Source organism: Larus michahellis, chromosome 2, assembly GCF_964199755.1.
Source record: "Larus michahellis chromosome 2, bLarMic1.1, whole genome shotgun sequence".
Lineage (NCBI taxonomy): Eukaryota > Metazoa > Chordata > Aves > Charadriiformes > Laridae > Larus > Larus michahellis.
In genome coordinates, this window is record NC_133897.1 from 118253521 (window position 1) to 118320077 (window position 66557).

Consider the following 66557-nt stretch of genomic DNA (forward strand, 5'->3'; position numbering starts at 1 on the left):
TTGGAAGGAGCTGAAATTCATCACCTGCTTGCACACTGTATTCCGTTTTTTCCTACTCGCTATGGATTGCTGGGATAGATGGTGGTCTAGCTATTAAATAAGCGTCAGATACATCAACTTTATCCTGTAAACTGACAGACAGCTGTATCTCAAAGCATGCCAAGAAGGTCAGAAATGAACCACTGAAGCAAACTGTGCAGCCCAAAGCAGACTCAAGTACACCGGCCCCATGCAATGAAGCCTGCACATGTGGCTTGGTGAGCTCTGTCAGGGCAACGGGACCCACCACAGGACAACTGGTAATTCATTGGCATAAAACACCAGAACCACTTAAGTCCACCAGCTTCAGTACAGAGGTCCTCTAATGTGTCCTGCAAGCAGATTGGGAGGTACTATATCACCCTACAGAGTCACACAGCAGCCTCAGACTGTTAGGTTTAAGTTTACGTTCATTATCATACAACAGGTCCAATGAAGGTTAATCAGATTAAGATAATTAAAAAGCAACCAGGCACCTTCAGCAGAAAGAAAAAGACGAGAAGTCCAAGCAAGGAGTAGCATGTTTTGCCCTTTGATTGTGGTTTTCCTTGTTTGCTCGAGCTGCCAGAGCCCTTGAAGTTACATGGAGCAAGCACAGCCAGGAACTGGCATTGTTTTAGCAGCACGAGGAAATTAAACTGTAAAAGAAATCTGTAAGTTTTGTGCGATTTAACACAGAGCTCTGTGGGTAGGTCCTGGGATGGAGATGTATATTAAATGGGGGATTCAGTTCCTTACAGTCACTCCAGCTCCTCAGGGCAACCTTGGGCCTGCCACTTCTCTCTGTCTTTTCTCCTCCTCCCTGTAACAGCCATAATGATGATACACCAGTGCCTTACCCTCATCTCCTGGAACGGGAACTCCTCCGGCGGTGAGTTGCTGGCAGCTGCATGTATGTGCACAGCCCAGCACCGCAGGGCTGCCGGCGCAGCTCATCATGGCTCAAACAGCAGCAAGAAGGCGCACGGCACTTCTGTGTCACTGTGCGAGCAAACGCACAGCAAGGTTCACTGCCCCTGCCATGGTGCATGTAGAAAGACAGCAGGCAATAACCACTTTCTGCACGCTTAACAGTTTAAAGGAGATAATTGCCATACATAACTTAAACCTTATGGGTAATTCAGGAAAGTGGAATTAATTAACTATCTTGGCACGTGGCCTTGATTCCACTGCTAGCACGTATTATAAAACATATAAACATCATGGAAGTGTTGTTCTATTTGTCATTCTGTGTAACAGATCAGGGAAAGCACTACAGAATAGGAAGCCAACATCTTCCCTCACGCACGCTCTGCCTTAAGCAATCAGCTCCTCCAGTAGGGATCTGAGGCAATGGCATTTCTGCTTTTAGCTATCTTCCAGTTACAGGGGGACAAGAAGCACAGAAATAAAATTCCACTTGTTGTGCATCTGCCTTTCCTAAGCAGACAGCGCAAGTAACTCGCTCAATTTAACCCTGGAATCTCAGACCCAGCCAGAAGCCAGCTCAGCCTCCCTGAGGTCACCCACCTGGTAGTCTTTTGCCAGGTTCTTGGCACTTGCACCTTTTCTTAGCTTTCTTTCATGATGCTTGTATGTCTTTTGATCTTGCTGCATGATAAAACCAGACGACCTAACAAAAGAAAAATAAGAAAAAAAACAGAAAAGACAATTTAGCATTTGGGACAACAATCTTACTGTAGGCTTGTAGTCTGACCTTGCAGAAGCAAACTCCTCAGGCTACCAAAAGAGTCCTTCCACCTGTTATGACACAAACGTTTACATAAAAATGGGCAGGTTTATGTCCCTTTTTTCTCCTAGCATCAGGATTTTTTGAAAAGTATTTCACATATCAATTTGTACTTAGGTATTTAGATGTCTAACCTCCTTGATGGAAGTGCAGAGGACCCAGCTGAGCTGAGTGATCCCTCAAAATAAAGGTAAGGTAAAGTTGCTCAAAATTAGGCAACTGCCACGTTCTCAGGGGCAAAACTTCATAAAAAGACCAGCTTAAATGGCTGTCCCAAGATAGATATTGTGTCCTTTTGCTTTTGAAGTGTCTCTAAAGCTCAGGTTGCTTTCCTCTGGTGCTAGAGCTCTGCAAGCAGCAGTAGTATATGGATTTCAAACATCAGTCACTGCTGAAAGACAATGAACAAAGGGCCATGCAAAAGAGAGGAAAGAACTCGGAGCCAAATTCTCTCGGGTCACATACCAGGTGAGATGACACTAGTTCAGGCTGTTCACTTGTCCGAACGAGGCCCTACTGCCATCTGCCCACATATTTCTGTCTTTCCGGTGTTGTTGTCACAGCAAGTCCTTCATTCTTTTGACAAAAAGCCACCTGAACTATTGTATGTGTATTGATTTGGTTGATTTGCTGCCTGTGTAACTCAGAGCATCATTAATCTGATACAGAGAGCACTGCTTGAAAGGCTTGACTAAGTACAATATCAAGTGTCACCCTGGGCTTTAAAGTACAAAAAGTACAGATAGCACAAACAAAAGGGCCATATTCACCCTGGTTTAACCCTTCCAACCTCCCTAACAATTGCCATAAGGTGATTATTCTGGAGTTGAATCAGAGGAAAATCGGAACCAGAACAGAAACAAGAAAAGCTGCTTGGATAAAGATGTTTTCCTGATTTCTTAGGCATGCTGCTTGATTGATACTACTGAAAACACTGATGACTGGAAACATTCATGTTACAGTCTTTCAGATGTTGGAATTGTCTGGTTTGAGGATTGCAATATGCTTAGTAAAGGTGCTAATCACTTCCTCCACACAAGCAAGATTAATTTCTCTTCAGAAAATCAATATGTAGGTTGCCTCTGACCAGTACTGGTGAACTGCTTCCTAAGCGGTTGGGTAACAGTATAAATGCCCCGAGAGTGAGTATATTTAGAGTAAGTAGCAGCAGGCATTTACTTTCAGGAGAAGAAAACTTTCAAACTCAAATACAAATTGTCTGTGTTCTTGTCCAAATTCCTTCCCCCTTCCTGCACTCTGATTCATACTGAAGTTGCTGTGTCAGCTGTCATCACTGCTGTTTCCATGCCCTCCTTCCTATTCACACCCTGAATGTCACCACTGGTGTCAGCTGCTGCTTTCTCCAGCCCTGGCCTCAACTCTTGTCAACAACTACAGCACACGGTGCTGCCGTGCAAGCTGCGGCTCATCAGCCAAGTGCTTTGGAGTGTGCTCTGCGATCCTTCGTGGGATTTTCAGCGCTGTCTCTGCGCCCTCTATTCCTACAACGCACACATATGCATCCAGAAGTAGAGGTGGACTATTTCTTTAGACCAGCTACAAAAGAGAGGATGCCAAGCCTCCAAGCAGCAGTGCAATAGGGCTGTCATAAGCCTGAAGCAAAAAAAAAAAAAAAAAAAAAAAAAAAGTAGCACCCTGTCCAGCTTTCCTGCCCTTGATCACTCCTGATATCCCTCATCCCCAGGGGCTGTCTAACCTTTATGTCATGCCTATGGCAGACAGAAACTCCCACAGTTTCACTGAAGCTAAATATTACTTAAATTCTCAGTTATTCCGGTGTCCCTTAACAGAAACTTTGCAAGGCAATTCAATGCGGTAACTTTTGTCTCACCAATAAACTTCTTTTTATGTTAAAAAGGGTATTTTGATCTAAATGACAGAGGCTGGGCCGGATTCTGCCTAGTTTTTAAGCCAACAAGGTGGTGGGGAGCCAGGGCACACTTGAGCTTTCACTTTCTTTCACTGCCCAATAATGGGACAAATATAGTCTAGAAACTTCAAAAAAGGAGAGAGGGGAAAACCAAAGGGACAGTTTTCAGTTTTTAAAACAATTCCAGTACCAGTTGAAATCAACCCCATTGTGCCATGAAATTCACTGAGATCAGAACGTCTTTTTCGCTGTGATTCCTCTGGCCTAGCATTGCAAAATGCAAAAAAGAAAAAAAAAAGATTTTCTGAAGAAAATCCACCTGGTATTGCTGGTTACCCATGTAGAGTACCTATGACAAAAACCCCACTTCCCTCTGTCGCTGAATTATTGTTTCTCACTGATGTTAAGAAAACAACCTGGAGATTAGCCATTGATAAATGGTTTATATTTCCTCAAAGGTAAGTTTCCCATTTTACGCTGCAATTCAGACAATCGAGCCTATGTCAGATTGTCAGTAACGCGTGACAATAGTTTCCTGTAACAAATAGGCCATGTTCCAGTACGCACATTCCACTTGCATTAATCCTTGTACTGCTTTGTGTTTAAAATATAAGAAGCAGGCACGATTGGAAAAACAACAAAGATATCATCTAAGCAGTAAGTATATAAGTGTGCAGAATTCTTAGAAACCAGCATTGCTGATACTGGGCTGTCCCAGGGTCTTCTCGGCATGTAGGAAAGATTGGATCTTGGCACCCTAAAAAAGAGAATAAAGTAACTCACATGTGCTGACAAAACTCGAGAGCTGAGGATTTAACCCCTGCTGCCTGCAGTGAAGAAAATGGAAGTAGCACATTGCTTCTGCAAGGAGATATAACCTCTTCCTCCCCCCTGCTCTCACCCCAAAATAGGCAACATACATCTATTTCGTTGGCCTTTTACTGAGGAGCAGCTCGGTACATGGCTGCACAGGGGAAGCAGCAATTTTCTGCGTGGACAACAAGCACTCCCTGTTCCCTCCAGCACAGACATTTAGGCTGCAGGACCCTTGCCAGCCCAGTTTATAAAACAGGGGAACCTGTTGCATCCCTTGGTTCTCTGTGCCCCCACGGAATAGGCAGTTCTTTGAAGAATCCTAAAACACAGAACCTAAAGAGCAACAAACCGATGAAAGGAGAAAGCACAACTTGACAAATTCTTCTCTCACCTACACTGAGATCATCCATTTCAGGATAGAAAATAATTTTATGCACTTCGTTAGTCCAATATTTTCACCTTAATATATAATGAGGAAGTCTGCTTAAATGGTAGCAGAGCCTAGATCAATACCTCAGATGTGGTTTAACACCTCATGCTTTTGTTTCGGTACCTTTCAAAGCATAACTCAAATATGAGTCCCTGATATTTGTTCTTAGAACTAATCATATTCCTCTATTTGCTTGAATATGAGCCAGGAATGAACTACAGACATGAGTGTCAGAAAAAAATATGCAACCGGAGGTACATATACACTGTTTGTTCACTATTCCATACATATTTTAAATTGCCTGGAGTGGGGGAAGGTGTTCTCTCAGATTTTCATTTAGCTCACACATCTTCACTTACTGAATTCAAAAGGGATTTGTTAGACAGTACTCTTTGCTGTCTTTCAGGTTCTTATTTGCTGCCATTTTAGAGAGCATACTGTCTGGTCCTGACTGTGTATGAGTCAGCCCAGTTATAAGAAGGTAGGTGGAGAGTCTGTATTTGGGCCAGCTAAGGAGAGTGATGGTTACCTGGTTAGTTTTGGCTAGAAATATGTTGTCAGGTGTTTTTTTCCTTATAAATGTGGTTTTGTTAATTCTAGAAGGTGCAGCAGAGTTATTTTTCTCAGTGTTGGGCCAAACAAAGAATGGCTTCACCAACGTGTTCTGATTTTGCATTTATAGGTGCTTATATAAGAAGAAAACCACATTGTTGATTTGCAAATAGAAACACTCAAGGCCTCCACACTGTACAAGTAGATCCATTTGTATAACTCCAGATCAAATTCCAATTATTTTACTTTCCAAAAAGCATCTGTTAAAATATGATTTATTTCCTAAAGAAGAAAATACTGGGAGAACTTCCACAAGGGATAGTAGGACAGTCCCTTTTAGATATCTGAATTACATAGCACCCAATTCATTTACACACTTTATCTGTACAAGCATCAGTTTTAGAGGACATGCTCCAGGTCAGGCTTGCTAACGTGGCCAGCAGGAGTAGGGAAGTGATCGTGCCTCTGTACTTGGCACTGGTGAGGCCTCACCTCGAGAGCTGTGTTCAGTTCTGGGCCCCTCTGTACAAGAGGGACATTGAAGTGCTGGAGCGTGTCCAGCTGGAGAGCTGGAGAGCTACCAGGCTGGTGAGGGGTCTGGAGACCAGGTCATATGAGGAGAGGCTGAGGGAGCTGGGCATGTTTAGCTTGGAGAAGAGGAGGCTGAGGGGAGACCTCATTGCCCTCTACAACTACCTGAAAGGAGGTTGTAGAGAGGTGGGTGTTGGCCTCTTCTCCCAGGTGAATAATGACAGGACCAGAGGAAGTGGTCTGAAGTTGCGGCAGGGGAGGTTTAGATTAGATATTAGGAAGAATTACTTTACTGAAAGAGTGATCAGGCACTGGAACAGCCTGCCCAGGGAGGTGGTTGAGTCACCATCCCTAGAGGTGTTTAAGAAACATCTAGATGTGGCACTTCAGGGCATGCTCTAGTGACAGAGATTGTAGGGGGGTTTTTTGTGTGTGTATGGTTGGACTCGATGATCTCATCCTTTCCAACCATGAAGATTCTATGATTCTATGATTTCTGCCCCCTTTGGGGAGCCATGGAAGAATACAAATGAATCCCACACATGGGATATGAGGAAGTTTCAATAGATTAACTTAGGTCTCATCAATACATGGTAACCACTGCCAAGTGGACTAAGGAATGACATCAGAGCTCACTAGTTAGTCCACTTTGAAAGTATGATATACTTATGCTTATTACAAGCGTTAGTTCAGAAGGGACTAGGGCAAAGTAGCTAGAGCACTGTAATTTCACACCTTAGCTTACTTCTTTCTAACCTTCCTATGTCAGACACACCAATGAAAGGTGAGATTTTAAACTGACTGCACTGAGCAAACCCAAAAAGTTGTCTGGTCACTGAAGTTCACATTCAAACTAGACATCCTGGCTTACTTTAGCTGATTATTGGAAATCAATATAAGTGGTTGCAGATGAATTTGGTCTAGCATAACTGAATGATTTAAAAAGCCCTTCTATGCTGAAATCATAGAATCATAGATTGGTTCAAGTTGGAAGGGACCTTAAAGATCACCTAGTTCCAATCCCCCTGCCATGGGCAGGGACACCTCCCACTAGACCAGGTTACTCAAAGCCCCATGCAACGTGGCTTTGGACACTTCAAGGAATGGGGCATCCACAACTTCCCTGGGCAACCTGTTCCAGTGTCTCAACACCATCACAGTAAAGAATTTCATACTAATATCTAATCTAGATCTACCCTCTTTCAGTTTAAAACCATTAGCCCTCATCCTATCGCTACACTCCCTGATAAAGAGTCCCTCCCCATCTCTCCTGCAGGCCCCCTTTAGGTACTGGAAGGCTGCTATAAGGTCTCCCTGGATCCTTCTCTTCTCCAGGTGGAGCAACCCCAACTCTTTCAGCCTGTCTTCACAGGAGACGTACTCCAGCCCCCTGATCATCTTCCTAGAAATCCTGTAGTATCTCTTTTCTCAGACCGCATGACTCAGAATCCTGATGAGCTATCGGCTGGATTCTGGTCTTGTCTTGGGTGGAGGCTCAGATAAAGGCAGCCTGAGCCATCAGTCATGACACAACTGCCTTCTGTCAGGAGCTTATGGAAGCATCAGAAAAAATACATTTTCCTTAAGGCAAATTCCCACTTCCCTCAGAATTTTCAGAAGCTCATAAGTACTTATGGAAACAACAATACATACATTGTGTCTGTATTGTACTTTCTTTTTTGATCACTAGAGTATTGAAAACACTGTGGTGTTATGCACAGCACAGTAACCACAGTGCAAAAAGAAATTTGACTGGCATCACGTAACAAAAAATCACTTCAAAGTTTAAATCTTTCCTGTGCAGGTGAAGAGTTTATGTTTTAGCTATATAGCTTTCCTGAGGGAGGAAAATAAATCTAACACAAAAGACATTGTTAAATCACAATTATCTTTTCTCTGTTTGTTTTTTCAGTTGATCCCGTCTCTTCAGTGATAAACAGGCTGGGAATGAGGAAAATGTATTGTGTCATTTCGAGAATTAGTCCAGTAATGAGCTTACATTGTAGCTGTAAGTCCATTATACAGTTTCCTTATGAAATTAAGGCCTGAACAGCATTCATTATCACTCTTCAGTGATAAACAAGCTGGGAATGAGGAAAATGTATTGTGTCATTTCGAGAATTAGTCCAGTAATGAGCTTACATTGTAGCTGTAAGTCCATTATACAGTTTCCTTATGAAATTAAGGCCTGAACAGCATTCATATCGTATTAAATAAGGTTTTGGTTACTGTGCATGTGCTAGTTTCATAAAAGTTTCATCCCTTTCATATATTGAAAACGTCAGATATGCTACCACTGATGGGTTTGTTTTAAAATGAAACATAGGTTTTGTTTAAAAAATAATCCTGTGGGCCCATCACTTTTGCCTCCCCTGCCAAGCTTTGCCAGTACTTCAGCTACCCTAATACACTGTTTGTGGAATGTGCTATTATATTAATTTAATAATTTTGGTTTAAAAGTTCCTTTTGATAAAGCACAGAATTTTTTAAGAAGATTATTTCACTGATGCTCTCCACCAAGAAAAACAACAAACACTTTCATTGGCACAACTGTGAGACAACGGCAAACTTGGCTTCTAGATAAATCAAGAAGGGGTGCGACAGCCTCTTCGCCATTCATGAGAGTCAGGGCTCCAGCTGTGTGTCTCAGAGGAGGGTGGTCAGAAGCTCTGCAGAGAGCTGTGCTGGGCACTACCACACCTTCTCGCATCTCCCGCTGCTCTTCCCCTCCCTCTGCCAGAAGCTACCTCCTCCTAGGATGCTCAGAAGGTAGCTGATCTATATTTTACGCAGGATAAAGAAGAAATATTGGATGAGGCATAAAAACAAGCCCCTCTGTTCATCCCATTTCAATAATGCTGCCATAGTAGTGTGAACTTTTTTCTTTTAAAGTCCTGAGAGAGCTGGCAACAGGTTAGGCAATGAAGATTTGACTCTGTTGAAGTTGCTGAATATAAACAACCAACCATAGATGACAGAAGTTGAAGAAATGAGAGAGGAAGAGAAGGAGATCAGACGATACAAGTAGGACCAATTCATCTCCCCGATAGTTACTTGAATTTTAACAGAAATTACTTTAGTTCAGTGTGATTGAGCCAAGACATAAATAACTGCTCAGACATTTAAGTGGGGACAGTGAATACCTGTTAAGGGGTCACGAAATGGAATTTAATATAAGAAACAATGACAAATAAGACCCAAAAAAAAGGCTTTCAAAAGTTAGCAGTCTTTTTCTCTTCATACAAAGAGCAAATAACAGGAATATGAGAAAAGAACCAGTTTCTTTTTTATTATGGAGATCCATAAGAAACACAGAACATTGGTAAGGAATCAGACATAAGAGCTATATAAACAACAGTTTCCATGGGTTTTCTATAGGTTACTCGATTGTTCTGGGAGTGACTGCTTTTGAAACAACAGCAGTTAACTTCAGATTCAGCATCCCTTCTCACAGCACCTTGTAATTTCAATATGTTGTAGCTTGCAAAGTGGATTAAAAAGCTATTTTGGAGATAGACTGATGAAGCAAGACTGGTCTTATTTCTCTGTACTCGAGATACACATTTGTAGCCCTTGACATATTACTGTCATTTAACCTTAGAAGCGCTGTCACTAAGGAAGGGTAAGACCTTAATATGATGAAGTGTGTTTCATTAACAATGTTCTTATGATCCCTCTTTTCTGACATGCAAGACAGTACCTCAGCCCGTTTCAAGACAAAAGGACACATTTGACACATAGTGTTACTTGACAGGCAAGAGGCATGATGGAAAAACCCTACAATGTAGCTGGGGAATCTGCCAGTTAATGGGTTTATCTAAGCACAAGGCATTACTAAACAGTATGCTTTCCTGCTTATTGCAATGGGATGCTGCTAGACCTCTCCCATAGAATCAAATTCACCAGAGGTAGATGGTCACTGGATTACAGCCGGCTAGCAATCTGCTGGATGATGTGCTGAACTGATACGGGTATACTAACAGTTCAAGTCACAAGCTGAAGGTCAAAGCTGGAGGCTTGATGGGTCTGTGTCTTCATTTGCTGCTTTTATCATGCAAGGCCTGGAAGGGTTTCTCAGGTTACAATAAAGCATGGTCCTGCATTCTGTATACTGACCAGCACCCCAGGGGAAACTCAAGTTTATCTTTTCCCCTTGCTTCAAAAAGCAAGTAGCTCCCTCAACAGCACAAGCCAGACACAGATACTGGAACGGTAATTTTTTCAAAATATTGTTTGATTATTTTATCACACAAGAAAGGTAGCATAAGAGGATTAAAAATCTGGCTTCAGTAAAGTCATTAGCAAAGCTCCTTCTAACTTCCAAAGTCCAGAATTTTACCTGAAAGATATTAATTGCAAAAGTCTGCTTTTCTTTTGGTAAGTTGGAACCTACATTTACTTCCATCTAGTATTTTCCCAATACTCTCCTGCTCTTGCTGTTTCTAAATACAAGAATCATGACAAACCAACAAAGCTTTAAGTATTGGAAGAGAAAATGCTGCGACAAAAAACTGCTGAATGAAGTAACAGAATGTAAAAGTGGTTGGGTTTCTCTTGGTGTTCTGAATTCTGAAGAGGCTTAATAACAAAGTGGTACTTTAAGTTTCTAACAAAAGATGTTTTCTCACTAATATTAAGTTTCAAACCAAAAATATATTTTCTTACTAATACTCAAAGCACCAGAAAGCAACAAATACATACTCTTTTTTTTTTAAAAAATAGACCTAGTGAATAATCTTGGGAAATTTTAGTGAGTCCTTCTTCAGTATTGATTTAAACTATCATTACATTTAGCAACATGAAACACAAAGAGAAATCTAATATGCTAAGGACATTTCAGCAAGCCTCCTGCAATAGAAAACTGTAGCTTCTTACTAAAACTATCTGATATATTAGTAAAACAGCAGATAAATGAGTAGCAGATAATTAACTTGGCTTTTCCAAGGTCTTTGACAAAGGACTGCAGAAGAGGCTGTATGTACAAGCTAAATCATCATGAGGTGGGAAAGCAATTCTCATGTTTAAAGAAACTGAAGATGTAGAAGACAAAATGGAGAAATAAAATATCTAATGTCAGCATGGAAAAATATAACTGTGAGGTCCCTGATATCTCATGCTTCCATGTCTTCATATAGGAATCCTGTTGCTTAATACAGTACCATCTGAAAAATAAGACAAATAACAGAAAAATATTTATTATTCAGACACCCAAACAATTACAGCAATGCCACTTCTGGTTCGTGCTTTATAAGTCTCTTTATAGCAAATACACACTCTTCTGTAAAGATTAACGTCCACAAAAAAGGCAAAGTATTCCTAAATGTCAGTAAGAGGATAAGCTGCAATGCTTCATAATAATAATTCAAATCTGGTCAAATATAGACAATAGACAAGAAGAAAACCCAATGACAAGGGATATTGTTAGTTTAGTCTGTGGCAGTCTTTTCTGAAGTAAGTAATAACCAACCACTCTCTATATAAAAAGAGTGCTGGAAAGGACTATTCATAGGGAGGACTTCCTTGAATTAGACAAAAATGGAGGCTCCAGCCATTCCTGCAATATCATTTCAGAGTAACTCTTCCAGTGTAATGGACTGAGGTACTTGTGCAACTTTGTATTTTCTTTCTTTCCGTCCTTCTCTCCAAAAGCAGAAGGGAATGTTGGAATTTCCTAGGAATTAATTCTTCTCCTACATTTCCTTACAACATTCCTGTAGCATTACATCCCAATACAAGACCTCTCTACACCCAAAAGTTCACAAAACTGATTTCCCTTCTTGAATTACTGAACTGGACCAACTGTTAAAGACAGTCTTGAGAATTGTGGAGAAAGAGGTAGACTGAAGAATTCAGCGCTTTTCCCTCTCAGAGAAAAATAGCCAAGCTTTTATATCAGGCTTACTCTTGTAGTGAAAATAGTGATAGTTCTCTTATAATTTTTTTTGATATCTTGCCAGTGCCAAGCCCTGCTGTCTCAGGTGAGGTAAATGAAAAATTGTCGTCATCAGCAAATTAGTTGCAACAAATTATAAACCTGTTCTTGATCAGAAAAACATCAAAAAATGCATTCTTTGGCTCACTTTGAGGCATTTTTCTCTAGCTAGCCTCTAGGTCAGAAACAAACTGTTGCTACCTCTCCAAGGTAGGACTTGGCCTATTTTTCAATATGCCCTTTATGAACCAATAGTCTCCCTGTCCTTACACTGCTACACAACCAGTCAAGAGGAGAGAGATATTACCTAATGCTGATAGGGGTGTGGGGGCATGTGTGTTATCTGAATTTGTTTGTGAAAGTACTGAGCAGCTTTTGATAGCTACGGGGAGGTATGTTGTAAACTCTCTGTAATGAATACTTGTAGACATGAATGTTTGTGCATACCTTCACTATATGAACAAGTTGAAGCCTGCACCATTTAGATTGTCTTACTTTTCAGAATTGCACCTCTCTGAGCCTCTTCTCCTGAAGAAGATTTTATGTGATCATTGTATAAATTGGAAGAGTTCACAGATGAGCATTATGTGACTCTTCTTGAGCTGGAGATGACAACTTATAATTTATTCTCAATTGGAAAAGCATTTAATAATAGGTTTGATTTGAAAGAGCATTCATCTGTAAGATCTCTTTATTGCAAATTCTATTTGAAATAAGAGAGAATTCAGTACTTCAGGTAATTATACTGCCTTCTTTAGGACGAAAAGCAATGTCTCTCACAGAGAACTCCGAGCAAGTCTGATACTACAATATTTATTTCTGTGTATATGTATTTTTAGAACCCCTATGAGTTACAAGGCTGAGAACAACAGTCAAGTGATGCTTATCCAAGGATGTGTTGGTACATACAATGGGTTTTTTGTTCTATACCTTTGCTTTTTAACTTATGAAAAAATTAATTCCTGTAACTTGTGGAAGTGAATATAAAAGCCCAATTTAAGGTCTCAACCCTGACAGCAACCCTATATGAGAAGTCCCTACTGATGAGAAGCCCCTACTGAATCTGTAAGGTGTGTACATGGTTTTGGTTTGGGGGAGCAAGAGGTTGGAGAGGAGAAAAGGTTTTCAAACTCTTCTTTAAGCTACCAAGTCAAAGGAAGAGATAACAGAAATCCATTTTATCCCTATACTCTTCAGACTCCAGTAAACAGTTAAATGGCAAGCCCAATGTCTTTTAAAGGTCCACCATCAGATTCACTACAAGGATCCAGGCTCAATCTGTAGAAAAGGTTATCAAGAAAGCTGGCATTGATTCTATCTATTTAAAAATGGTCAAAATGTTCTTTCCTCAGCCCTGGTGTTTCCATGATGAGCTCAGGATGGAGGACATAAAATTTCAGAATTTTACGAAATTCTGAATTTTTTCAAATTCAGTACTTTTTATGAAACCAGCTGACATAGCTGGAAAGAGTAGACCAGCTCTGAAGAACACCAGCCCTCCTTAAGTCTATTATGCAAGCAGAACCTTTTCCACATTGTATAGTCTAACAGCTATTTTGGGTGGTAATTTACCTGTGTTAATCAGTTACGCAGTTTATCCAATTATGTGACACTCATAAAAACAAATTGTAGGCATTGTTTCCAGCCACAGTACATTCACATTGGACAGGGATTTACAGTTCAAGATGTAGTGCCTGTGGAAAGGGCTTTAGGGTCTTTAAAAACTTCAATTTTATATGGCACCAAGACTGTGGCATATCCAGGACCAAATGTCTCCATCGCATTTGGCACTAATGCTCAATTATTCAGTATAGCCTACTGAATCACCAAAACCACTTCCTGCAGTGGACTTTTTATAAATCTCTTATCCAGGTACTGACCAAGCCCAGCCCTGCTTAACTGTATGAAATCATAGCCTAAGGTGGTGTGACTGCAAGCACAAACAGCGTACATCTGTCATTTCAGCTCAGTTAGTAATCCAGTTGCCTTCTTCAGAATTAAGCCTTCCTTTCAAGGCTGTCATAAGATGTAGTCTTACAAGGGTTACTTTCCTGTAGTAAAATAATCTGAGTAGAGTATATTCAAATATGAGCATTTTTTCTTTTATGTATTCTGGTCAATAATGAGAAAACTGCCCATGTTGCACAACACTGGTTGAATTTAATGGTAACTTCCTGTTCTGGCCACTATTTGTCTAGGAACTATTATTAAAATGGGTAAGTAAGAAAAGAAGATCCAAAAAAGGATAAATGATACCACTGTGGGATCATTTTATGAAAAAACACAGGTTTCTACAGTTACTCAGAGCCTTTGACAACATTCAATAGAAACAATTTTTTCAAGCCTGAGTGTTTAAATTCAGGTGCCTAAATAAAAAATAAAGGAACTTGCCTAAGCATAGGTTTAGCAGACTGATTGTATGTACCCATGATCACAGTTCCAGAAGCGTTAAACTTCTATGACTCCTATTGGTTTTAGTCAACATCTCTGACAATCACAGGAGGAGATCTGAAAATTATGGTCTATATTTGTATTTAAAAAAAAAAATAGTAACTTTACACAGATGCAGGCTTCTGTTGGGGCATATCCTGATCTCTGCCTACAGCTTGAATAATTATGCTATATGCAGGACTGATGTCTAAGTATTCTTGCCCCCCAGCCATGAACAAGAAGCAGCGCAGCTGCTCCTGCAGCCCATGTGCAATTGTAACAGGGCAGCTGCTGTATCCTTTGTGGAAGGAGGGTGCTGCCTCCCAAGTAGTTCCTCATGGTTATGGAAGCAGGCTCCATACACTCCATGTTCTCTGACCTGTTTCACCTTGAAATATCCTGTGCAGTGATTCAGGGTGAGTTTGCACTGACCTCGGGCTCCACCGAAATAATGAGGTGGATATTACATGTGCAAGCTCCCAGTGTCCTGTCTCCCACATGTAACAAAACTATGCTGAATCCTATACATACAGTATGTATTCTTAAACACTTAAAGCAGGACTGGAAATAAATCTGAATTAGAGCATAATTTGGGGCTTTTTTTAGCTGGTCACACTAAAGATTTGGTGTTATTTGATTATAATAAGTCTGTACAGTTAGTGTTATAAAAAAAAGGTATTTTCTTTCCTGTTTCTCTTTGTACTTATGCTGGGCAAGACCTCTAGCCCAGTGCATCTGCATATAAAATGAAAGAAAATTTATAACAATAAGATCTTGCTACACTTAACAAGGATGTATCACACCCCCACCCCTCAGTAAATTATTTTGCTGGAGGCTACATCATTTTCTCTGAGTAGTATGTTGGGAGTTGACAGAGGCGTGAATAATTCACCGTGTATGAAGCCTCCCGGAGCAGAGCTGAGCTGCAGCATGTTGGGCCAGCCTTTGATGCAGACTGGTTGGGCAGGTTCCTGGGCGCCCCGGGAACCGGTCTGACGGGCCTGTTATGCCAACAAATTCTGGTATGATTCCATGCTCTCCAGAATGCAGAAACCTGCCCAGCCAGTTAAATGAAAGGCATATTAGGTTATCCATTGCACATTGTATATATCTTAGGTGCAGCAGATCTCCTCTCGGCATTCTCTAGTGTGGTCCACAGTGGCTTCCTCATCTTTCTTACACTTGAGGTTTATAGCTGGAGGGGAAGTCAATAGTAAATATTTATCACCCCGATCAAGAACAGAACTTTTCACAATTCAAACAGAAGGGTGAGTTTTGAAAGTCTTTCTTTAAAATTAATTTAAGATAACCTTAAGCAAAAATTTCTCTTATGCTTGAAGTGGTATAATGGCTATCTCCTTAATGTGTCTGAGTACTGCCAGTCTCTACGGTGCTTGTTGACAGAATTTTTCTGAGTGCAGCTTTTTGACCCTTCTGTGTGCAGCTCAACATCATCTGCTCTGTCTGCAAGAGTGTTTGCTGGAGAGACAGTTCAATGAACTAAACACGGGAGTGAGAGGTAGAAACTCCACTGCCAATGACTTAGTATTTTGAGCAGGTCACTTAAGTATTGCCTACTGGTCTTCTCTTTTATACAGTGTTTTTATAATTCCTGTCTCGTAACAGCACTGTTGTGACAAGGCATATGCCATTACAGTAAGATGTGTGGTTACTAATTCTTGCCAGACTAACTTTTCTAATTGTTCAATTTTATGGATTGAGTTGATTAAACCTAGATTTACATATTCAGAATTGGCTTCACGGTAAGATAAGAAACATACTTGTCATTCTTACTGCTTTCTTTTTATATACTTATTCGAAATGTACCTGTTTAGAACGAGTAACGGTGGTGGCAATGTTAATAAAAAGCAGTCCTAATCTTAAAGGGTAGGCAGACCTGAAAGTTGTACCTGTATCTGCAACTGAATCCATTCACAGGTTCTGTGTCAAATAAGAAAAATTAAACAGTGTGAAAACAAACCTGTGGAATCTGGTAACTGATTAACTACTGGAGCACAGAAGTACTTGCTGAGCTGAATAGAAAGGAATGAAGACAGGTTTTGTCATGCCTGTTAGGACAAAATAACTCTTTAACTTAAGTAAATGTGAATCTTCTTGCCATCTGTGTAACTACATTTTTGAAAACCCTCACATAGCTACTTCCATCTCCCTGGAAATCTTAATTTAGTCTGTCTTTAAGTGAAACAATTACCGTTCTCTTTCATGATGTAAAAATCAGAGTCCCCAGTGGACATAAACCACTAGATAGAAAAATATCTGTACAGGATTATGTAAGACTATAGGGCAGTCACACAACAGGAAGCTTCAATTATGGAGCTGTTTAATGCCAGCTATTTCCAGGTTGATGCAAAAATTAACATTACTATTCTTTTGTAGAGTGCAAATAAAAAGGCCTCCCGAGCAGCTTAAAAACTCAGGGAATAGCAGACTGAAATGACCTTCTCATTAGAGGCATTGTTATCTGCGTGTAAAAATTTTTCTTCAAAGCGTGGGAAAATGGAAAAGAACATAGGGAAAGTTTTGTACTCTCACAGAAGCTAAAAATATTCATCAGGAAAAAACATTTATAATTTTTATCATCTCTCTTGACTTTGCTATCAAATACAGAAGGAAAACTTGCTAAGGAATAAACCACTTTCAAAAGAAAAAATATAGCTGGCTGAACTGTATGGTTTGCACAGGGACCCTCTGTAGAGCCTATAAAATGCTACATGAGAGCTTTGATTTCTAAAGCCACAGGATTTTAACACAGCACATTTTTTAAATTCAAACCAAATAAATCACTTTTTCAACATACTCCTTGCCATCCTCTCTCTCTCCAGTTTATGTGTGGTTTTATTTGGGTTTTCCTCAGCTGCTTTTTTTTAGCTTTTAGGGGCAGGGGCCATTGTTTGGGGACTTTTTTTCTCGAAAGGTAAGTAAAATATTCTTTCCCATACGTTGTTTCTCTTTTGCTTGTTCTCCTCTCCTGAACTCTTGTCATTCACTACAGGAAAAGGTAGGTAGCATGATTTTGTACACAGACCTGTAAACTTTTACTTCAGCTGCCCGAGCCTGAAACAGCCTTCCAATGCTGAGATAAATATGCAATAAACTACTCAGAATATTCATGTTAACCTAGAAACATCAGTAGGAGCAAAACATTTCCGCAAGCAGTTAACACAAATGGGTGCTGCTGCTTAGAGTCGGAGGACCAGGAACACTGCACTGGGGTCGTGCAACAGCATCCCTAAGGTTGCTTTTTTTTTTCCTCCATCAAAGCTCGCTAAAAGACCTGAGAGTTTCAGTTGAATAAATCCTGTCTGTTTCTGACTACAGATGAGGAGCAGTGAAAGCACTTCAAAGAAGAGGGTTTCTTAAAGTGAACAATGTTACTGGCATCAGGGAATTTGATCTTGGCTCAATCTCAAAAGTGGCTATGCAAGCAGCTTGAGAAGAATCAAATTCAGCTAGTGGGGGTGATGGAGTGGCTCCTCCCTATTTTTCCAGAGAAAGCAACTACCTGTGCCAGACAGTACTGGTGTGCTCTGTGCGCTCTCCCAGCTGTAAGAAATCATACCATTCAGAGGACTGCCAGTTCCTACACTCCCAGTTCAAATCCTGTTTAGGTAGCAGCTGAACTGTGCCACATGTTCTTATTCTCTGCATCTGAAGTTGGGCTCCTTTTATGTCCTTATGGCAACTGCAACATAAAGTTCATTAAATGAACTAGAGTTAAGCAATACATCTATTACACAGATCTGCAAGTCAAGGAGGTTGTGAGCACACTGGCCATGTACGTATATGTGCGATCTATTATATCTCAAGACAATAAATAAGGACTTCACTATGTTATGTATAGATATATATGTGTATATATATATTTATATACACAGGAAAAGATATATTTACCACTGTATTTAAAGCAATTAAAATATTTAAATTGGAGTGTAATTCAAAGTTGGTTTTAATCTTTACATCTAAATTTAAGGTAACAGAAGCAAAAAATGTAAGCTTTCTCCTAACCTCTTTTAACCCTATTCTGTATGCATATGCCAGGTGACCTTCTGCTACCTGAATGGTTAGAAACACTGATGCAGCCTCTGTGCTACCCCCCAAAAAGGGTTGGGGCGGGAATTAAAGGCTATTTTTTATTTTATCTGTGCTGCAACATTGCAGTACTCTTACAAGAGAAATTGAGTCACTAGTTGATTTGCTGGTAAACAGTCCAGTCATCAAGAAGGAAGGCATTACCACTAAAGTGTAATTGAAAATCAACAGCTTCACATACTACTACTAAGATTAAACATTTCAGACCAGCCAGGTCTAAAATGGGCTAGGATTAAATTAGATTCCCTTTTTGCAGAGTTGCTCACGGATAAGTATTCTGTCACCTAGTTTAATGTGCCATATTAAGGGTTATTTTGAAATCTGAACATGAGCCGTGACACCACAGAAAGTTTCGTATCTGTTCCAGCGCAACAATGGTGAAGTATTTTTCCCACAGTTTTATTGTCTAGGTGTGTGTGTTTACTCTTATGGGATGAATGAGATGCAGTTCCTGTTAGACTAGTCAGCTTAACGCATCCAATATAAGTAAATGTGGAACATCAGACTCTTCAGTAGCTTTCTAGTACATTTAATGAGCCAGGGATCTATGCAGTAATTAGTGGCCAAGTATGTGATTATACTGAATACATGAAATCAAATAAATCTGGAAGGGAGATAAAGTTCAACTGTTGGTCTTAATCCGTTATCACTTACTGTTGAGTAGATAACACTGTAGAAGTCAATGGATTTATATTGCTGTAAAGTTCAAAGTGAGAGAACAAGAGAATAAACTGCTCACACAATTTATTGGGAAATAAAATGGATGACAACATCATTATTTTCCAGAGTGCTTCCAATAAATAGAAAGAAAGGTCCAGTTTACAGTAAAATACCTGAACAATCAGCGAGAGGGCTATTTTATTGCTACTTATCAGATCTGTGTATATATTTAAGTCATCTGTTTCTCTTAACTCCAAGGAAATTGTTACTTTCCAACATCAAAAATTTTTAGATTATATAAGTTTCAAAAGTAGAATAAAAAGCTGCCAACAATTACTTAAAAAGATTGGAGTATCTACTCCAACCTATTATAGCCGTTTTCTTCCATAAGACGTAGCTCATTTTAGTTCTACCATATGCGTACTGATATGATAATGGATCAAGCTTATGATGTAAGTAATCTGCTCCTGAGTTACTGAACATTGGATTAATTTTATTTTAGTTGAAACATAAGTGGTTATACAATGGTGAGGAATGTGCAGAAAAGTTACCAAGATTTTTCACAATACTTCAAAATTCAAGGTACACATTTGATGGGAAACCAAGAGTATTTTCAACAAAGCTGAACAACAGATTTAAAGCCTGCTTAGTCATGAGTCATCTTGTACTCCTGTCTGACAGTATTTCAAAATACTTCAGAAATGTTGAAATAGTATTTCAGATTCAGTTTTATTTACGCTGTAGCTCCATATTTATGATACTTTCTGAAGATCTGAGTAACATAACAAGGGTAAGAAGGAGCTGTTACTAACAGTTATTAGAATACCTGAACATCTATCTTTTTTCATACCGCTATTAATAATCTAGAAAGCATGTGGTTTGCAGCACTGGCCCTTGCAAACTTATCACTGTTGTGTCCTCTAATAATGCCACTAAGCTGTCTCTGCAAGTGTTCCTATGCATACCAAAATGGTACAGCGGAATCATGTGAATGCAGAACGCTGAAAAGCTGTGTTTTGTTTCTCTTTCATTACTAAAGAGAACTACAAACTAAAAATCAAGCGGCTTATCTCATGGCAGACAGCAGGGTTGGTCCCAATGAATGAAAGAACATTTATCTGCAATTTGGGCAAAAAATTTCCGTTGGTAAAAATCTCAAAAGTGACACAAAAGTTCAGCTACCTTATGCTGTATTAACTATATGAGCCTAGACGTTTTCATACTCACACAAAACATTAAAATACGCTCTAGGCTGTTCTACCGTACGCTAAAATACAAACCCATGGAATCTGTTAAGATCAAGGCGGGGAGGGGATGGAGGGAAGCACGCAAATACATCTTAACTTCTGTGTGTAAACTCAGCTGTCAGCAGACCACAAATCCTGTGGAAAAGGTAGATTTGGCAGCATAGCCCGAATGCTAGCAAGGCCACAGGAGTTTCAAAGACCCTCTACATCTAAACCAGCAATACTTTCTTTCAGGTAGGCTCCCCCTCTATGGGCAGCATTTACGTTAATGCACCCTCTTGCACACACCTTGGCTCTTCCATAATGCTTTGCGGCTGCCATGCTTAACCGTGTCACCCAAGGCCAGATTCGCCCGTCCCCTCGGCTTTCCTCTGGCTGCTCTCTTTGGAAATCCCAAATGCCAGGCCAGACACACGGCAGACGACAAGGCTAGGACAACGCCTGACGGAGGCGATGAGGGTTTGAAATGGCGTGGCCCTTGTCACCTGAACGCCGGGCGGAGGAAACCGCCTCAACGGCCGGGTCAGGAGGGCAGCCCCTCACCGCCCCGCTCTCGCGAGAGCCGACAGCAAGCCTCGCGAGAACTACCCGGGCCCCACCTCTCTCCGCAGGGACGGCGCGCGCGGCCGGGGCTTTCCCTTTTCCCGCCGTTTCGCGCGGAGCGGCCGGCAGCCAACCAGGTAACGGCGCGCGCTCGCCTCACCGCCGCCGCCGCCGCCGCCTGGGTAACGGCCCCGCCCGCGCGGGGACGGGCCCCGCCGCAGCTCCGCGCCGGCAGCAGGGCCGCCCCCCTCTGTCACCGGCCACACGCGTCCCGTCGCAAACGCTGTCCGTCCGTCCGCCGGGAGTCCCCCGGGGAGGGGGCGGGACGGGGGAGCGATCCGCGTTTGCCCGTTCTCTCACGTTTCGGATGGTGCGGCCGGTCTTGCTGGGGAGAAGGGGCGGGTGGGAGATGGCCGACCCCTCCTTTGCCGCCCGGGCTGCTGGGCGTGACAGAAGGCTGTCGGGAAGCTGGAGCGGCTGAGGCGGGGGTGGTCGCTCCCCGCCCGGGCATCTCAGGCGATGGCGACGGCGGGATTTCTCAGAGCAGCCCGGCGTGTGTTACGAGTGAGTTTTCTGTATGGTGTTTGGGGAAAGGGAAAGTGAAAGACAGAAAAAAAAATTAAAAAATCACCGCTGGGAGGTACAGGAGAGCCGAGTTTGTAGGAGCAGCTGGTGCTCAGGTTTTTTGATGTTAGTCAGGGGCTCAGGAAACACAGAGAGGCAACGTGTTCCTGTCAGCGAAATATAAATACAGATAAGCAGTTTCAGTGGTTTATCGGTGGCAGCTGCCAGTGCTGATGGAGGCGTGTGTAGGAAGGCATTCGTCTGTGAAGCTGCGTGAAGTCTTACCGTGCCGGCGGGAGTTGGTGGTTGTAAGAAGAGGAAAATAGAAATGTTTAGGTTGTTCTGCGAAAGGGTCAGTCGGGAGGAGAGGAGCAAAGCCCCGTCCCTGCCTCCATACAGCAGCAGGACACTGGGGAGAGGGGCTGGCATTGTGCTTCCAGGCTGCTCCTCAGGCATCTTCCAGTTGTCTCCCTACCTGCAAGTATCTGTACATCCAGCTCTGGCAGTTTTTTTCCCTAAGGACTGGAAAATCCTTTTTTAGGACTGGAGACTTAAGCTAAGAAATTGACATCACTGAGCGTCTTTTTACACCTGTGCAACTGCCCAGACCTGTCAAAGGCACTACTTGAACAGTTGTTGGGGGGCCTCTATTTGAAGGCAGGTTGAACACCTGTAGAAAGCAATGTATCATTTTGGGATCTTGAAGCAGATGAAGCTTGGGAAAACCCATTGCTCTTTCTTTCCCCTGTTTGTATTCAGTTGACGTGCTAATAATTTGCAGAAACTCTGAGCAAGTTTTGTGCATTTTTTTCTTACAGTCGTCCTGGGGGGGAGGAGAACCAAAACAAAACCACAGGGGCAGCCTTTACTAATTCTACAGTTAGATGCCCTTTTCTTTAAAATGATTCATCTGACATACTCAACTCTAAGGCAGTAAGGGAGGGCAAGTTTGTTGATTTCAGTGCCCTAGTGCTTGACAGAGAAAAAGATGGTTTCTGAGATATCTGTTGCTGAAGGTAGAAAAGCAAGAGTTTAAAAGACATTCCTAATGTCACTAGGCAATCAGTTCCACAAAGAAGCATTGTAAGATGGCTTAATGTGACTGCACACAAAGTGGAGCATTTCAGCTGCAAAGATGCAAGCAGATTACTGTTCAACTTCCGCTGAAGAATTGTAGGCATTGCTAATTTGAAAAGGTAATTTTATTTTCTATTAAGGACTTATCTTAATATCAGAACATTTGCTAACTTGAAACCAGGTACTGAAATGGGCACTGAGTTTTCTATGGACAGAGCATGTTAAAGCAAATATGGAGCTACCTAATGGTTACTGAGGGTTCTGTCAGCTCCATTACTGTAGCGTTTAAGTATCCTTTTGCTATAGAAAACATAAAGTTCAAGTGTTCCTGTGTTGTTGAGAATAACGCTTTGTTCCATTTATTCCATTATTTTTATTCCATTTTAAAGAAAGCCAGACTGAAAGAAAAGCGACTTGCTTAAGACTGTGCACAGAGATATGAGAAAGGAGACCGGAACCAAGGCCTCCAGGCCCTACACTAGGTCACTGACCACTGGACTGAACATTTTAGCATGTTCAGTCCAGGGGCCCTGCTAAACCAGTAGCTACATTCAGATATTCTAAGTTGCTTGAAGGCTCTCAAGATAGGAAATGCAGCTTCTTGACTGATTGTAGACCTCGTGTTGTCTGAACTACAACTATAATTTGTCCCTCCAAAATTTGAAAGCAAATTCCTCCTTTTATTTAGGCAAATTGTGGTTTGTTTGCGTAGGCTGCTACTTTAGGAACAGTACAAAATACGGTAGATATTTTTTTTCATATTGTAATTTATATTACAGGGTAATAGAGATAGCTATGTCCACCTGGTAATGACACAGTCCCTGCTCAAAAGTGTTTGTTTAAAATTGACAACATAAAAATGGGGAGAACTTAGAATGTCCAGTTTCACGTACAGGGAACTGGAGGACAGAGAGTGATTATGTGAGTGTTTCAATATTGGATACCCAGTGCCAATAGAATTGAGTCTTACCTTGGCTCAGACCCAGATCTGAGTACCATACTTCCCCTGTAGTTTACCCGAGGGCATCATCTGTGCTAAGAAACCCTTCAAAACAAATAAGAATTATGGGTAAGATTGTTCTGAGTTGTGTAGGCAGTCTGGCTTTTAAGACAGAGCTGTCTGACTTTGATAGTTCTCCTCAAATACTAATGTTTTGGGTTATAAATTTCGAGATTGCTCTCTTATTTCCTTTTCATCAGGGAGTGGGAGTCATTTCAATGTAGAATCACCATGACTTCAAGGGGGTATGAGCTTTTCTTTGCAGAAGGATGTCACTTGAATCTATGTTTATACACAAATACATCTCTGATAAAGCTTTTGCTGACAGCCAGATCTTGGAAGCATGGGTTACTTCTGGGAAAATGGGAATTCTGTTTAACTGCAGCTTTACATAGGAAAAAAATAGACTGCTAAGCATCTTAATCTAATTTTAAGTTGATAGCTGTTTAAGGCGGGGGGAAATCTGTCAGTTTATAATTATTTGTAGCAAAATACTTAGCATCTTCCATGCTTTCAGGGTGAATGTCAGTATGTAAATACAACTCCACAAGGACAGGCAGTAACCTTTGTATTTTACCCATGGCTGCAAGTTATACTCTGATAAATGCAAACTTAAGTGTTGTCGATCTGTCATTACAGGCATACACCTGTCTTCAGAAACAGCTTCATAACTATGTAATTTAAAACTTAAGGTGTGAGAGTGAGCCAGTTCTGCAAATAAGTCAAGTTGGGAGCAGAAAAAAGCAAGATGAATGCATCTGGAGGAAGCTGTGGGAGCCCTAGTTCTGCAGAACCTACAGGAGATTTCTTCAAGGAATTGTGGTCCAAACTAAAAGAATGTCATGATAAAGAAGTACAAGGTAAATTGCTAAAGTTTGTGTCAGCAGAAAGCTGTCTGTTACCACAGAAAAACTTTGAACCAGAGTACCACTCCATCTGCACTGAACTAAATAGATTTTTAATGTCTTATGCAGATAGTTGGACTGGATGATTACAAATGATCCTTACAGGTTGACCTCCTAAGCCTGGTTTAACAGGATTAGATTTAAACTATCAAGTATAAATTATTTGCTAGGTCAGTGAAGAAAAAGTAACACAATGTTACATGGGATCTGTGTGCTTAGGGAATATTGAGATGTAGACATTCAGGAATTTTTTTGCTTTTTTCTTTTGACTTTGGGTTTAGTTACTTCAGATACATTAAAATGGTTTGCATTGTTTATTTCCCCTAACTTGTGCAAAATACCACTGCAGATTAATATGACTGAAGTGAAAAGTATTTCTTCAGTTTTTAGTGTTCTAAATTTTATCAAGAAAATTTACAATAAGTTGCTTATTCTTACATTGTATTTTGTGACCTGTGATATCAGTTTTACTATGGATTGACTGTTAGTGTAAGCTCATTCTTCAGTAGTACAGGAAATTAATAACATTCAAAGTAAAGATGAATTATTGCACCTCATATTCTTACTATAATATTGTTTTACAAGTAGTATTCATAAAAATATTTTGCAAAAAATACTTCATAAGAAGTTAAGGTTTTGTTCTGCTAATCTTAAATCACACTATCCATTCTTTTGGGTGGAATTAGAACAGTATTTGACTGAATCTTCTAACAGGCATATCCTTATGCATGAAATAGTATTTATATTAGGCTGGAATAAAAGCAGGTGAGTATTTATGACTTAAGAGCTTTAGTCATGCAAGTGGATCTTTGTAGCCAGACCATTCCAGTGGCCTTGGTCATTTCCACCAGCCTCAAAATAGTTCCAGGTCCAGTTATATCATCACTTCTTAATTTCAAGAACAGTGGAGGATTGTTTTATAATCTCTAGATGTTTCATACCTCCCACTGAAAGTCTTGACTCAACAATTTACAGCACTGCACCTTGACGCTTTGTGTTAGTAATTTTTTAAAAAATCAACCAAACAAAAAAACTTCTATCAATTTGGCAACTGAAAGGAAAGATGTACCAGATATTAGCATTTTGTTACATTAAAATAAAGTATGTATAACCATATGAAATACGATTTTATATTGTGTCCCAAAACACACACAAAAAATCTTAATTGTTTTTTATGAGTTCTTTTTTTTTAAATGGTTCTTTTCAGAGTGGGTGTGATGTCAACTGCAGATAAATGCGGAAGTACTGACAGAATGGGATCTGGCAATCTGTGGCATGTCTGAACAACAAAAACTGAACAAACAAAAAACTCTAATGTAGAGGGTAATGTTAAGTGACCCTTTCTCTAGTTTCTCGGGATGTGCAGCACGTGATTCTGAAGTTTTGGTTTTCTTTATGCAAGTGAAGATACTCTTTAGAATGCATGCTGGGTGTGGCCAGATAATTTTGCCACTAGGCAGTCTTTTTCATGCCTAGCCCTTTGTCAGTATGTCCCACACCGTGTTAGGTAAAATTAGGTCTTCTGTGATAACATCAAAGACATGCCTGAAGGATAGTTAATTTTTTCAAAAGGTGGGGATCCTCTTATAGAAAATGGTACTGGAAGATATTTTAGAAACATCAAACACAGGCTTGCCTGGACTTTGCTTGTTGCTGAAGTCTATAAATAAGAATTAAAATTGACTCATGAGTTTCCAATCTAAATGTCAGCAAAAAGTTATTTTAAAGATGGTGGAAGGCTGATTAAGGGAAAGTTAGTTGGAGAAAAAGATTTTTACATGTATAGTGCACGAGGTACTGAACACTGTAATGGTGGAATTCTTATTTATTTATTTATTTTTCTTATTTATTATTACAAATCTATGAAAAGTATGATTTTTGACACATGAGCTTGAAATGGTCAGGCATATTATACAAGTTATAATATTTATATATCTAGAGAATATACATGAGAGAATACTTCAAACTCATAGTTTGAAATTAATTTTATTGAATTTTTATATTGCTGTATTGTGAAAGGTGTGTTTTTCCACCGTGTTAGCTAAACAAACACAGCTTCCTGTTCTTCTAAATTGATTGCTTGCAAAAAATTCCCAAATTTGGCCCTCTTCAGACAAAATAGCTATCATGTTCTCTCAAATTCATTATTTAACGACCCAGTTTCCAGAGACATTGGGCATGGTCAATGTCAGTTGACTTCTCATGGAATTCAGAAGTGCTCAGCAACTCAGAATAATGGTCATTAAAACTATACTTACTTTTATTTCCTACCTGTAGAATGTGTGGGATATTTGCACAGTGCTCACAAATTAGAAAGGAATTTAGTAATACTGTTCATAAAGTGAGTAATTTCTGCAGGTATTAATACTTGCAGCTAGCTCAAAATAATTATATGGATGCTTGCTGCATCTGGGTCTTATCAACATGGTTGCAGAGGATGAATTCAGATCTAAACTCTATACTAAAAAGAAACGTATTTTGGCATAGAAATGTGAGGAGAGTTTTGTATAGAAGTAGCCTAGTTTTTTTCAATTATTCCTTACCTCTGAAAAGCAGAAGATATCAATTGGAAAAAAAACTGTAGTCATAGATGCAGAGAAAATTATGAGGAAAGCAGTCTCCTTGATAGATGACTGGAAGCTCCTCAAAAGTAAATAATTATAGAAAGCAGAGCTTGAAGGGATCCTAGGAGGTCATCTAGTCCATCTCTATACCCTTAAGGTAGGATTATGTCTGTGTCATTGCTGACAGAAGCTTGTCCAACCTGTTCCAGGAAAACTTTAGCGATAAAGATTCTGCAGTCTTCCCAGGCACTGTCAGTTTTAAGAAAGTGCATTTAATGCATTTGAAAATTCCTCAGAACAGAAATTGTCATAGCCATTAATTGAAATATTACAGATACGTAGTCTAATCAGGTTGCAAGTTTCATAAAAGACTATTGTGCATTTAGCTAATCTGCCTAATAATAGTTTCAAGAAAGTCCCCATCACTTTAACAGGGACAGCGTGTCATTTACTAAAGTACTTAAGAGCTTTAGGTAATGTAGATTTGTACAGTCTACAGCTTGTCTATTCCATAGAAGTGTTGTGTGAAAAATAAAATTGAATCAGGAGTGTTAAATAAGGAAATCTGAAAAAGCAAAGCTCTTTAAATGAGCATGCTTAAAACCTCCCCATGCTCGGTAAAAGCAAAAGGCAGAGATTACACCCGATGTAGAAATTCAATGCTCTTGTATAAATGTAACAATTTTCCTGCCTTCTCATTGCAGTCATTTGAATTAAGAAAAAACGCAGCCTTTAAGTAACTAGTTTGGTTCCTCCTGAATTCAGGTGAGAGGGGAGATAGTGTTACCTGTAGCACAGTACTGGGCCTTTTGAGCGCTGCCTCTTCAATTTGTGGCTCAGGTTGCCAATGTTAGAATCCTAAATACTTGCTGAACAGACTACCTGTTCATACAGGAGATGCATTGTTGTGCAGCTTCATTCCTTCCGATGGGTGTGGAGCAGCATTAAAGCACACTTTATAGGGGTTCTAATTGCAGATGCCTAATTGACTTGATGAATAGCAACTACTTAAAAAAAATAAACCCTCTTTCTGTGCTGATCTGCGTGATAGAACATAACATCTCACAGGTGTTGAAGACTTAGAGATAAAAGAAATCCTGCTATATTTCCTAAGAACTTGGGTTTTTAAGTAGTCTCTGTGCATTTTTATCTCGTTGTCTCACTGGCATCTTGGTAGTCTGTGGCATGGTTTCGCTGAGGCTCTGGCTGGCCTGACTGTTACCTTATAAGTGGCCTGAAGAGTGAACCTTCTCAAGCAAGTAGTTTTCCTCTTTGAGCTGTTCGCAGTTGAGTGTGGCAGGGGAGAGAGGAAAAAAGAAGTCTATTAACTGCCTTGACCTACATTTTCTGGAGTAAGATGTAGTATTGGGTATTTGACAATTCAAAGTTGTCAGAAGTGTTCTGGTTTCATAAGTTTATCCTGTTATCCTAAATGACTAAGGCTTTTGCAAGAAAACTCACAAGACACCTTGTATTCAGACTGAAGTTGCTCACAACTTTTAATAGTTTGGAGAAAATATGGCGTTAAGAAAAAAGATGTGATGTTACTTTCTGATGTCATACAAAAATCAGTACTGGATTTGTATTTAAGAAAATATTATACCGCTGGAGTCTGATTTCTGACCATTTATTTGGTGTAGGAACGGCCAGCTTGTGTGTGGGTAGTGTCACGTAAATTTCCATGGCACTGCATCCCGCTTGTTAAACTGTGCCCCACTTAAAGCACCTTTATCTGCCTGCCCCTGTGCACATACACACCCCAAAAACCTCGCAAGCTGATTGACTGGACTGCTGGCTAGCCCCTAGGCTGCCAGCTGGCCACTCCTGCCAAGAGCATCAGTTGTATTTGCAAACCTTTTTACGTGTGCACAGAAGAGACGTTTAGGAGCGTGTGGGCCTGGCCGGGAGAAGGGTGACATGAAATACTGTTCCTCGGTTCACCTTAAGGTGTTCCAAAGAAGCTTTGGCTGAGAGGGTCTGGTAGCATGCCTCCAATAAAGTATGCTGCTCTTCTGTGCTTTAAAGCTTTGAATTATGTATTTTTAATGTTTCCTTTAGGCGTATACATTGCAATACATTTTTCAGTTCAGTGGTTGGATGCTACATTTCAAGTGTAGTATTACCCATTTATGTGTACACAGTATTTTATGCTACTTACGTAGGCATAGTCAATGAAAATATCTTGACAGTGCTTGGTATTCATGTGCGTGGTTTTCTACAAAGGTGTTTTTATACCTGTTTAAGTGGGAACCTGCATGTTTATTTAGGAAGTTCCTATTTCCTAGAGATCATAATAGCTATATTTGTTTCCAAGATCTTGTAGAAAATACTCAAGACGTCCAGAAAGAACCATTTTCTTTCCAAATTAGTGACACTTTTTCTCTCTTCTGCGGATGTCATTGGCACAAGGAGAGTTAGTTTATTGTTTTAGTCATTTGTTTGAATCAGAATTCTATAACATGTGTTTTCTTCTTTCTACTTTCAGGCTTACAGGTGAAAATATCTAAGTTGAAAAAGGAAAGATGCTTGTAAGTATTCATCCTAATGGTCTAATTTATTAAAGGAGAGTCTGAGTACCGTTAACGAGCTGCGATTCTTGTAAGATCAGTTGAGGTTTCATGGATTCTTCCTTCAGACGTGTACAAAACTCTGCTCGCTTTAATAATTCAGCTGAAGTCATCTAAAGATATACATAGATCTCTTTATAGGCTGTGTGGCCAGAACAGTAGGTTTGCCTTCCTTGAACAAATAACTTGTAAGGTTTTCTTATCTATGGTATTTTTAGGATGCCTATCAGTATGTTGACATTTCTAATACAAAAGATAATTAGGAAGACATTTTAAAATTGAGGTCAAATCTGTAAAAGAGAAGTAAGTAACAAGACAACAAGCCAAATTGCCTTTAGTATCAGGTGGTGTGCCTTAATTCAGCTTTCAGCTATTCAGTGAAGATTCTGATAATAACTTCACTAATTTTCACTCAGTTCTTATATTTTCAAGACATATGTTAGATCTTTTGCAGTCGTTATTTGCTATTAATTTTTAGTTCTGCTCATAGAAGCAATACGGGGGGAAAATCTGAATTACAAGATTTACATGTACAGTAGAATCACAATATGTATTTACAGCATAAATCAGCTTTTATTTGCCTTCTGACTAAAACCATATTTAATTAAATGATGAGAGATATTCTAATGTGATTATTTAAATTTTTACTTCAGGTTTAATTACATTAATATTAATGTTACTATTATATATGACCTGTATTATGAGTTGCACTTTATAAAGTTCTGTGTATGAGGAATAAAAATAAATTACTTGATTTTTTTCACTTTGGAAAACAATATAATTATATTAGATACATTAAAGACACTAAATTTTTCTTAAAATTAGAAAAAATACTCCATATTTGCATTTCCAGTGTTGCCATCTGAAGCCAAAGATATACAATGTTAGTTTTAAAGTGTAGCCGCAGTGCTCTCAAGCATAGTCTGTGCTTTTTCAGAATTAACATTTCTATCATCATCTAGTCAGTCTTCCTCATTCATTCCTGTTAGGTTTTTTAGTTATCTCTTTTTTTGAATTGTATAAGCAGGAAATAATGCTCCTAGAGTCTAGAAAAATGAGGTCATCGCATGCTTTTTTATACAATAGTAACTCAAGCAATTCTCAAGCATTTTTGACAATTATTGTCTAAACTCCCTGATGTGCCTGTATTTCTGGGTGTGAGGGAAACAAAGGTGTTCTTTCCGTAGAAGTCAATTTTCTCTAGTGCAATCCATCTTTCCTTTTCCTGTAACATGAAGTATGTAAATGCATCTTATAACGATACTGGCTTTTCCAGTATAAAATGATTGTACAACAGTACATCCTTAACTTGCTGTCGTCTTTTATTATAATTGTTCTTCTGTAATTATAACTGTCTCACTTCCAGGAAAATTGTTCCTATTTCTTTTCACTAGGCTTTTGGAAGAAATTGCCTTCAGTTACGTTATGCCTGTGTTGCTCTCTTCCCTAGAGGTCTTTTTGGATTGTGTTTATCATTTGTAGTGCTCAAACCTGAGCTTTTGTTTTTCTTATTTCAGTTAAATATCCTCTGTCCTCCTGGCATTTTATAATCCACAGTAGCACTTTGAGCCTGTGCAATGTTGCATTTACTAACGCTTCAGCTGCATTCATAACAGATCTCATCTGTGAAAGCTATAGATAATTGCCTATGGTTTTGACTTTTGTCTGCACGGTGTCACTCAAATGCCTGTGAGCAGGTGCAATTCACCAAACCTACAGCAGGGTTTACGATCCCAAGAGTACCTGTGTGGCTAACTCCCTGTTTCCCCACATATACACCTGCTCCTCGGGATCAAGGATTGTGAGCTTTTGAATGGCATCTTGTTCAATCTCCATCACTAGTAGAACACAGTGTATGCTATTTGCAGCTGCTGTTTAATGGTGCATAAGAGTTCACAAACTATTTTAAAAAAAAAAAAAGTGGCAATAGAGTCCAGTTGCTTATTTGGTCTGTTGGTGAATTTTTAGTCAATTGGCAATATGAATTCATATGAACTTTATCAAGATCGGGTGTTCAGGGTGTCATGGAATGTTGTCAGATCTTTCATTAAAATCCAAACAGCATATGCATTGCTTACATTTTAAAGATAAGCTTTATGAAAATTAAGACTGATATTGCAGTATCACAAGGAATATATTTATGTTAGTAGATGAAATTGTATTAAGTTATTAGATGACTTTCAATTAGCAAATATTTGGTGTTATGCTTTATACTCAAAGGCTACACTTACTTTCCTGGAAAAAAAAATCAATTAAACATCTTGTTATTTCTTATGTATAATTCATAAATGAAGTAGTTATTTCATTTTTTATCTAAAAGCGTGAAATTATCTCTTGCTGTTATTGTTAACTTAACCTGGAGTGTTATGAGTTGCTTCCATGTTCTGAAAACTTAAATTGATCAGTTAATTTTCTAGATGATAAATATTAGTAGTGATGTGACTGGACACATACCGAATGGTTTAATTATTTTTTGTTGGAATCTTTCTACAATTACCACATTGTAGATACAATACTCTTACATAGGAGGTCTTGTTCTCCTTGGTGCATCTGAATACCTGAGGTTTAGTATTTCAGACTTGGTAATCATCTGACAATGAGTGCCTTATTTTGTATCCCACTTCACCATTGGAGCTAATGACTTGTAAATGCTAGGTCAGAGATCGTTCATTATGCACAGTGCCTTCATAGCCAAAAACGTCTGTCATGTTTATCAAGTGCATTGGAATTATTGAGGGAAAAAAAAAAAGCCTAGTTCTTTCTGTTATTTTACTGTCTTAACATGACATTTTACAGGGTTTAGGTGTAAGGCATGGAGTATTAGTGTATGGGGTTTTTTCTTTTTTTTTTTTTTTTTTTTTAAGAATTACTTAATGCCCTAGAATGACTTAAAGATAACTTGAGAAAAAATTTTAAAATTTGGTATTTTAGGCCTCCTGTGAGTTGCTTAAACTGAAATAAATGAGATTTTTTTTAATGCCATAAACGTCGGAAAAATACGGACTGCTTTTGTCAAACTTCAAATTTTGCCATGGCCTGACTGTACTTAGCTAATGAACTGAGGTAACAGAACTTTAACACTTTGCCATCCCCAAGTAAAAGTACAAGTTTTAAATAGTCCCTCATGCTGTTTGCATGTAGCTGTTTTATATGTTGTATATGCATCTGAAAAGGCTAATATTGGTCTGGATGGTAGTACAGAAAAATAAAATACCTGTTCTTAAATTTCAGAATTAATTTTTTGTATTACTCTTAATACCAGCAATATGAAAATGTGTTTGACTAATGTGTCTTAAAGGGAGAGGGCCAATTTAAAAGTATGTCTGTGTAAAAGAATTGTATCAACAAGTTAGTAAATACGTTTTCAGTTTCCTATTGTGTGTGTACTTAGCAGCCAATGTCATGGCTTCCTCAAATAATCCATCTCGGGGCCACTGAAAGCAAACACCCACTTTTATGGGATACAGAAAGGATTCCACGGTAAAAAGAAGTGCTGGTAATGAATTCTCATGAGTTAGTCATTGTCATTTTATATAGATACAGCTGCTTAGGTTTTACCGAATGTTAATTTCCTTGTAGAAAAAAATCGTGTGCTTGTTGCTCATATGTTGTTTGCATCTTGAAACAGTATTGTGATCTGATAATAAAAGCGAAGGGGAGCTAAAACTGGGAAGTTGATGTTACCACTTTTCCTTAGCTCTTTTGAGGAGGAAATGTTCTGTGTTAATTGAATAGTCCTGGCTTTTAGGAAGGTATGTGCCCCAAGATCTTCCATTTCTGAGGTATTGGGGAAGAGAGTTCTCTTCCCCGTATTTGTATTACGGGAATCCATGTTCTGTAGCCTCTGAGAATTACTTCTTAAGGAACTAAACCTCTAATGGATCTAAAGACTTGTCAGAGCTTTTTTACAAACCCAATGTGGTTTGCCACACTGCAAGAAGCATTCGCTGCTAAGATAAGACCAAAATGACCTGATCATGAAAGCTCCCAGTTAGCTTTCCAACAGCTCAGCAGCTTCCTGGAATTGTTGCTTGAATGCTATTAGCTTTTATGCCCTGACTGTCATCAACTCTAATTTTTGTCCTGAGCAAAAATCAGATTTATCAACAGAAGCTCATCTATAATATGGATTAGAAACTAGCTGCTCCTTTCGTAACTCAGACATTTCTAAATTACCAAAAAACACTTGCTTCATTTATCTTCAACTTAATGTTTGTGCTGATGATAATCACATTTCCCAAGAACATGAAAGAAACATGCCAGAGAGAATTCTCTGTTGAAAAACTAATAGCTGTGATGTAAAGCTAGAACTAACTTTTTCTCTGTTTGATTTTAGGGATGCAGAGAGGCTTGAAGAGTTTTACACCAAGAACCAGCAGCTCAGAGAACAGCAAAAAGCACTTCATGACACTATCAAGGTTTTAGAAGACAGGTGAAGTTGTGTCTTTTAGCATTTGGGTTTGTTGTGTTTTGCTCTTACAGAGTAGCTCTGGATACTTTGTTGGTGTTTTTTTGTCAACAAGTCCTTTTCCAGTACAATCCAAATAGTGTGTTTTAAAGAAAAGTGTAGAATTTAGAATCTTGTGATTGAATTAAATTTTTGTTGTTTTCTTATTTTCGAAGTGCTTAGCTTGCTTAGTTCAGTTAAGGTAAATAGAAGTTAAATTGATCAGCTTGGGAGGCAGACAGCCATTTTAAAGCACATTCTTTTCCATCCATTTTTGTAGAGGTAAGGTTGCTATCAGTTGAGATGCCATACTAGTATAAAACCCAAGGGCCAACTATGTAATACACTTTAAAACTCATGAAATAGCTCACTAGGAAATCTTTCAGATTTGGGGAGGTCTTTTTTACCAGTTGTCTGTTTTACCTAAATTTAATCACAGATTCTGTCTTTTGCCTTCTTTTGGACTTAGACATTATGATCACCTTTTGACCCATCCTGCGTTTCCCTTATTTGTTCCTGTGTAATCCTCTTAATTTAATAATCCTGTATAGCAAAACAAAACCAATAGACATGAAATTACAGTGCATTTTTTTCATCTTTTAAAAACTATACCTGTTTTAGAAAGTGTATGTTAAATTTACCGCTAATAGGCTCTCGGAAGTTTTCTGGGAATAGGAGATCATTACATAGTAAATTATTTTCCCACATTCCTGTGCTAACTCAAATTGTAGAGCTATGATACTCAAGTTTTGCATCCAACTCTGTTCCTCTATGAAAGGCGTTAGGGATAAACTTGTAACCGTGCAGGTAATAAACTTTCACACCACATAGGTAGAGAGACATCTGCAGAGTGGATTAGAAAAATCCCTTAGCAGATGAAGTTCTCACATTGCAGAAAACAAAAAGGCTATTTAAAGTGTTTAATACAAGGAGATGATAATACTGTGTTTATTACACTGTTAGTCAGATAAGCTAGTATGAAGAGATGTTCCAGTATTTTACTCTTTCCCTAATTCCACAATTTTAAAATAACCAAGATGGCTTTTGCTTCCGATATTCAACTGTGTAATTGGAAAGTTATGTGTTTTGTTTTGGGGCTTTTTTTTAATGCTCCATGTGCTAGCAGCAGCAATGCAGAACTCTTAACCAATTGGTCTCTTATTTAGCAGGCAAACTAGAGTGTGGTTTTCTACTTTGGTAATACTGTTAGCTTTTAATTGTATACCAGAAGTTAACACACTTCAATTATCACCTGTAAAATGAACACACATTTTATTGGATGAATGAATGTGTCAAGTAAAATGGACTGATCATAAGTCCTCTTATGATAGCAGATATGCTTTAATCAGTTGATCTAAAACGATAGAGACAGTGGAGGTGATGCTTCACATGGACTTTCAGATCCACTTCTAAGTATTGGTGTCTAGATAAAGGATTTCACATTTGCTTGGTATTTGTTACAGAGCAAACTTAGTATTTGTCCTTTTTATTATATTACTTTCCTTCATTACAGTGATAATAGGAAGGAATTCATCCTTCTTGGATGAAGTAGTAAATGTGTTTACTGAAATTATTTGCTTATTTGTATTTGCTTGAATGAACTTTACTTAAAATTAATGGTAATTTATATCTGACAGTACTCTTAGTAGGACACCTCACAAAGGCTTTCAGTGGCAAGGCATAGCATGCTCCACTTAAATAAAGTAATGCATGTTGCTTTAGAAGTATCCAGTACCTACAGTCATTTATGCAAACGTTAGTACATGTAGTATTGGATTGTTCATAAATCTCAAAATATTGCTGTGTCAATATATAAAACTGCAGTACTCAGTGGTGGTGTGCATAGTTGCCAGAAATTTTCTCATTCTCATTATTCAAAAGGCCAGTTAAGTGTGGATATCTGCTTCATGTTTGGCAATATTTTCTTAACGGAGAGGCTTTTTTCTCTGAATTTCATTGTAGATTAAGAGCAGGATTATGTGATCGCTGTGCTGTAACCGAAGAACATATGAGAAAGAAGCAGCAAGAGTTTGAAAATATCCGGCAGCAGAATCTTAAACTTATCACTGAGCTTAGTGAGTTTTATCTATAGAGTCTGAAGACAAAACATACTATTTTGTAAACTAATTCCTCTTGAATTCCTGTAACTTGATATAATTTATTGTATGGTGTGTTTAGTAAGCCCAATTTCAGTCGCGGGATACTTAATTCTAAGGTCTGAAAAGACGTAACATACCAGTTACTAGTCATTTCACTCACCTTAGATTGAAGTGTTGATACTGACATGGAAAATCTTACAGTGTAAAGTAGCTACTGTAGATAAAATGTGGCTGCTTCTGTTTATTCCTACAGCTAAAGCTGTAGAGTGACTGATTGCCAGTTTTCCAAAGGAAACCATGACTTCAAAAGTCAACTGGTGGTGATCACAAAGTAGCAAGTTCAAACAGAAGTTCCCTGGCTCCAGCTTGTGTCCTGTAGTTGGTCTTGGAGTTTGACTGCAGTAACCCATAACCTTCACATAACCCTCTGAAGCCACAAAAGAATTGCTTCATGCCAGGCAGCTTGTAGCCAGCTCATTTTGAACTCAGGAAGTTGTACGTAAGGGACAGGAAAAAATAAACTGGTCTAGGTGACATGAAGGCAGGACACAACAAAGGTCTTCATAAAGACTGGAAAGATTGGTTGTATGAAGTGCTAAAAAATACAGAACAGGATTTTGAATTGTAATGATATCTTCACCATTATTTAATTATTTTGTGTCATTTAGTTGTTTTGCTTGATTAAGAAAAAGCAGATGTTCAGTGAGATTTTAAATATGGGAAATGCTGGTCACAAAAAGCTACAAAAAGTAGCTTTTGAGTGCTTAAATTGTAGAAATATTAGATTCTGTACTAATATAAAATACATCTTTTTTCAAGGACTTTTAATATTTGATATTTATATAAATATATTATGAATTCTTGAGTTTAATGATTAACAACAAACAGGGTACAACCAATCTTTAAATAAATCTCTGAGCCTTAAAAATCAAGGTGGGACCTATTAGGTACAAATCTTCTTGAACACTATCTGACACAAACACTGTCCCTGGGTTTGGGTTGAGACCTATATGACAACTTATGTATTTCCTGCAAGCAGCAAAAAAGTTCAGTCAAGAATAATGCAAAGGTAAAATATACAATGATAATAAGAATAAGATAATAAAAATTAAAGTGAACAGAAAAGTTGGGAGCTATCACTACATCAGTTTGAGACAGCATGGAAAAAAGGCTGAAGATGACGCAATAAGCTTGTGTGAAGTATGGGCAGAATGAATTTGAAATTAAAAGTAAATAAAAAATTTCTGACAAAATATTTAACTGATTTTTAAGAAATTGTTTTTTTTTTTTTTCTGTTCTCTCCAATTAGCCGGTCACTTCGGTGTCTAAAACCAAATTCTAATTACTTTATACTTCATAGGCTGTCTTCAGCCTAAAGAAGCAATGTTGTCCTTGCAGCTGCGTGAGCAACTCATTCATCTTTACAACAGAATCTCACTTGTATGTACACGGACAAAAGTAGTTAATGGTTGTGTGGGCCTAATATTATGATCCAGTAATTGTGACACCTTTGCCTTTTCTAACACATCATTTACAACTTCTTTAAAGACTAGCTTGAAAATTCATTTTGGTAAGCCATAGAAGGTGTATGATATTACGTTTTAGAATTTGTTGTTTCCTTAAAGGACCTGACAAAATTACACATGATGTTAACATGTGTGCGTTGATTTTCTCGCTTTTTTTTTTTTCTATAAATTGCAGTGAATGAAAAAAACAACTTACAGGATGAAAATAAAAAGATAACTGAACAGTTCCAGCAATTACAGAAGGAGTTGGAGTAAGTTTTGAGTTTTTTTGGATATTCTATACACACCCACACACGGACACCCACACACACCTTCCCCACACACCCCCCACTCCTATTCCTCAGTAGTAATGCCTGGGAATATAAATATCAGCTTTTAAGTCTCTAAAACTTGAGTTTCCTCTTTTATAATACATTGTGAAAAGATAGTCTACAGCCACTATAACAACATAAAACTAGCATCTTTGTATTGTACAGAATTTTTGCCTTTTTTTAAACTGTGTACATCCTTCTTTTTTAAAACTGAAAGATAAATTTGTCATAGAAATTCTGTTTAACTTCATAATTGTTCACGATTATTCTGGTCACAACACCACATAGCAAGGCCTTACATCTCATTCTTTTATTCCTGTGTTGACTCTTTACCAATTCTTTCCTCCTAGGTTAAGACTTTAGAAAAGTATTTTCTCAGCTAGTCAAAAAGTCCCAGGATCTTGTATTTTTTAAAAATAAACTTATCATAATTTTACAATTTTAAAAAGGAAAAAAAATAACATAGTAAATTTCGAAAGAAAACCGTAAAAATAATGAGCTACAAATTAACTGTGAAATTGTAATTTGATATGGTAGCAAGAAAGTGCCATATAATGTTGTGGTTAATATGCAAATTTGGTGCACTGTGCAAGGCAGAGGTAGCATTCCTTTCTTGTGTAGTTATGGTCTGACATCATCTGAAACTTATCTCAGTTTTCCCTGTCTGTGGACAAGTTGCATATGTGCATGGTGGGAATGGTACAGGATGTATGAACTTGATACGTAAGGCTTTTTCTGTATGTAATTTTTTTTCCTGTCTTTGTCAGAAAGTAACTTTGGTAGAGGAGTAAAACAACTTAGAATTCCATTCAAAATGACCGTGGTCCTGTTCCTTTGTATTTCTTGGTTTGTCTCCCATCATTGGCATCTTAATCATCCTTTCTTTTTCTGTATGCATTTCATCTTCTTGGATTAATATATTTCATGACCCTAGGAGTACTCCTTTTTAATACCAAGTAGGAACAAATTTCTATATGCTTCCCACTGTAGAATGACTTCTCAGCAATGGTTCTCCTATGCAGCTTGACAGCAGTTAGGGAGATAACATTAAAAAAACTGACACCAAACGATTCATCCAGATGTTTTAGTTTGCTCCCAGTCTTGTAATTTAGCTTCCAGTAAAAAATATCTGTCCACTGTAGGAAAGTTGAGAACGAACAATGTAACACTAAGTTACTTGCTTCACATCTTAGGTGGTCATTTAAATGAGTGCAGAGTTGAGTGGATAACCAGGAATTAACAAGGATGGTCCTGCTGTTTCTGATATAGCATTTGGTCATTTTGGTTAAACTGTCATGATGTTACTTTATTTAGAATGAACGATTTAGATCAATATGATGTCATCACGTAGGTGCAAGGTAACATTGTTTCTGGTGCATGACATGAAATTGTATTTTTGCAGTCTTCTGTATTTGTTATCAAGGTTTAATATTTTATGGAAAAAATCTAAGAATCCTTTATAAAGGTGAAATCAGTGAAATTTTAGAACTGTATTATCTGGTCCTTTATCAGATTAGAATTTCATTATCCATGGATGGAAACACCAAGGAAATTTCTACAAAAATGTCTTCTGGGGTCTCAGATAAATGTTTCCATGGTTCAGAAATTATTTATTGCATATTTATGGTATGTAGTATGTATGGCGCCTTCTTCATTTGATAGTTTTTTGTGGTGGTATGTAGGAACTAACCTCTTGGTTTGCATGGAAGTAAGGTACAGAAAAGTATATTTATGGCAGGCTAATTTGTCATAGAAGGCCATGTGTGCCAGTAAATTTAAAGAGTAGTCTAAGACCTAACTTCAGTTTGCAAAGTAACTGGATGAATATATTGTTTTACTGTTTGTTTTGATTTGTTTCTTAAGATATTGTTAGTAGATGATATAGTTTTCCAGTTATCCTGCTTTCTTTGTAAATGTGCTAGAAAAGAGGAATTACAAAATCACACAGTAAGATTCGTCAAGACTTCAGAGCATCAATGCATCAACGTTTGTTGTTAAGTGTTCAAAGTTGGTCATGGTAAAAAGCCTAACTGCAAGAATGCTTGTTTTCTCAAGCCAGGCAGCTTTCTCCAGTTCTCCATCATGTTATTAACTTATTTTATATTAGATCTTGTGGTTCACTTCAATACAAGCAGAAATATATCCACATTTCCTCTTTTTCCCTTAGATCAAAACCTTACATCCTTCTCTTTGTAGTTAGGAAATGATCTTTTGGCCCATGTTTTCTCCTGAGAGTCATAAGGAAAAGTGCTACTGCAAAAAGATGACCAAGCAGGCCGAGTTAGATTTCCTTCTGTTTTTCTTTTACTGCCTCTTCCATTTCTCTCTACCACCACCATACGACAGGTAGCAGTGCCCTTATTAAGTACTAAACAGACTATATTTAAGTTAAAGGAACTGTAATTAACACTTTTTTGTTGTTATTTCCTTGTTATGTCTAGATAGAGTTTTTGGAGAGAAAAGACATAGCTATTTGTTACACTAATTTTTATATAGTGACTCAGCAACATGCTGTTAGAGCTGACTAAGAGAGACAATAAACTTCATGCTCATTACTTGTTTTACGTGGTTTACGTTGCTTTTTACACTCCTCTCTGAAGGCCTTCGTGACATGAATAAGAGGTATCATCCAATGGTTTGGAGAGGGACTGTTTTTAATATAGTGCAGTTCATTACCATTTAAAATTGCCCAAAAGCTTTTGTTTTGTTTTTAAGACAGTATTCTTGGGGTATGTAGGGACTTCCATAGAGGGAGAGAGACACTAATCTGTCCATTTCGGCATTCTTTCATTCAAGTAGCACATGCTTCAGAGGACAAGCTAGAAACTCCACAGTCCCTATTTTTTTCCAGAGAGAAAGTCTTCCATAGTGCAGTAGTTAAATGTTGACTTCAAATGTGAAGAGCTAGGGTTGTATGCCATTCTTAGGCTTGAAGGAGGAAGAGTGAATTTGTTGTTGGATGTGTCTGAAAACTGGGTTTTAATATTACTTTTTTGCACTGTGATGTTATTGAGATGGCTGTATCTTCTAAATTGTTGCTTTCTTGAACCGCATGATTGTCCTGCTTGTTGAAATGAAAGCACTTCATCTTGCTGACTTGGGGTTTTGTTTGACCACCTAATTTGGTCTTCAGGGAGCGAAAGCAACAAGAAGTAGAATTAGAAGGAGGAGTCATTCCAGATTCTCCAGTTCTGGCTTCTTCGTTTTCTGTGGTTAATCGTATGAGAAGAAAAAAAGAGAACAGGCATATCCGATACACAGAACATACACACCCAGATGTGGAACTCGCAGAAAGCAACAATGGTAAGAATAATGTATTATTTTTTTTTTTGATTAATTTTAAAACATCTTTTTAAGGGCTAAAGAAGAAGATTATATATAAATTTGATTGCAAGTGGTGAAAACGAAAAAAAAATGTGTTTTTTCTGGCTTGGCTTTTTTAGACTTACGCTATAATGCATGAGTCGGGGGCAAAATGTATTCAGCAGTAACTGTTATATCAGCGATATGCTGAAAGCTTGTCTCAACCTCCTACTTTTCTTCATCCACATACTCATGAAAATATAACAGTTTTCCAACCCATATCTTTTATGTAACTCCAAACTAACTAAAAAAAATCTGCTAGGGTTTGACTTGTGCATACGGCCACGTCACCACCTAGTGGAGAGTGAAATAAATGTTTTGCTGCATTCAGCAATTATTCTGCAATTAAAGTAATACTGAAACTGGTAAATATGTAATTCTAGCAGCTACATGATCTTTTTTTGTGTGTTAGTGATACACTGTTTTCATTTGTTTTGTGTCTAAGTCCAGAAATATTGTGAACATTTAATTTCCAAACTTCATTCTGTAATGTCATAGAAATAGCTCTAATGTATTTTAACTGTAAGAAATATTTGGGCTTGTATGTTAATTATACACAGCTTCAGACTTCGGGCTTGTGTTTTAATGATACACAGGAAATACGATAAACAATCGTGCTCTTAATGTGTTAGCTTATCTTGTGGAATAAAAATAATATCTTTAAATAATTTATGATTATATCTAAATATAACTTTTGACTAAAAGCTTCTTTCCAAGAATAAAAATAGCACAACTGTGGGGTGAGGAAGTTGCGTTGGTTATGCACGCCCTTTATTTTGCGTATGCAATTTTAGTGCTGCGAGTAGTTTCTCCTTTCTAAACATACCTACTTCACTCCATTTTCTGAATAAAAAATTGAGCTACTAAATTAAACCAAAGTTAAATATGTAGGAAAAGGTGTAAATACTTATCGCAGTTAACAGCTATGAAAAGCTGTTGGTGTCCAGATAGAAAGGACTACATGGCACAGAGTTGGTCATGATTAAAATCTCAGGGTTTTCATCTTTTCATTACCTTAGCTGATGCAGAAAATTATTCCTTTGGATGGTTTACTCTTAAGTAGTTTTGTTGCCAAATTAGCAGGTCAAATATAGATTGAATACATACTTTTTATGTGGTTAGTATAGAAAGTGATGTAATTATGTGTCAGTATTGTTTTGTGGATGAGTGGCTAGGCTCATACTTGTGAGAGAGAGGATTGATATGAAATATTTGTGACTAATTGTCATTGTGGTGCCTCAGAATAAAAATCAGATGGGCTTAGGTTGCTGGATCTACTGACATACCAAAATTCACATTCAAGTGCTTTTAAGATCAGGATCATTGTCTGTATGTAAACAAAAACATCACAACAGGATACCTAATCTCACTGAAAATTTTTCTACATTTTCTCCTAGAGTTTGGAAAAATTCCAATGTATTCCACACAAATGAACAGTCACCACGAAGAAGAGATACTAGTGGCGGATACCTGTGATTCACAACTGTCCCCTGTACCAAGTAAGTGTATTAATAGATTTAGTTCTAATTCCATTCAAAATAAGGCAAAAATGTTGTAAATTGAGGGTTCTTCAACAACTGAGAGTTCATCTCTTTTAAACACAGGAGCCAGAAAAACGGTTTTATGTTTACTCGCAGAATTGCTGCTGAAACGCCCGTAGATACATGATCTAGTGGCATAGCATCAGGGCTTACAGTCAAGAAATAAAAAGAAGTTCAGTACAGCTCTTACTGCAGATATCTTATATTTTAGGCAACTTATCCAGTTGTCTTATGTCTGATTTTCCAGCTGTACAGGAGGTAGAATATTCTGAGGATTGCATTTGTCTGACATGAGTATGTAACATTTAGAAGTGCTTCTGTTAATTATTCCCTCTTTTGCAATTGTGAATTGGTACAAGTCTTTTAGTCTTGTGTCCTTCTCCATAAACAGTTCTTTGACAAGAACTTTCTGTGTCCGTGACCTTTTTCTGTGAAGTATTTAACTATAAATGAGTGCAAGAATCAGCATTTTGGAATTACTTGTGCAGGTTGGAGTTGTAGTGGTTGTAGTTCCTGTACTTTCACATCATGTTACCTTGCCCCAGTTTAATAAACTGAGTAGTGTTAAACCCCTGAAAGAAGGCGAACTCATCTATTTGTTTTCCTAATAAAAACACAGGAAAAATAATTACAACTGTCATGTAGGAAATACGCAACACAGGCATTTTACTATAAACATACATTATCACTGTTCTACGTGCCTTTCTCAGACTATTCATGCACTGGACTGGGAGTTTGCAAACAATTTTTACATTGACTTGTTTCTGTATTTTAATTTTGGGGAGCTGTACTCAAGTTGGAAGCATATTTGTCTGTGATGATGCAGCAGTTTCCTCTCATGGAAAACTCTTCTTTTTTTTCCCACTTCTCCACTTATGACTTCCAGATATGATTTTTGTTTGACACAGGTCAAACTATTTCCATAATTACCTATTTTAATTTGTGATATTTTTAGTTCTGTGTTTGTACCATCTGTGTGAGTGGAGTAAGATATTATAATGTCTGTGTAACTTATTGTGAGCTTTTTTCTACTCATAAAGATAAACCAAGGATAGGAGGCTATCCTGTTCCAAAGCCATCTTTTAACTTGGCTGCAGTTGTGGCAGAAACAATTGGACTTTCTGTTCAAGACGAATCTGTAAGTAGTATTCCCAGATTTTTTACATAATGAGCTTTTTATGCCAGCTATTTACAAAAACACTATGTTTCTCTTTTGCATTAAAATTCTGCAAAAGTGTTCTGAGTTCCAATAAGCTCACTTTGATTTGCTTTTGCTTACTCATTGCAGAATTGCTCTAGCAAGACGAGATATAACTGTGCTGACCTGTCCAGGCGTGGGGGAGGAGGGTTGGGTTCCTGCTGTGTATACAGCTTCTAAGTTTGACTAAAACTGGACTAAATCCTTGGGTTTGCCCAACTCCCTTTGTGCAGTAATCGAGTCTAAGGTACTAAAAAAAATGATTTGGTGATGAGACTGTTAGGTGACTCAGGTGAGATTATTTGATGCTTTGGTAACTACGGTGGAAAAGACAGTATGCAGATTCTTTTCTTTTTTTTAATGTACATTGGAATGATGAATTTTTTTTCATTTACATAAGATTTCTTTAAAGTTGTTGGTCAAAATTTCATCTCTCTCATAGTTTTTATTATTCTTCAGAGTTTTGTATGGTTCAATTTGAATGGGTCTTCAAAGTATTTATGTGCAAACCTGGCGTATTTCTGATTTTTAATTCTAGTAGCTTCTCACACTTCCTTTCTTTGTTTTCCTTCACTACTTGCAAGGAGTCCCAGAGTGTACTGAGTCCTCCCTGCACTAATACTGTTATGAGCCAGGCCCCAGAGAGTGTGCAGTCTGAAAACTCAAGAAAACATCCAGCTTCTGAATCAAGAAATGATGACAACAATTTAAGGTGTGTTTCCACTTGGTTATAATCATGTTGTTTTAAATGGGCTTATATGAAGTTCTGGTTTTAGCAGAATTTAAAACCTTACAGCAGCTTGTACTTTAAAGGTACAGACATGGAAATAAATGTTTTCATATTATACGGGCTTCTTTCAAGTAAATAACATTAGAAGCAAAGGAACTGATAGAATACAGAACTGTGGACTTCTACTTCATTCTCAAACTTGTTATCTCTTGAGGCCTGTAAACCTGAGGGCAAGTGACTTGGAGCTAGGGTAGGAAAATGATTATGAAACTTTCTGCTGCCTAAATGTCATACCAGTTGACTGTTGCCCTTCCCACTATTCTCAGGATGTTGTGATCTAAACTGAATATTTTTTTTTAGCCCCTATTTGTCATCTTAAATGTATATTTTATTGATGGCAAGTAAAAAACAGAGTACCTGAAAGAAGCTTGCACGCTTTTCCTTCAGTTGCAGAAGCTTTGTGAATCTGTTATCGTATCTTATAAAAGATCTATACAAGAACCTAGATAAACTGCTATCACAACCTTTCTCACTTTCTTCCGTTTCAGTGCATTGAAAGGTAGGGAGTCCTTTGGTAGAAGAGATTCCTAAGTAGGCCTAATTCTGTCCTTGGTTCTCAGTTGAATGTGGGACAGAACTTCACACTATACTAAAATGAAGGACAAGGTTTGTGTTTTGTTTGCCTTTTGCAGCTCAAAGTGCAACAGTAGTTACTCCTATACCAAAAATTTCCCTTTTCTTTTTCCTTCTGTTTTCAGTTAATGCTAGCAGCTCTGACAGCTTTGAAGTAGATCACTGATAGGAAACTTACAATTTTTGTATATCCCTTTTCTCCTCCCAGCTCCCTGTCTACTCCAGAAAAATATCTGATCTCTCATTGTATTCAGTCTTTCAGATCCATCTCAGAATACTCCACCACATGTTGACTGGGATTCTCAGGTAGCCTCTCCTGTTTTTGGAGCTTCTAGCAATATGAAGAACAACTCAAGTACAAGTCATACCTCTTGTATCTTAGATTCAGGATTGAAGCCTCATCTCAAAACCAACCTCTTCAACAATCCTTCCAGTTCCAGGTCTCATAAAAGTAGATCAAAATCTGAAGATGTTGCTTTTGTTGCACCACTGAATCTTGGAACTGAAATCAACTCAGTTATCAGCCAGGCCTCTATGAATAGGCAAATGGTTGTGAAAAAGAATACTAATGAGGCTGTAACCTGTGTTGGAAACACTTGTGCAGCTAAAAATGAGGTGATCAAGAGCGATTTCCTTCTCGTACACCAGAGACAGCTGGAAGGCAGGTGTGCTAAGAGAAAGAAAGCTGAAGATGACCATGCAATAAGCTGTGAAAAAACATCCTTCAACAAAGAGAACTCTATGCCCTTTCAATCAGACATTCAGCATATTAATGGGGACCATACAGTTGATAAGCCCTTGGATCTGTCTGATCGCTTCTCTGGAGTTCGTTGTCAAGAGAAAAAACAAGGAAGTGAGGAGACCTGTAAAAATAGACTGAAACAGGTGACTCTGCATGACGTTTTTTCACAGCTAGGGAAGCCCATTCCTGAAGGTTCATCATCCATTCAAAAACCCAATAATGAGAGCTGTTTGTTTGGCAGAGATTTACAAGAGGAATCGTATGTACAAGAGGCAATGCTGGGAAAAACATTCCCAGATAAGAAAAGCCAGATCCAAATGAAAGAAGAAGTTCCTCCCTTCAAAATTGTACCACAGCCAAGTTCTGCAGAAACAGAGCAACTTTTTGATGATGTGAAGGTATGCTTTTCTGGCTTCTTTTTTTTTTTCTTCTCCTTTGAAATATTATATAGATTTGGGAAATAGTAAAATTGCAATATGTTATTAGGTTGCCAGTGGCCATGTACCAAATAGAAAGAAAACAAGGACAGGACATGGAGAGTCTGAACCAGCATCTGTGCTTCAACCAAATCCTTGTAGACTATCAAAAAATAAAGCACTGCAAAATGAGCAAGGTAATTTGATGAAGATGTTCCTTTTATTGTCCCCTGCTCCTCCAGCCTGTGCTATGGTTGAATAGAATTTTGTGTATCTTATTTTCTCCCACTGTAATCACTTTCTCTGTTCTGCTTCTAACTTAGTCTCATCCCATTCAGGACTTCTGCAGATCACCCCCCACACTTTCAAATTGTGTCTTCCTGGCATTCTTTTGCCACTATATAGTAAATACATCATTGTCATTCAGCTGTAAATTCAACAGGCTAGCAATATTGTTCTTTCTTGTTGATTTAGCATTGTTGTTTAATGCAACATATGAATAACAGATACTGAAATAAAATCTCAGGAACTTTGAGTTTAAACTGTATCAAATGCTTGAAAACTGCACTTAAGTGTAAGGATAAGTCACCTTCTTAACTTTTCATGATTCCTGATGATCTGTTAAAGAAATTTGTATCTTTAATGATACTGAACAGATGCTGCTAAATACTCATCTTGTTGTATCTTCTTCTTGTTAAGTGGTCCCAGTCTGAAAACTTAGATTTTGAACTGGGATTGTAGAGTCACTGCTTCTGAACTCCTTAGCTGAGCTGTTACACTGCATACTCTATTTAGAAATACTTGCATTTTGAATTTAAAAGAAATGTGTCAGCAGTTGATGTGGCCATGTAGCTTACAATCTAAACCTCTACTTCAAAGATAAATCAAGAGCCATCACTGGAACAATGACCAGACATTTTCGTACTCTTTGTATTCTAAAACTTGACTTCGGTATTCTTATCAATCTTATATCTTCTGTCCGGTATTAATACTACTGGATTTACAAAGTACAGAGATTCTACCTGCAAGAGTATTTTATGCATGACATACCTCATACAAGCATAAAGGAGTGGTGTGCTCCCTGAATATGACAAAAAACTTACAGATCTATTTCTTACTCTTCAGACAAAATACAATTTACAAGAAATGTGCATGTTTATTGTTTGAGAAGAAGCAATCCCTAAACCCAAAAATGAATTGATAAAAGGAAAGCTGACATAATTTAGACACTATAGAATGCTGTTGGCAGAATTGGATTCTGATTATTTGTCTTTTTTCTCATATTCTCTGCATCCAGACATGAAAGATAAAGCTTTAGAAAACCTCCAGTGGAGCATAGACCCAGGAGCTGACCTTTCACAGTACAAAATGGACGTTACTGTGATTGATACAAAGGTAAATTTGTGTAACAAGTCTGCGTGTTCTGTGATATCGAAAAAAGCCTACAAAAGTAGAATCGTGAACTTTATTCTGGGCAGACCAAATTCACTTTTTAACAAAAATCTAAGTTCATCTCATTTGATGTTTGTTTGCACTCCTGAAAAGATAATTTATACATAGTACACTACAGTTATCTTAAAACATTTCCACTGTCTAGTTGTATGTGATAAACTCAGCCAGGTGGCTCAGTATGAAACTGATGCATTTGGGGGTGATTTTGGTTTTCTTTTAAGACAAAAAAGTAGTTCAGATCTCATAGTTTTTTCCGTAAAAATGTTCACTGTGATATCTCTTTATGTTAACTAATAGAAAATGTGCAGATAATGGCTATTATCTTTCTTTGAGTCCTGAAGTCTATTTGTTTTGTCTCATTTAAAGTGTCTCTTAAAATGTATTAATTTGACCAGTTTTTAATTTCTGTATGTTTCATTGTTACTTTTTATCTTCGTAGAATTTAACATGAAAACTTTTAAGACATTTCTGGCCCATCAAGTAATGTAACCCACCAGATAAATGCTTTATGCGTTAATTTCAAAACATGTTACTCTCTTACATAGATTTTACATCTTTATCATACAGACATCACTGCAGAAAAAACATCACAAAGTATCCAAAAAGATGGCAGTAACTGTTGTGAAAGTGTTTCAGATATACAGCAATGACACTGACTATACAATTGCTTCTGAGTGCAATTGTCATGTTTGCTTTTTCTTACTTAGGGTGGTTCTCAGTCAAGAGTCGGAGGGGAAGCTGTTGATATGGATTATACATATGTCAGTCAAAGTGTGCTATCAAAAATTAAAAGTCAAGAGCAAAACCAGGAAAGCAATCCAAGTAAGGCTTTTCTTTTTTTTTCCCCCTCAGGAGAAAAGAGTGAAGGGCATTTTTTCCTCTGTATGAGTAGATAGTAGAAAATTGTTTGCAGTAAAACAGCATTGATGTATTTTTGTATGTTACAAAGGTTAGTCTGTTTCCTGGTAGAATCCGTGGTTGTTGTTGAGCTGCTTTTTAACTTAGATGAAGAAAATGATAGGATTTGTGCTGAGATAGAGCTAAATAACCATATAATAATTCTCATCTCACCTGCCCACAATCATTCTTAAAATAAAGCACTTTGAAAGTGCTATGTAATCGTATCAGACTTTCTATAGGAAGACTAATTTAATTTTTAATGGCATATAAATAGAACTAGTATACTTAAAATAAATCCAAACGTATTTATATCACATTTAATTTATGGTATGTGGTGAATCATGGCTGCAGGGCAGTGACTTTTAATTGTGTGTTTAATTTTTTTAAGCTGTTGCAACTTGATCGCTTTTCTGTAGTTTATCTCCTACACAGAGAAGGTATTTCTTTCTGCTTGGATAACTTCATAATTTACAAGAACAAAAACTTCATGTGTCCAGTGTTAAGGTTAAAGTTATATCTAAATGATTTTGTAATTAATCAAATGTTAGAAATTGAATCGAGGTATCTTTATGAAAAATAGATGAGTGTTGTCCGTATTTAAAAGATTGACAGAGAAGTTGCGGAAAGAATAATTGTGTTGCCGGAGTTGAGTTAAGCAGTGCTGGAGCAGGAAGTAGATGTTAGTTCTTTTGATACACATTCAATTAAAATATGCTTTCTTGACTTAAATTGTTGAGAGACTGATTTGTGTGTTCATTATGCTTTTTATAATAGGAGGAGAAAACAAAAAGAATGATACCTTAACAGAAATGTTTGATCGGACAACCCATGAAGAATATGAATCCTGCCTACCAGAAGATAGTCCTCCTGAATGTGATGAAAAAGAAATTCTTCATGATGAAGAGCAGGATAAGGAAGTAACAGCAGCAAGCAAGAAACTAAAGAGTGGGATATAATTTGTTTTGTCTTTATTAGTCTGGTTGAACTACAAAAGTCGAATTGAAATCGGGCTCTGTTCTCGAGGAGCAAATATTCCAAATAAACCATGAGTTCATTTTTCATAAATTCATGGGAAAACTTATTCATTGTAAGGACATAACATAAACCAATATGAAAATATTTTTGTAGTTCATTTGTATAGCCATGACACAAATATGGGGTGTGTAATGGAAGCTGGCATAGGAACTGTATAGCAGAGTGACTCTTATAGAAAACGCCAGTTTTTTGCTCCAGATTACTTGCTTCCTTTCTTCTCCCTATCCTAGGTTCTATCAAAGGCTTCACACTATTTTGTATTTAAGCAGCCTTTCCTTTGCTATTCTGTTTATCTTCTTCAATCATCTCGCTGCTGTTTTCCTTCTACTCCAGTAATGCTTTTTGATCACTGGTGCAATCAATTCTATATTATCTTTAGTATTTTGAATCTGTTGTCTCAGACTGAATGTACAGGGTATTTTTGTATTTCTTAATAGCTGGCTGATAATTTCACAGACGTTTCTCCAGGCAGTCTGTTAGCCTTATATGACATGTAATTTTTTGTTTTACATGTATATTTACAGAACATGAGGATAAACAAGATAAAACCAAGCAGAAAGCTTTTGTGGAGCCATATTTCAAAAGTGATGAAAGGTAATTTAGTTTGTTCTGTATAGGCATTTTAAGGCTCTTTATATCCTCCCGATAGGGAACTTGTTTTTCCATAAAATGTATGTTTGTGTGTAACGTACTAGCAGATAAAGATGCACAGGTAAAAGATCTAGTGAATTACGTAAAAGCCTTAGATAAAAGCTGGGTAGGGGAAAAGAACCAAACACATTGAGATGCCTGTCTATCACATTTACTGAAGAGAAGGAATTGCCTCTTCAGCTTTCTGTAATTTTTTTTGGAATGCTGTATTTTGTAATCCATGTTGTTTTTTACAGGCACGTGGTCATGCATGAGTTCGTGAGCCAAAAGCCTATGAGTTGCTTGTACAAATAAAACCTTTCCTTCTCTGGCATTTTTGCCCCTTCCTCTAGGCAATAAATAAGTAATGTTTAACTGTGCCTCTTAGTGCTTCCTCTATTGCCTTTCTGTATAATCAACATTGGTAGTCTGAATCTTCATTTCATAATGATATCAACCCCTTCAGTTAAATAGTTGTTACCTTATTTTTTACCCCAGCATATGTTTTCTTTGTAGAGAAAAACTTGTTTAGTGTTCTGTGAGCAGACGAGTTGAATCTGTTAGTTCTTGTATGGAACCCCAACATACGTTCCTTTTGCAGAAAACAATGCAAGCACAACTGTGCCGCAGGCAAAATAAGTATTCTACAGAAGATCTATATTTGAGTCATTTTGATCTAGTAATTACTTTCACACTATGAAAAGCCATAATGAGGAGATGCACATCTCTGGTTATGTGAAAGATCATATTACATTTAAAAAATCCTGAAATGTAGTATAATTGGATTTTGTAGGCATTTTCTGGTATTTCTTCTTTTCTTGAGACTCTCCTTCATTGTGTTCTAAAAACTGAAAATTTCTAGACATGTAGGAGAAATGAATGTGCTATCGTGTGAAAACATTTTTGTTTTTCAGAAAGAATACTGTGTTAGATTTTCCTCATATTGAGGTTATTCGAAAAAAAGAAGAAAGAAGAAAATTGCCTGGCCATACTTGTAAGGAATGTGAAATAGTAAGTAGTGCTTTAAATTTGGTCAGTTTTCCATTCTTCTAGCTCTGCTAGTGTCTAAGTGCTAAAGTGCTGTTGAAATTATGAATCTGGTTGCATCACCATCAGTACCTACAGCAGCAGATAAGTAAATGTTTACCAAAGCTGTTTTACCAAGGTCTGGGTTGGTTGGTTTGCTTTTAACTGTAGTAACTGCACATGACTTAGAAAGTATTAACTTCTTGTGTGTATCAGTTTGAGGATAGATTTTTTTTTTTTAATGAAAAATACATTAGCTAGTCAAAGAATGATTACAAGTTTCTAAACTTAGCTCAAAAGCTCTACTGACATTTACAGCTACTGGAATAAGTAAGTTCTATGTCTTGGTGTACCTATATATAGATATATCTCAATGTGGGGTTTTTTTTCCTTGTTTTATGGCATGTCTGTGTCTTCAGATAATTGCACCAGCATAGGTGCGAATGCATATATATATGTGCAAATGCATGCAAAAATGTTTACATTAGCAGATTAAAAAATATGAAATTTTAGAACATACTTTTTTCCTCCTTTTCAAATTACTAAACTGCTTTCAGATACTTGGTATGGAGTAAAGTATTGAATTAATTACATGTGTAATAAGGACATACTTCATTTGGTCATTAATAGACTTCCAGGCTGGAGTTAATTAGGTGATGATCTTATACATTATGACTTGCCAGAAGTGTGGATTAATGACTAAATAATGAGGGATTCTCTGGAATCTTTTCACTTAATTTCCACACCTATATAGAACCAATATTTTTCATAGATTCCCCTGCTATTCACTCTGTAGTTGTCACATTTACTTAGCTGAAGAAATTTATTAGAGTATATTTTTCATAAAAAACAAAGTCCTGAAAAAACAGCTTTGGTAAAACTCATTAAATACAAATAATTAAGTTTTACAGTCAACTATAAATACCATTTTCAAAAATAAGTTTGATTTAAAGAATTTGAAAGAAAACAAGATGTTGAGGGAAAAAAAAAAGAGAAGAAAAAAAACCAAACAACAAAACCCCAAGCTTTCAGTCTATTTCTTGGCCAAGAGACATGTGTTAAATGTTTTCATTTCCTGTCTCTGTAAGTTACAGATCTTCTCCTCTCAGCAAATCCAGTTCTTGTTACTTTCTGGCAAGTTAGAGTGGTAACTGCTGTTTGGAAACATTTACAGCTCCAATTTTAAAATAGTAGGTTTCTACATTAAACTTCAGAAGAGTTTGTGTTTTTCTTGTTTTTTGGCATTTTTTTTTAAGTCTACATCATTCAAGATGAACGTCTTGGAATGTGTGGAATGCCTGGCAGTGTCATTGCACCATAATAAAATTAGCTTTGAATTAAATGCCTATGGAAAAAGGGAGTATTGGACAAAGCATAAATGATGCTTTAAAAAAGTCTTGGCTTACTTATCAGTCATAAGGGCTTGAAAAGTCTCCAAAGTCTGAGGAAATACTTAAGGAGGGGGTAGAAATCAGTAAATTGTTTCTGGCCATGTGCTGCATGCAGTATGAGAGTAGGGAAAATTATCTGTCATTTTGAGAAGATGTGAGAGGTTTAATTTCTGCACATGCCTTAGCAGACTGATGTCAAAGTCCTTTATAAGTCCTTATCTTAAAACTTTGTGGAGGCATCTCATTCACTTTACAGTGTAGAGCATTTGATAAGAGGTTTTGGTTTGGTTTGTTATGACTTTGCGATGCGATCAAAGAAAGATTGTATGCAGGAGTTAATGTTTGTTAGTGTGGTTACTAAGCCTTGCCACACTTTAGATAAGGAGAATCAGTCAGATGGCTTTATATATGTTTAGATTACAGAAATTATTCTGTAAGTAACTTAGTGCTAAACTAACGAGAGGAATATTTTAAAGGTTTGTTCTCTTTTTGAGACTGCAAATTGTAGGGTTCTGTAAACAATTCTTTTACAGTGAAGATACTGCAGGATGAGATTTTGCATATCTTTTCGCACGTGGAAAAGCCTAGCTTGAATGTTTTGTGTGAGTTGAAAATCCTGTGGATAGCGAGATCAATCTAGAAAACAGCTGAGAGTTCTTTTTGCTGTTTAGCAGACGTATGTTTAACTTTCTCATTCTTTGTCAACGCTGATAGATTTCTAAACAAGCCAAACTAACAAAAAGTTACTAATTTCTTTTCAATACATACTTAGCTTGATTATTGATAGGTCTCTTTATTTTCTGTTCCTAGAGAGCTGTCCTGCATTTTTCATTGTTTGATCCATAAATATTCCTCACCAATCGTAAACATTTTCATTCCAAAAATAAATTCAGCACTGCAAACTTTCAGTAGACTGACTTCTAAAATTCCAGGCTATTTAAAGGACAAACATAAGGTGCACTGCTGATTATCTGTAAATAAGACTCAGCTATTAATCTATTTGATTTACACAAATACTGTAGAATTCTTATAATTAATTTTGTTGATTTAACACCATGTCATTTCTTAAATTTTATCAGCGAAAATTGATGCATACTAGATGATAATTACCTGTTTCTTTTCTTTCATTAGTCTCTAGACCTTTAACTGAGTGACACAGACATTTTTCTAGCGGGGTCTTTGAAGTCTAGCTGCATGAGTGACCCTACGCTATCTGACTCAGTCCCCAACCTACCGATATCCACTTAAGCTCTGGTCTTGGCGTAGGCCTTTTCCTGTTTAAGGGAACATTGTATGAGACAGTGGCAAACATTTTTAAACTGTGTTCGAATTCAGTGATTGAAAGGGGTTTTGCTATCAAGAGTGTGGGAGTATCCTGGGCTTATACAGGGTATGTTTTGAAGAACTTTTCACTAGGGGCTTATAACCATTCCTGAATGTTATCTTTGGAACTGGCAGTTTATTCTGTCCTGTGTACCAGGACTCTGTAGTAGACAGACCAGTAATCTGAAATTTCGGGTACAACCTGCTAACAACCTGGGTCTCTGTTCTTGACCAGGAGACCCACATGTTGCTAGGTCAGATTCCTGTACAAATAAGGGCTTTGAGAGCAGAACATGTTCTGGTGTCACACTTTGTACAATGGCAAGAAGTCTGAATTGATTTGGGGGTGGAGAAAATATACTTCAGTTTCAGGCACAGTTGCGTTTTTCACAGTCTACAGAATCACAAAATGAAACAAGCCTACTTTTCCTAGTTCGTGAAGTTTTGTCGCTGACATTTTCAGAGCTGTGATTACTCTTTTCTATACAATCATCAATATTTAATTTTCATGGGTTTTTTTGGAGGAGGATTTTTATGCCCATTTTATACTTTGTCTGCCATCTACTAGGAGAAAAAAAGTTATTAGTGTACTTCATGATTCCAAGTACATAGGTTTTCTGAAATCCTACCAGTAGATGGAGACAGGAAGTAATCTCTGTTGACAGTGGTATTCTGTTCCTTTCCTTATTTTGCCCAGTCTAGATCACTTTCCAGCTGATTGAATGAGGTTTTATACTTTAGTTTACCTTTTTGAATTATAACACTGTAACTTCAGTGGAATTGTTCTACCGCTTTTATGAGGGTCAGGTTTCTTGTGCAATCCAGCTGGTGACTGTTGGCTTGCCACTTGAATCAAACAGTGTGTTTGTTTTGAAAATATTTTGGTACTCTATGATATCTAAGTGCCAGATTGGTATTTTTAGGAGATGCCAACTAGAATCACAAACTAAAGTGGTAGAAAACTACTTGAAAAATACTATCTTTCTATGATGCTACTCAGGGGAACACCCAGCAAAAAAGTTTGGAGAGTATATAGTTGTTGCAGCCCCCAGTACAGCTGACAGGGATGAAAGAGTAGCTAGCCAATTTACTATATACTCTAGAGAATGCCCAGCTGGCAGGTATTTTCTGGAGTCCCAGTATCAGTCAGCTAATTAAACTATCTCTTTATTTACTCCTAATTTGAGGGTGTAAGAAGAATCTAAGTATCGTTTTTGCAGAGGAACAACTTGGCCAGTCTGCAATAATGTAGCTAGAGAATGACTAATAACACAAAGGCTGATTAAGAGACGTGCAAGAATACTCATCCCTTAGACAAAGGAGAAACCAGTCTATGCTGGATCAGTAGTTTAATGGGAGGATGAATGTTTAACTGAGACCAGCTACTGTGGGCAATAATACCAAAAAAGGGAGGAAATAAACAGGTGAAGTAAGGGGTTTAGGAGGGGTGGTGATGGGGAGAAGTAAACAGAGGCGGGACAAATGGAAGTAGTTTTAGGTGAATCGGGTAGGCTGTAAACCCTGGAGTACCTAGCCAGTGGGGAAACAGGGGAGGGAAATTTTGGCTGGGGACAGGAAATAAAAAGAAGTTATTTTGGGACCTCAGGTGTGCCTACCTGCTAGGACACCTGTTCTTGCAAGAATGTCTAAATAAAATGTGCTTCATATTGATCACTGCCTGAGCCGTTGTTATTGGATAAGGAGCATTTCTAACAAGGGTAATAAAGTAGGAAGTATTTTGACTTAAGTTTGCTGTTACTACTGTAAATTTAGACACTGGAAATAATTCTGCAGCATGGATTTTTTTTGGTGCGTTTTCACTTTTCTATTTCATTTGTGAAAGTGAGCTGAAACTTAGTATGTTAGAAAATTCCCATCAATTTCAACACCTGGGCTACTTAGCTTTGCAAAATCAGTCAGTAAAACAACATAAGTAATTGTACACATGCCTAAACCTTGTACCTATGGTATGTTAAAAGATATAAAACTAAGAAACTCGCCACCATACTGTTATACTTAATCTGTAAATTCAGTGAGCTTTTAGGATAATGGCCAAGTGTTTGTCATTTGGATAACAAATCTCTACTCTTGTCTATCCCCACGATTATTTTTAGATAACTGTTAATAAACAGCGATTGACAGTATCATTGTGTAAAGCAGTTGCTCTATATGTATGAATTTGTTAACTTAGAATTCTGCTTTCTCCCCTAACACTCAGTATTATGCAGACATTCCAGAAGAAGAGAGAGAAAAGAAACTAGCTGCCTGTTCAAGACACAGATTTCGTTACATTCCTCCAAATACTCCAGAAAATTTCTGGGAGGTTGGATTTCCTTCCACTCAAACTTGTGTGGAAAGAGGTTTGTGCAAAAAAGGCTTACAAAGCATTTTTAAAGCTGTTTGTTTTGGTGGTTTTTTTCTAGAATGGTTCCCTGAAACTATCTCTAGTTCATAAAGCTGCGTTTCTCACCCAGTCTTGTTGAGGTCTGATTACTTATCAGCAGCCATTATTTGGAATATAAGGAAATGTTCTTAGAGCCTAGATAGAGAAGGCAAACAAAATTGGGATCTTCGTACAACTTAAAACCCTGTGTGTCTTTGAACCAAAGCAAGACTTGGGTCAGCATTTTCAAAGGCAAAGGCTGAGAGATTGTACTTACTGAGGAGAGACAGGCAGCACTGTTGATGTCCTTTGCATCTTTAGAGCTACAGAATACCACATGATATTGGAAATGTGGAAGGTAGGGTGTAATTAAATAGTTTTTAATATGCATACCCTGCTTGTTAGTGACACAAAAGCTGTTTTGGTTTCGTTTGTTTTTCTTTTTATTCCTCTTCACACAGAGGATTGTTCTTTCCTAAATAATTCTTCTAACTCCCAGAGCTTGGTATAAAAATGAGTTTTTACTAATAATGTTAAAACATGATGAGTTTGTAGTGTACTGTATGTACATTTCTTCAGAAGTGGTGAAGCTCTGAGGTTAGGAGCCCTGTATGAACTCTCTTTGAGTTACTTATGTCTTTATTTGTGCATATGTTGTTAGCTTGTTTAATCTGTTCTCCTAACAGTTTCAGGTCAGGCATAGGAAAATGTAGCCGGATGTATATGTGTTCTTGTGTGATAGTGTTGCAGTATCATCCTTAATCTTCCAGAACAGGGAACCTTGATTTCTAGGGAATAACATAACTTTTGTACTGCCAATTATAATGCCTAACCAAGATATACTGAGTCGAGTTCATTTAAATTTGAAGCTGTATTTCCAAGAAATATGTATATTTCAAACATGGTGTTCAGAACTTTAAGCCTCCCCCTATTGTGGGGGACAAGCGTCAAATTTGCTTTTGAAGCCCTATTCAAGTTCCCCCTTCTTAAATATCCACTGCAAAGGCTTAAACTGGTCATAGGATTTGCAGGCTGTTAAGCTTCCTTGGGCTTGGTTAGGCTTCAAGAAAATAGTTCTTTTTTTTTTTTTTTTTTTAATCAATTTGTTTCTGGTATAACATAGGGGAAAGTGAATCCCTCAGTCCAGCTAGCCAGTGAGTAGTCTCTTTCCTCTCTTGTGTATCCACTTAGACAGGACTTGTCTGAGGCTAATCCATTCCTCCTTTACCTTAAGTAATGATAGAGGTTGTCTGTTATTACCCATTTGGAATCTGTTTGCAACCTGGTTAAAATTAGCTTCTTGGCTATCTCCTTGTTCTGCTAGAGTAAGAGCTGTTCAGTTGTTAATGGTCCTCGACCTCTCAGAGGCAGACTTTAGATCAGCCCTTTCTTGGTAAAAAGCCGTATTATATAAGAGTGCAGCAAGAAAACCAAATCACCAGAGAGAGTTCCCATGATGAGCAAATTGCAGCTGTCACTCAGAAGTACTAGGGTATTTTCTACTTCTTATTGGTGTCTTGAACCAGTTGTGGTCTGTGTTGTTTTTTATAAATTCTGAGTTGCATAGACAACATTTTCCAACTATGAAGTAGGAATCTGCTACTCTCACTTCAGTGGATGTTAGTGCTGATAAACAGTAATCGTTTGACAAAAGCCAGGTGCTGTAACTGATTTGCATAAAATGTCTGCTTACTGTCAGTGTTAGCTAAGTTGAGCATGTTACAGAAATTTTCTATACTCCCCTCTTGTTGGAGAGCTTTCAAGGTGTGTTTTGATCCACAGGTTCATGTTTGGCTTTTTCCAAATGGAGAAGTCTTTAATAAATAAGAATACCCTCAAAACAGAGGGACGTACTGTTTAGACACACGAAGTACACATGCCTGAAGTTTCCTGTGTATGACTAGGAGTTAAATTTATTTTTTTTAAAGTGATTTTTATTAGTCAACTGGATTTGTAGTATTTGCATACTTTGTTACTCTTACGTAAAATCTTCTGTAGGAAAGACAGTGAAAAGTGCAATTTTGTTTTGAATAGATGACATTCTCTTCTTCAGTATAATCTATCTGCATTGCATTACTATACTGTCATCTACTAGAAGACAGCCGAGTGTTTTCATTAATGATATTGTACCGTGGGATCTCTAACTTTTTGTCAAGTGACAACCAGTTGCCATAAAAGGAAAAAAATGGACAAGTTATTTTTTGAGGGAAAACAAAAAATGAAACTAAAGTTATGCGTGTTTTTATATTGTATTTCTTACCTCAGATTTGTTAATCTTCTTTTAAGGATATATTAAAGAGGATCTTGCTCCCTGTCAACGTCCAAAAAGAAGGCAGCCGTATGCTGTAATGTTTTCTCCAAAAGGCAAAGAGCAGAAGACATAAAGGATGGGGAAATAAGGCACACCACCTTGAAGAGTATCTTTCCTGTTCTTAGATATTTATAGTTAATATAAACTTGAAATAAAGAACTGTGTTTTCCACAATGATAGGTAAATCATTTCATTAAATATGTAAATTTTATAAAATTCATTTGAAAATCTGATGTACCAGGAAACAAAACTATTTAATGTATGTTTGTTTCATATTGTGTTAATACATTTTGTATTAATTTTTGCACCTGTCAGACAATGAGTCTCACTTTTTTTTTTCTTTGAAGTCAACAGCTAAAATTCCAGCAAATCCTGTCTAACTTTGCCTCAGTGAGTAACTGCTTTGAAGTCACTGAAATCAATTGTTCTTGCAAGGTCTAAATGCCTGTCAATGGGAACAGAAATGCAGATTTTGTAGGGTGCTTTTATTTTGCACTGGATTTTTTTATATAGCCTTTCTCTTTTGGCAATAATGGTTGTATCTACTTGTAATAAAGCTGTATTAAATATGAAAGGTATCTACTGCTAATAGTTCGGAGGTATAAAAACTGTGTAGTCTAAATGCCTGTGTTAAATTTTTCTGTTAAATGTATAGCACCACGTTTTCCTCAGTGTTTAAATTAGAATATGCAAAATTTTTTTTCTTAATTTGGATCTGTTTGTATAGCTATGTCTCATTGATAAGCAGATAAGGATTGTTACTTCTAAATTTTGATGACAGCTGTGCACAGAGTTCTCCTAGGTCATGACCATCGCTGTCCACTAGGTTATGAAGGATTCTCCAGGGGTACTTTAAATTAGTTTTTTTTTTTATAGCAGAGGATACAATTTCATACTTGCATTTGGAGAATAAAAGCATACAGTATCACAGAGGCAGGGTGATGCTTTTACTTAGGTAGGCAGGCCAAAGATCACTGTAGGATACTTAAGATAAAATAGCATTCTAGGATAGAATAAAATGTTCAAATAGCATACAATCAGAGTTAGGCTCAACCAGTGAGAATTCTCTTTAAAAAGAGATGATAAAGCAAGCAACGATTTAAATGCCTCAAACCAAAATAAAAGAATAGAAAGTAGAGATGCTTTTATTTTATATGTATATTTACAAAAAAATCTGTACTTTCTGTTGTTGTATTTTATATACGTGTGTGCATATATATAGTGTGTGTGCATGTGTAAAGATAGGTATTTAAAAACGTGGTGGATAGGACCATTTAATTCCAGGTGTAGTGTTACAGGAGTGGCAGTAGGTTCTGCTGGTACAGAGGTTGGTTAAATTATTCACCCTGTGAGTAGAACTAGAATATAGAACAGAAGGAGGGAATTTGCAAAGCGGAAGGTAAGATTCCAGTTGAAAAGGAGATACAGAGGAAGGGGTGTGATAGATCCCAATAAAGTCATGAAGTGTGGAAATGGTAAGTAGGAGGTGTTGCTCACGAAGGGACATCAGGCAGCAGGTTTAGTTACAAGCAGAAAGGAGCATCTTCCTACATAACCCAGTTGAACCTTGGATTATGCTATGGAACTGCTGCAGAATGTTACGGATACAAAAAGTTTGGGCAGGTTAAAAGGAATGTAAGGTGGACAGAAGTCATCAAGGATGTGTTAAAAATACTACCACTGCCTTTGAAGTTTTTGAAGTCTACATTACAGGAAGCTGGGAGAGTGTCCTAGGGGAAGTATCTGTGTTTCAGTAGTTGTCCCTCGGTCTGGCCATACTTCATGTTTCATACTGCCAAAAGTCCACAGTATATTTACTAGACAGTCTTACTACCTGAGATGATACCATTTTTCCCTTCAAAAGGTGATGTACCTCACCTTTTGGTCTGCCTCTGCCAACTTAGGGATAGCTTAAGTGTTGTGTCGCTAAATATATGACGTGTATCCTGTGTCCACAGATCTACAGTTGTAAATGTGCCATTATTTAGACTCTGCCGTTTGATACTAACTTCTGCTTACTTCAGAGTGCATTAGTGTTTCAACTGAAAAATACAAGAGACAATTTGCAGAGATTTTTGGTACAAAAGACTGAACAATGTACAATTGAATATTTTAGCAATACGTGCTTTTTTTTGAAAGGTGGTTAGTGTCTGTGAGGACAGTACTGCTCCACTAGAGGACAGTAAGGAACTGCTTTTATATGTAAAACAACATAAGAACTACCCTTTCTTCCTCTTTAGTTAGCCGATTTTTTAAGTTTTCAGTTGCCTTTAAAAATTTAGATCTCTTGCCCAGCTGTTCTAATGCCAGGAAAAAATATTTCACTATTGAGAACTAAACTTCATCTTGACAAGTAAGAGATCAATTAAAAAAAGAAAAAATAAATATAAACAAGAATAGAAACAGAACAGCCAAGAAAGTCTATGAGGAAGAGAAATTCATAAAGAAATAACAAGGCTAAGCAACTTTTGTGTAACAAAAAAAAATGATGGAAATTATGAATTTCAGAAATTCAGTTACAGATTTCTATTTGCAGCAATTCCTAATTGCAATTTCTAATTATGGCGTACCTATATTTTTATCAAACTCTTGCAATAATGTATTTTTTCCCCGGAGAAAATGGAAGGAGAAAGAGAGCCAGTCAAACCCAGCAACGAAAGTCTGCTAAAAAAATAACCTGAAAGACTGTTACATTCAGTGTTGGCATTGGCCATCTCTGTACTGACATGTACAACGCATGGCAGCACGCTGTGACTGCGGCCAGCTGTGCTGGCAGAGGAGGGGTCTCTGTTCTTTGAGCTGTTTTTCTCCACATCTGTAAGCCGTGAAGAAGAAAAGGAATTTCAGATAAAAGCCGTAAGCGCCAGTGAGTTAGTGTCTTTGGAGGAGATTAGGAGGAGACTAAAATCAATGTTTATGAGCCAAGTATTTGTATACTTTCTTACTATGAAGCCACTACTTGCAAGTTGAGAGTGGGGGGGGAAATTTCTTCAAGTGTGTTCAGGTGTGAGCATCCAACTGGGAATCTTTGAATAGCGGTGCCTGTTGGGTCATACCTCCGCCATCTGGCGCTCCTGCCAGGACAGTCACAGCTATCTTCTAGTTTCCTTTCCCTGGCTGTGGCAGTGTCTTGGGACTCAGATGTGTCTGCATGCTGCCTCTTCTCATTTTATGAAATAAGGGGAAACTTAGGGTAATTAACGTTGGGATTTGTGCATCTTTTAATGAATATGTAGATATATGATGCTACCACATTAGCCACGACTAGGAGAATTTGACAGCTTCATGTTCGCATGGCAGCCTGTTTATAAGATTCTGTCATAGTAGCAGCCCCCAAAGAGAGTAATATCTACAAGCCCATCCATTTGACATCATCAAAAACGACCCCACCGGAAAGGGTGGAAGTGGTTTCTGAAAGTCAGCTTTTCCTAACTCGCATCCAAGGTAACGCTCAGGAGTTCCAGCAGAGCTTCCTCTGGAGTACCGGGCCACAGAGTCACTCACAGTGATCCCTAGCATATATTCAAGTTTGTGATGTGAAGACACGGGCATGGGACCAGTGACAGTACAGCCTTCAAGTCAGTGGCTTAATGTCATTCCCAAAAACATAAAGATGGCGAGTTGATGGCTTTAGCACATCCAGAGCGCTATCTGTCCAGCCCGCAAACAGATCTCGGCCTGAAAAGCGAGCCTTTGATCATAAACCGTTTCTTGGGCTGCTTGGAGCACGGAAGTCAGACAGACTGTTGTTAAAACGTTCACAGGCAGCTGCGTTCCCTGCGCTGCCTGCAAGGCCAGCTTGGTCATGAGTTGCTTTTAATTAGTTGTGCTTTTGAACTTTGCCTTTCTCACGCAGAAAGGATGAATGGCTTGTCCCTAATGAAGCAGGAGGAAGATGATGTCTGCCTGCTGATTAATGGAAACTCCTGTCAAAAAAAAAAAAACAAACCAAAAAAAGAACAACACAAGAGAACACAATTATAGGCAGGGGAAGAGCAGAGGAAGAAGAGGAGGGAGAGGAAGAGAGTGGTGAGGTGCTAGTTGTTGATACATTATGGGGTATATCAGTGGACTCTTTAGACATAACCAACATGAAAATCAGGCTGGCCTTGTTGACCCTGATCCTCAAAGAAAGGGCTTTGCTGTATTTAAATTTAGTTGTGGAAAATTTGGAAGAAAGAAAGAACGATACCTTCGCTTGTGTGTGTTAGTGCAGAAAGACTGCTCGGTCCGAACACATTCACTCTTTGCTTTGTTCCTGCACAGAGTAAGCATAAAATTTCCAGGAGCATTCTGTGTATACAAGTATGAACAGCTACCAGGGGAGGGAGCAAGACAGCGCAGAAATAAGCCCAAAGTTTGACTCAATAGAAGATGGACCAAGCTTGCTTCATGCCCACGTAGAACAGTTTTACTGGATAAAAACTGAAATGGAAAGCATTTTCCTCAGAATTCCTCTTGCTTCTTTAGTCCATGCTTTGCATGCGGTCTTGGAGGACAATTGGCATTCCTGTCTGTCAGCACATGGACAAATGATGTGCTGTAGACGATATAAACAATGTTGTCATCCGTGAATTATTTTACAGGTTGCAAAGTGGTGGGTCAGCACAGGTTGGGTTGCTGTGTCTTAGAACAAGGACGTGCTATAAAAATACACAATGAGTTTTGACCATCAAGTTTGAAATTATGAGCGGTGCAAATACAGATAAATCTCTTCGCCCCTTGATGGTCACGTTAATATGAGATTTTTTCCTGGATTACAGTTGTGTCTTCTGTCTCCCACTCTTTTTAATCTGCTTCACCTCTTTAGAATGCTTTAAGGATACACGTGGGGCTAGTTAGATATTTGGCATCCTGGGCGCTGCGCTTGAGGTGCAGGCACCATCACAGCAGAGCCACATGGCTCCCAGGTGCCTGGGAGTGGGTGCTGCGTCAGGTTCATTGGGAAGAGAGGCGCTGGGAGTCTCCAGTCACGGACAGTGGCGTCTGTCTCCCACACTTGGCAGCGGTGGGAGATAACGCTGCCCAGCAGGAACGTCGGTGGAGAAGGACGTTTGAAGACTGCTTGCCCTTAGGTGGTTTTTGTCTGCATTCCAGCTGCAGCCACAAACAAGGCCAGTCAGTCTCATTCATAGCCAAGGCTCCTTTTTAGCAACTTGTTAGGAAAATTAGTTGGAGCTTAAGGTCACCACGGGAGAAAGGTTTTTCATTACAGGCGGGAAAGCTGATTTAAGCTAAAAGCATGTATTTATTGTGAAGGCATCCTCAAACTAGAATATGTTACTGGATCAGAATACTAACATTTAGTACGTGCTTTCTACACCAGTAAGTGGCTACGCTTGGAACTAGCCAATGCACGAGCAAAATTTTAAATACAATGTGGTGACGTGTGAGCTATTCAGACAAGAAAAGTGAGGGAAAATATCCCCAGAAATAATGGTAGGAAGAGTCCCATGTCTACCTCTATTCCATACATTTGTTCTCCAAAGATACCACTTGCGTGTGGTGATGACACATATTAATACATTTCAACTACTGTACCAGATTAAATATAATTTTAATGACCATTTGGAAATACAGAAAATCTCCTTTTTTTTTTTTCTTTTTTTATTTCTGATTAGTTTGCATAGAACATCCTTGATGTTCTTACCTAGGACTTTAAACTGCAGAGTAGAGATCAGTTGGGTCTTTGCTGTTTTGAATTAATTCATTTTTACTTACTTAATACCTTACCTGACGGTGTTTCTATTTAGCCAGCAGTTTCACGTGAAGAAGGCTTTAAAACAACCCTGTCGTGGTAGAAAAGACAAGACCTTTATATGCCCGTACTCCAGAGACAGTAGAACGAGACCGGAGACTGTGCTGTGGATCAGCCACACCTGAAACAAGCGGCAGAGGAGACAAAATTCAGTCATCAGCTCAAATCCATGTGGCGATAAAAGCCACCCAATTCCCTCACAGTCAAAACTGCCAACTAGATGAGTCTTTTTAGAACACTTTGAAATAAAGTGAGAATAAAATAAGGCTAGATAAGAAAGAAACGAGGATTTGGGGGCCTTTGGGCATCTGTTACATGTGCATTACTCGTGCCCTTGGGTAAATCAGTTGTGGGAAAAGATAAAGAGATTAAATACAGTCTTTGAAATGACATTCCTAATGACTCACCATTTCGGAGAGCTTGGGAATTTAAGCTGCAATTGAAAAGAAACATAAAATGAAAAAAGAATGCTAACATGATCTTGGATAATGTGTATCAGATAATGAGTTGATATTCTTCTAATGTTGAACAGATGTCCTAGAATTCTGAGGCAATTATTTTAATTCTGATTTTCTTTTACTTAAGCCAGTTTGCAAAAATACAGGTACTCTTATCACACAAGTATAAGAATGAATATAATTAGAACCAAGACACTGAAACTTGCAAATCAGAAAAGCTGATTTCCTATTTCTACTCCATGGAAACAGCCAGTATCTCAAATCGTAGTAGCATTCCACTTTGGAACAAAAAGCCAACATTTTTGACAAAATTAGATCTAAAAGAATTGGGTTTAGACTTCTTGAAGTATTTCACTCTGTCCTAATGCAATTCAGTTTATATCATTACTGTCAAATTAATAGAAGCAGGCAAGAAACTCAAACTCATCATGACAACCCTCTCTGAAAGCACTGTGCTCTTTTATATGCATTTCTTAAGTGTTTTGCTTGCTGGGTATCAACTGAATACTTTGCAGTTTGCTAGCCTGCCAAATACACTCTACTAATTGCTAATGAATTGTTAAATGCATGGCAAATCATTCAGGCAAACCGATGGGACTTTAGAAGTTTAGTCCTAATAATTTGACACCTAAGCGAGGAAGAAGGGAAATATAAAAAGTTATAAAGAATATGTTTTTAGCCGTGCTTCCCTCTGCTTCTCTCTTGGTCTATAATAGATAAGCACATCAAATCATTGGAAATATGACTCTGTTCTTCTCTTCTCTTTCGAGTTAAGTGTTCAAGACGGAGAGGGGTGTCAAAAAGCCCTTCTTATTCCTCAGCCTCTGAGTATTGACACAGAGTATTTTCTTAGTGACTCCTGAAAGCTTTTTTGCATTCCTGAGGAAGGAATTGCATATATGTCTCATCTGCTCCATCTTCTGCCTTAATTAATGGAGAGCATCGAGCTGAGAGAGAGGGAGAGTCTTGGGTTAGTGGGGCACTTAGTTAAGGCTCTTCTCCAAGCTAAGAACGAGCAAAGGAGGCTTTTGTGAAAATTTTGTCAAGACGTTAGATGGCCAAACAGTTCTAACATAGCATTATGGAAATAAAGACTTTGTAAGTCATTAAATGTGATCAATACTTTTTTGAAAAGACAGGTGTGTGCTGTGGAGACTGGTGGTCTTCAGGCTGTGCCAGCTGTTTAAAGTTACTGCATATATGATTTCCTCACAGAAAGGGGTTCCTTTGTAATGGATCTCGTGGGCTTTCTCAGTAGAAAACTTCTGCGCAATCTGTTTATCCTGGGACTGAAATG

General features: G+C 37.9%; 1 protein-coding gene across 3 annotated transcripts; it reads left to right on the top strand.

Moving 5' to 3' along the window:
* The first annotated feature begins 20965 nt into the window (after window positions 1-20965).
* RBBP8 (RB binding protein 8, endonuclease) lies at window positions 20966-59662 on the top strand. 3 transcript variants are annotated; one of them, XM_074576824.1, is made up of 20 exons: window positions 21075-21474; window positions 22533-22670; window positions 24191-24411; window positions 29506-29548; window positions 33924-34019; window positions 35997-36109; window positions 37835-37910; window positions 41104-41273; window positions 42731-42832; window positions 43915-44012; window positions 44657-44784; window positions 45690-46575; window positions 46664-46790; window positions 47891-47988; window positions 48753-48867; window positions 49720-49890; window positions 50505-50574; window positions 51525-51621; window positions 56569-56710; window positions 59020-59662. In XM_074576824.1, exons 3-20 carry the CDS (start codon window positions 24300-24302, stop codon window positions 59115-59117), a joined length of 2742 nt encoding a protein of 913 aa, XP_074432925.1. In that variant the 5' UTR covers window positions 21075-21474; window positions 22533-22670; window positions 24191-24299; the 3' UTR covers window positions 59118-59662. The 3 variants fall into 3 exon arrangements, with proteins under 3 accessions (XP_074432926.1, XP_074432924.1, XP_074432925.1); XM_074576825.1 differs by lacking the exons at window positions 21075-21474; window positions 22533-22670 and adding an exon at window positions 20966-21047; XM_074576823.1 differs by lacking the exon at window positions 22533-22670 and having other exon boundaries at window positions 21022-21474.
* The last annotated feature ends 6895 nt before the right edge of the window (window positions 59663-66557 follow it).

Coding starts and splice junctions, on each gene's coding strand:
- RBBP8 (XM_074576825.1), top strand. CDS start 24,300: ATGAATGCATCTGGAGGAAGCTGTGGGAGCCCTAGTTCTGCAGAACCT. Junction 36,110..37,834: donor TAAACTTATCACTGAGCTTA/GTGAGTTTTATC, acceptor TATAAATTGCAG/TGAATGAAAAAAACAACTTA. Junction 41,274..42,730: donor ACTCGCAGAAAGCAACAATG/GTAAGAATAATG, acceptor ATTTTCTCCTAG/AGTTTGGAAAAATTCCAATG.